We start from the raw sequence: 60,306 nt of genomic DNA on the forward strand, positions 1-60,306 counted from the left end.
ATTCTAGCACTATTATCTCTATTCTAACACTATCCTCTCTATTCTAGCACTATTATCTCTATTCTAACACTATTCTCTCTATTCTAGCACTATTATCTCTATTCTAACACTATTCTCTCTATTCTAGCACTATTATCTCTATTCTAACACTATCCTCTCTATTCTAGCACTATTATCTCTATTCTAACGCTATTCTCTTTATTCTAGCACTATTATCTCTATTCTAACACTATTCTCTCTATTCTAGCACTATTATCTCTATTCTAACACTATTCTCTCTGTTCTAGCGCTATTCTCTCTATTCTAGCACTATTCTGTCTGTTCTAACACTATTCTCTCTATTCTAGCACTATTATCTCTATTCTAACACTATTCTCTCTATTCTAGCACTATTATCTCTATTCTAACGCTATTCTCTCTATTCTAGCACTATTATCTCTATTCTAACGCTATTCTCTCTATTCTAGCACTATTATCTCTATTCTAACACTATTCTCTCTATTCTAGCACTATTATCTCTATTCTAACACTATTCTCTCTGTTCTAGCGCTATTCTCTCTATTCTAGCACTATTCTGTCTGTTCTAACACTATTCTCTCTATTCTCTTTTTTCTAGCACTATTCTCACTAAGTCTCGGAAAAAAAATGAAAATGAATGAATATAGATATACACATACACTGATTATACACAGGAGGCCAAACTGCAGGTAATGGAGGGTAGGTCAGTCCTGCCCAGATAAGTGAGTCCCAGGACTAGTGACCCCGCTGCCAGTCATGTGATTCATTATTTGCCCGAGTCTCTAGGGGGGGCTGTTACTGTAATTACATAAGGTGCAGAAAGAGCTGACAGGTACCTTAAGAGAAAATCTCCTCAATTAACCATTTGTGACTCTCTCTTCAACCCACAAGGAATTATTTGGATTCCCTTGGTTTCAACTTGAACCCACCACAACCCAAGCCCTCACCCCCTGTCTCCCAATCCCCCCCGGCTGGTTTATTTACAGGAGAGAAGGCAATTGCCTAATGTGCCTCTCACTACCCTGCTCAGAATACTAAAGGTTAACTCAAAGGCGAACAACCCCTTTTATGCCAGTCAGTGCTTAGAGCTGCCCAGCACATTGCCCTTCAGCTGTCGGTGAACTAACACTCCCCGTATCGCTTGAGAGTTTGCTGCGGCTGCTGCTGGGTATGATTAGACAATGCTGGAAGCCTGAGGGTCGGCTATAACTGATATATATATATTACTGGCACCATCTTACTTGCCTGTTCCCATCCTGCCCCACTGCCACCACCATATGTTCCTTATGCCACACTGAGCTGCAGCTCCATCTCACTTTACTGTCACCATTGAACCCTCCTATCAGCACATTTTTTCTACAGTTTTTCCCTATAACCCCCCTGGCACCCTCTAACCCTACTATACCTGCCCCCCCGGCACCCGCTAACCCTACTATACCTGCCCCCCCGGCACCTGCTAACCCTACTATACCTGCCCCCCTGGCACCCTCTAACCCTACTATACCTGCCCCCCTGGCACCCTCTAACCCTACTATACCTGCCCCCCTGGCACCCACTAACCCTACTATACCTGCCCCCCTCTAACCCTACTATACCTGCCCCCCCCCCCCCCCCCCCATTGTGGGACCCAATTTCATATACAGCCCCAAGCTCTCCCATAAGGGCAACTCCTGTACTGACTGTCAGCTCTTTGGGGGAATAACACGCAGATTCTACAGTACAACCGTGACCCACATTCAGGGCTTTCCAGGATCTTACGAATGGCTGTAAATACAGCGTGAAGTTCTGCAAATAAACCCAACCCAACCTGGGATTTTCATCAGCTCAGCATGGAAACTCTTAATCAGTTGCTGTTTATTTTAGTTACACGTTCCCCTTATCTTCATCCTTCCCAGTGTTTGCCTACAAGCCCTGGTACTTACCTGCCATTGTCTGCCCGGTGCCTTTGTCTTTAGTGGCAGTAGTAGTGCAATATTAGTGCAACCCCAGCAGTGTATATAATACAACGTAGATATTACAGCAGTGTCCCAAGGAAAGTGACTCCCCTGAAACAAACTTAAGTCCAATTCTTTTCTGGGCACTTTGCAATTTCCCTCAGATTTCAGGGTAATGGAAGGAATCTGCAGCTACAGCGCCACCTGCTGGTCATTTCATGTAACAGTCTGAGCAACATCTCAAGGTGCCGCTTGTTTCAAATCCATTTTATTTGGAAGTAAAACTTCTAATCTCTAGAGACTTGGAAATAAAAGGTGTTGCAACAATGATCAGAAGGGAGCTGATCCGACAGGAAAACCAAACCTGCCCGATCGAGGTCGAATCAATTTTAGGCCACATATCGGTTGGGTTGGCCCATCAAGGTGCCCAAACATGGGCAGATAAGCTGGCGAATTGGTGTGAAGGACCCAAATCAGTAGCTGAAATCTGTCCGTGTTTGGCCACCTTAAGTCACGGGTAGGGAGTATGCTTTTTTCTTTTCAAGGCAAACTACAGAACCACTGAGCCCACTAAACTTGCCACTGAGCCCACTAAACTTGCCACTGAGCCCACTAAACCTGCCACTGAGCCCACTAGATCCGCCACTGAGCCCACTAAACCTTCCACTGAGCCCACTAGATCCGCCACTGAGCCCAGTAAACCTGCCACTGAGCCCAGTAAACCTGCCACTGAGCCCACTAAACCTGCCACTGAGCCCACTAAACCTGCCACTGAGCCCACTAGATCCGCCACTGAGCCCAGTAAACCTGCCACTGAGCCCACTAAACCCGCCACTGAGCCCAGTAAACCTGCCACTGAGCCCAGTAAACCTGCCACTGAGCCCACTAAACCTGCCACTGAGCCCAGTAAACCTGCCACTGAGCCCACTAAACCCGCCACTGAGCCCAGTAAACCTGCCACTGAGCCCACTAAACCTGCCACTGAGCCCACTAAACCTGCCACTGAGCTCACTAAACCTGCCACTGAGCCCACTAAACCCGCCACTGAGCCCACTAAATCTTCCACTGAGCCCACTAAACCTGCCACTGAGCCCACTAAACCTGCCACTGAGCCCACTAAACCCACCACTGAGCCCACTAAACCTGCCACTGAGCCCACTAAACCTGGCAATATCATGATTCAGGCCTAAACGGACCTGAATCTGAGTCTGAGAATGGCATCACAATGTAGGGGCAACTGCAGAGGAAAGTGCAGGGTACAGGGAGTAGCACATACAGGTATAAACTCCCTGCAAATAGTGCCCCAGACAGAATTGAACCTGGGGCTCCAGCGCTGCAGGGCACCAATGCAATGTGTGGGGGGCGGGACAGACGGAACCCTGACTGACGCCTCAGCCCCTTTTCTCTTACAGTAACGTGGATAAGAATGCAATAATGAGCCTACTATGCAGGGAGTCTGTGTATTGGGGCCCTAGGGGGCCCGGTCTGACACTGATATAAGCTGCTGGGCAGGGCTGAATGACACAGTGGTCAGCCTATCAACAGTCAGACATCATAGCCTGCCCACTGATATCATACTCCGCCCCAACCATCATGACCCCTTGATGTGACCCACTCTGCCCCTGATGTCACCAGCCCTGCCCCTTGCCCTAAGGACTGGCACAGCCCCATGTTCTGCATCATATGGGCATCATAGTGCCATACCCTTGGCTTCTTTATGCACTGACCCCCAGGAACCCAGGTACCCCAACACCTACCCCTACACCTGGATGGAAAGAAACTTAGAATAACAGTCTCTTTTATTAAGTATAAAAACAGCTTTCAGGGCTATATTCCCCTTTAATAACACAGACAGAATAACCGTATGTTTCTTATAAAGTAAAGATTGGGCATACTTGCCCTTTAATAGGACACTGCAGTGGCAGGTAGTACAGGGCGGAGCCAGGTTCATACATAGCTCACACTAGCGCACGTTTAAACAAATATCCATGAGCCTTACGGATACAGCACAGTAAGCGTTTTTCCAGTTTGTCCAACCAACTTTCCACCCCTGGGTGCCCGGAGCAACAACTTTCATTCATTGGTTTTATGTAACTTGTTATGTCAGAGATTGTTCTATATACAGGAGATAGTGAGAGACCTACCTTCCATTGGTGCCACAGCGACCTGCTCTCCCCAGCGAGGATCCCTGTCCTCTACTACTTCATCCGGGGATACTCTGAGTAAGTTCTCTGGGCTACATTATAGCAGGTATAGTAGGGAGAGATGGTGCCTATAGTAGCAGTGGGGGTATAATAGCCTCTGGGAAGGGACTGGGGCTGTGGGATAGCAGGTATAGTAGGGAGAGATGGTGCCTATAGTAGCAGTGGGGGGATAATAGCCTCTGGGAAGGGACTGGGGCTGTGGGATAGCAGGTATAGTAGGGAGAGATGGTGCCTATAGTAGCAGTGGGGGATAATAGCCTCTGGGAAGGGACTGGGGCTGTGGGATAGCAGGTATAGTAGGGAGAGATGGTGCCTATAGTAGCAGTGGGGGGATAATAGCCTCTGGGAAGGGACTGGGGCTGTGGGATAGCAGGTATAGTAGGGAGAGATGGTGCCTATAGTAGCAGTGGGGGGATAATAGCCTCTGGGAAGGGACTGGGGCTGTGGGATAGCAGGTATAGTAGGGAGAGATGGTGCCTATAGTAGCAGTGGGGGGATAATAGCCTCTGGGAAGGGACTGGGGCTGTGGGATAGCAGGTATAGTAGGGAGAGATGGTGCCTATAGTAGCAGTGGGGGGATAATAGCCTCTGGGAAGGGACTGGGGCTGTGGGATAGCAGGTATAGTAGGGAGAGATGGTGCCTATAGTAGCAGTGGGGGGATAATAGCCTCTGGGAAGGGACTGGGGCTGTGGGATAGCAGGTATAGTAGGGAGAGATGGTGCCTATAGTAGCAGTGGGGGGATAATAGCCTCTGGGAAGGGACTGGGGCTGTGGGATAGCAGGTATAGTAGGGAGAGATGGTGCCTATAGTAGCAGTGGGGGGATAATAGTCTCTGGGAAGGGACTGGGGCTGTGGGATAGCAGGTATAGTAGGGAGAGATGGTGCCTATAGTAGCAGTGGGGGGATAATAGCCTCTGGGAAGGGACTGGGGCTGTGGGATAGCAGGTATAGTAGGGAGAGATGGTGCCTATAGTAACAGTGGGGGGATAATAGCCTCTGGGAAGGGACTGGGGCTGTGGGATAGCAGGTATAGTAGGGAGAGATGGTGCCTATAGTAGCAGTGGGATAATAGCCTCTGGGAAGGGACTGGGGCTGTGGGATAGCAGGTATAGTAGGGAGAGATGGTGCCTATAGTAGCAGTGGGGGGATAATAGCCTCTGGGAAGGGACTGGGGCTGTGGGATAGCAGGTATAGTAGGGAGAGATGGTGCCTATAGTAGCAGTGGGATAATATGAGCATTTACTATTGGAATGTACTGATTCCTATTGAGATGAGCATTGTTTTCCCACTGGATTGTTTGTGCAGGGCAGACAGACAGACAGACAGACAGACATGCAAGGGACATACATACATAATTATATAACAGAGTATGAGTGAAAGTAACAGGATAGGAACTTTCCAGATTGGATGGTGTGAGATAAAAGAGGCTGAAAGGAAAATGTCAGTAAGAATAATACAGTAATACTCGTCGGCAGGCTGGCACCTTCTGACCCAGTTATTGGCTTGTGTTTCTTATGCTTTGCTGGATTCAGTACAGAACCAGGATATCCTATTCCTTTAGAGCCGGGGCCCGGCCAGCACACCCTGAGCCGACAAGGAAGCACAACCGTATTTATCAGTGTTTGGCAATGGGGGTTTATTATAGTGTGACACTAGCCAATAGGAGAGTGGGATTCTGGAATTTAGTGCCCACAGTTGGGCCGTTATCACTTACATTTTTATTTTTATATTCTCAGATCTGAGTTGTGTCGGTGCAAAGTGTGCCGGAGCGGAGCGTCTGTGCCCTTATCCTATTGGGAAGAACCATGCGGTGTGCGGGTAATGAGCATTCTGGTTTCATAGATGGAACTAAGAACTAGCGGGTAGCACAGGTTGCAAAAAATAAATAAAATAAACTCCAAAGGGTCCCTGTACCAACGGGAATAAAGGTCCTGATACACGGGCCGACTGTAGCTGCCGATATGACAGATCCGGCAGCTAATCGGCCCGTGTATGGGCACTAGCGACGGGCCTACCCGACCGATATCTGGCCGGATCAGGGACCGCATCGGCTCGTTGATGTGGTCCCCAAACCAACTGCACCTATACCCGTCGTTATAAGTCGATTGTTTGGCCCCAGTGCCAAATGACCGAGTTAGCCTGGATTCCCCCAATATCGCCCACCCATAGGTGGGGATATCGGGAGAAGATCCGCTCGCTTGGCGACATCACCAAGCGAGCGGATCTGAAGGAGTATGGGCACCTTTAAGATGGTCATGTACAGGCCAAGGGAAGGGTCCGGCCAATGGGCCTGCCTGACAGATATGTGGCTAAACAGATATCAGTTGGGCACCGGTCCAGACTGGGATTCAATGTAGGCCCCGGTATTCCCAGTACACAGACTGACTATGGCACCTTACAGCCCCCCTGGCATTTGCCAGAACCCACAGATTGCCAGTCCGGGCAGGTTTAAAAATCCATTGAGATGAGAACTGCACTGGCACATTGATGCTATCCCAATCTGATCTCTAGGGTGGGCTTTGCTCTGTGATTCTATCATTGCCCCTGGGCCACTGATCGGATCAGCGCGGACGTCTAAATTGTGCTGAGATGTGTTTATTTGCTGCCCTCTCCTAACAAGCAGATCTCGGGGGGTATCTCCACCTTTACTGTCATTCTCAAGCAGCATTGTGAGGTTTGGGCACTTGGGCAGAACACAGCTGTGAGCCCATTGGAGGATATTCTGCTGCTAAGCAAGTAATCCATATGGCAGAATCATCCCTCCATCCAGGTTTGGATGATCAAACAATCACATGGACCAAATACATATGTTATAGACTATTTCCCTGCCCCTGCTTAGCATAAGCCCGCCCCCGAGCTTCCAAAATGGCCACACAGCATGCGTTCCTGCTGTTACACAGATACAGAAATCCCAGAATATATACCTGCAGCACTGACCTATAGCAACATTTTAGAGTTTTCATCCTGACACAGTTTCCCTTTAATATACAGCAGCCATTATAAGGATTCTAATGGTTCTACTTACCCTGTTCATCACGTGGTATTTTGCCAAGCAATTCTACCCCAGTAAAGTCGATATGAAGAGTCTGAGGGCATTATTCGGTAAGAAAAAAATCTTATATTATTGTAATTTGTGCAGTGGGGGAAGTGGTGTTATGTTATTACTCAGATACTGGGTACAGAACTTGGGTAAGACGTTCTCTCTATGTTCTCTCTTATGTACAGCATACAGTGCACAAGCTTCTCCTGGAGTGTCTCACTGTAGTACCTGTAGGGTCTCCTGGATTGTCTCACTGTAGTACCTGTAGGGTCTCCTGGATTGTCTCACTGTAGTACCTGTAGGGTCTCCTGGATTGCCTCACTGTAGTACCTGTAGGTTCTCCTGGATTGTCTCACTGTAGTACCTGTAGGGTCTCCTGGATTGCCTCACTGTAGTACCTGTTGGGTCTCCTGGATTGTCTCACTGTAGTACCTGTAGGTTCTCCTGGATTGCCTCACTGTAGTACCTGTAGGGTCTCCTGGATTGCCTCACTGTAGTACCTGTTGGGTCTCCTGGATTGTCTCACTGTAGTACCTGTAGGGTCTCCTGGATTGCCTCACTGTAGTACCTGTAGGTTCTCCTGGATTGCCTCACTGTAGTACCTGTAGGTTCTCCTGGATTGTCTCACTGTAGTACCTGTAGGGTCTCCTGGATTGCCTCACTGTAGTACCTGTTGGGTCTCCTGGATTGTCTCACTGTAGTACCTGTAGGTTCTCCTGGATTGCCTCACTGTAGTACCTGTAGGGTCTCCTGGATTGTCTCACTGTAGTACCTGTAGGGTCTCCTGGATTGTCTCACTGTAGTACCTGTAGGGTCTCCTGGATTGCCTCACTGTAGTACCTGTAGGGTCTCCTGGATTGTCTCACTGTAGTACCTGTAGGGTCTCCTGGATTGTCTCACTGTAGTACCTGTAGGGTCTCCTGGATTGTCTCACTGTAGTACCTGTAGGGTCTCCTGGATTGTCTCACTGTAGTACCTGTAGGGTCTCCTGGATTGTCTCACTGTAGTACCTGTAGGGTCTCCTGGATTGTCTCACTGTAGTACCTGTAGGGTCTCCTGGATTGTCTCACTGTAGTACCTGTAGGGTCTCCTGGATTGTCTCACTGTAGTACCTGTAGGGTCTCCTGGATTGCCTCACTGTAGTACCTGTAGGGTCTCCTGGATTGTCTCACTGTAGTACCTGTAGGGTCTCCTGGATTGTCTCACTATAGTACCTGTAGGGTCTCCAGGATTGTCTCACTGTAGTACCTGTAGGGTCTCCTGGATTGTCTCACTGTAGTACCTGTAGGGTCTCCTGGATTGCCTCACTGTAGTACCTGTAGGGTCTCCTGGATTGTCTCACTGTAGTACCTGTAGGGCCTCCTGGATTGCCTCACTGTAGTGCCTGTAGGGTCTCCTGGATTGTCTCACTGTAGTACCTGTAGGGTCTCCTGGATTGTCTCACTATAGTACCTGTAGGGTCTCCAGGATTGCCTCACTGTAGTACCTGTAGGGTCTCCTGGATTGTCTCACTGTAGTACCTGTAGGGTCTCCTGGATTGCCTCACTGTAGTACCTGTAGGGTCTCCTGGATTGCCTCACTGTAGTACCTGTAGGGTCTCCTGGATTGTCTCACTGTAGTACCTGTAGGGTCTCCTGGATTGTCTCACTGTAGTACCTGTAGGGTCTCCTGGATTGTCTCACTGTAGTACCTGTAGGGTCTCCTGGATTGTCTCACTGTAATACCTGTAGGGTCTCCTGGATTGTCTCACTGTAGTACCTGTAGGGTCTCCTGGATTGTCTCACTGTAGTACCTGTAGGGTCTCCTGGATTGTCTCACTGTAGTACCTGTAGGGTCTCCTGGATTGCCTCACTGTAGTACCTGTAGGGTCTCCTGGATTGTCTCACTGTAGTACCTGTAGGGTCTCCTGGATTGTCTCACTGTAGTACCTGTAGGGTCTCCTGGATTGTCTCACTGTAGTACCTGTAGGGTCTCCTGGATTGTCTCACTGTAGTACCTGTAGGGTCTCCTGGATTGCCTCACTGTAGTGCCTGTAGGGTCTCCTGGATTGCCTCACTGTAGTACCTGTAGGGTCTCCTGGATTGTCTCACTGTAGTACCTGTAGGGTCTCCTGGATTGTCTCACTGTAGTACCTGTAGGGTCTCCAGGATTGCCTCACTGTAGTACCTGTAGGGTCTCCTGGATTGTCTCACTGTAGTACCTGTAGGGTCTCCTGGATTGCCTCACTGTAGTACCTGTTGGGTCTCCTGAATTGTCTCACTGTAGTACCTGTAGGGTCTCCTGGATTGTCTCACTGTAGTACCTGTAGGGTCTCCTGGATTGTCTCACTGTAGTACCTGTAGGGTCTCCTGGATTGTCTCACTGTAATACCTGTAGGGTCTCCTGGATTGTCTCACTGTAGTACCTGTAGGGTCTCCTGGATTGTCTCATTGTAGTACCTGTAGGGTCTCCTGGATTGTCTCACTGTAGTACCTGTAGGGTCTCTTGGATTGTCTCACTGTAGTACCTGTAGGGTCTCCTGGATTGTCTCACTGTAGTACCTGTAGGGTCTCCTGGATTGTCTCACTGTAGTACCTGTAGGGTCTCCTGGATTGTCTCACTGTAGTACCTGTAGGGTCTCCTGGATTGTCTCACTGTAGTAACTGTAGGGTCTCCTGGATTGTCTCACTGTAGTACCTGTAGGGTCTCCTGGATTGTCTCACTGTAGTACCTGTAGGGACTCCTGGATTGTCTCACTGTAGTACCTGTAGGGTCTCCTGGATTGTCTCACTGTAGTACCTGTAGGGACTCCTGGATTGTCTCACTGTAGTACCTGTAGGGTCTCCTGGATTGTCTCACTGTAGTACCTGTAGGGTCTCCTGGATTGCCTCACTGTAGTACCTGTAGGGTCTCCTGGATTGTCTCACTGTAGTACCTGTAGGGACTCCTGGATTGTCTCACTGTAGTACCTGTAGGGTCTCCTGGATTGTCTCACTGTAGTACCTGTAGGGTCTCCTGGATTGTCTCACTGTAGTACCTGTAGGGTCTCCTGGATTGTCTCACTGTAGTACCTGTAGGGTCTCCTGGATTGTCTCACTGTAGTACCTGTAGGGTCTCCTGGATTGTCTCACTGTAGTACCTGTAGGGTCTCCTGGATTGTCTCACTGTAGTACCTGTAGGGACTCCTGGATTGTCTCACTGTAGTACCTGTAGGGACTCCTGGATTGTCTCACTGTAGTACCTGTAGGGTCTCCTGGATTGTCTCACTGTAGTACCTGTAGGGTTGGTGCCCCCTGCTGGCTAAACTAAATATTGTCTTGACTACTTTCAATTCAAATAAATGTCTATATACTGAATATTGTGACATTTATATTCTATATATATAAGTATATTTTAAATGGGTCCCCAAGTGCAGGTAAGTGACAGCAGCCCAGAGTATGTGTTGGGAATCGGCAGCAAAGGAGATGGGGGGCTACTGGGGGCATCTGTTGACATTTTGCCCAGCTCAGGCCAGAAGAAGGGCTCATTAGGGCAGGTGGGCACTATGCTCCAATGACTCCTGGTTGGTCGCACGTCGGCACTGGCGCTTCTGTAATGACTTATGTATCAGGGACACTACTGTCATTTATTGCCTCTCTGTCATTTCCAGCTGTCACCTCACTACCTCAGTCTCTGCAGTCTCTTTAATGTGTTTTCTTAATGTATACACTGTACATTTCTATAGAAACCTGCTGTGCAAACCTAAACAAAATGGGAAAGGCTGACCCCACCCCGCCCCTTTAATACAATCCTCGCATTTATTCATAGTAACAAAAATCTGACACGTTTGGGGTTATTTTTCATTACAGATAATGAAGTTGAAGAGGCGCCAGGTGAGTAAACTCTGAGTAAATTCAAAGTAAACACTGTAAGTGAATTCACTCTGTGTATCTGTTTGTTTCATTAAATCTGAACCTTGAGACCCAGACAGGTAAGGTTGCTAAATGCCACTGGTGCAGCTACCAATCAGATCTCTGCATTCATTTTCAAGCTTGTAGTAGGCTGATCAAAACTAAGCACTGAGTGGTTGCTATTGGTAGCTGCCCTGGTATCATTTAGCACCTATGTGAGCACATACGCGCTAAAAGCTCCACTATACTCTCACCTTTGTCCCTGGATATTTTTAAAAACCAAGGTTTGGTTCAGCTTGTAAGACACACCCATCAGTCAGGAGTTTGTTTTTAATGGGTCAGTTACTATAGCAACCAGGCAGCAGCTAAAGACCAGGCCACATTGGGCTAATCCAGATATCTGACCTCCATGGTAAAGATCAGCTCAAACAGTACCCCCATGTAGACCCGCCAAGGGTAGGTCCATATCTATGGCCAATGTAGCCCTCGTCCAATGGGATCCTCCAGTCAGCCTGGACGATTCGCTATGTATTTGTGTTGCTGCCGTTACTTTTAATCATTCGGATTATTAATTTATTTCTTAGAAAAGAAGAAAGTCAAGTACAGCTGCGGGAATGAGAAACCCTGCCCGGGCGGCCAGTTTGCGTTTAAAATCATTAGCGGCGCCGGCAATGTCGTCGGACCATCTATTTGCTTTGACGACTCTATGTGAGTGTTGCCCCTGATTCCCAACCTGTAACCCTGATGAGGGGAATAGTATCATTCAACCAATGAGTGATTTGCTAATACGCATGGTACCTAGCATAAATGGTAGCACACAGGCTAGAAATATGTAAATAGTAATTGCAGTGTTTGGCCACTAGAGGGCATGGGAACAATTCTAGAAATTTGAGTTGAGGATTATATCAAATGTGACAGCCCCAGGGGCAGGTGTGCATCATGGGAAAGGGATCTACTGGAGAAGCCAACTGATAGAAGAACTACAGGCAGCACCCAAGTGAGTAGGGAAGGGCGAGTGGCTTTGCGGAGTCAGGGCAATGTGCACGGGCAGCTCTAGCCCCACAGAGGGGTGAGTGGGAATAGCTGCCCAATGGATAACCCATCAGTTTGGGTTTGAGTGAGTCGGACAGGGCAGTGATTGGCCCAAAGGGTGTTGGAGACCCATCAGAGAGTGAGGGGAATGTTGAGTCAGGTCCCTGGTTGGACACTGAAGGCTGATGGCAATGGTGGGAGGAAGAACACTAAGTGCCAGTCTGTAACTGGAAGTTGCAGACATTTTTGCTGTCAGATTCCTGTTCCTATAAATGTCTGGATTACTGGCTATTGTGTAACCCTTAACTTTCCACTCAGGACTAGTTCCCACTTAACTGGTGTAGAGCACTGGTTCCATTAGACTCTCAGTCTCGGCTGGGCCCTTGCTGTATATATATGCGGAGAAAGGGAGAGGTGTAGCAGAACCGTACCTCTCAGCAGCACAAACAGGATCTCTGGGTGCCAGAAGTTTTCCGACCCCAGGAATACATCCTGCCCAGGTATTCAGGTTACAGGTACCAGGACTTCCTAAAATCAGATAGAGGGGGAAACTAATAGGGGGGTTCCCCAAAGCAGTAGGGGACTTAACCCTATGGGTCCCTGCTATTGTTACCTGAACCCTGGTCTCTGAAAGCAATAAATATAGTTTACTGACAACTCCCAGTACCCTTGTTCTAGTTCCTGTGTGTTAAGCGTAACTGGAAGGTATTACTGCCTACAGGCTTTAATGGTTTGTGATGAGTGAAAAGTAAATATCGTTACTGGCGCTGAGAGAGCGCGGCGGGGAGTCAATACTGGCCAGTAGGTAAATACAGAAACTCTGTGTGTGTCTGGGGGAGTATTTGCAGTGCAGGTATGGGAATGCTCGGGACCTGGGGTTTTCCAGATAAGGGATTGTTCCGTAATTTGGATCTCCATAACTTAAGTCTGCTAAAAATTATTCAAATATTGAATAAACCCAATAGGGCTGTTCTGCCCCCAATAAGGGGTAATTATATCTTAGTTGGGATCAAGTACAGGTACTGTTTTATTATTACAGAGAAAAGGGAATCATTTAACCATTAAATAAACCCAATAGGGCTGTTCTGCCCCCAATAAGGGGTAATTATATCTTAGTTGGGATCAAGTACAGGTACTGTTTTATTATTACAGAGAAAAGGGAATCATTTAACCATGAAATAAACCCAATAGGGCTGTTCTGCCCCCAATAAGGGGTAATTATATCTTAGTTGGGATCAAGTACAGGTACTGTTTTATTATTACAGAGAAAAGGGAATCATTTAACCATTAAATAAACCCAATAGGGCTGTTCTGCCCCCAATAAGGGGTAATTATATCTTAGTTGGGATCAAGTACAGGTACTGTTTTATTATTACAGAGAAAAGGGAATCATTTAACCATTAAATAAACCCAATAGGGCTGTTCTGCCCCAATAAGGGGTAATTATATCTTAGTTGGGATCAAGTACAGGTACTGTTTTATTATTACATAGAAAAGGGAATCATTTAACCATTAAATAAACTTAGTTAGATGCCTATTGTTTGTAACTTGCAGTTGAGCCGATCAAATTCTATTTATTTCATGGGTCTCTTGTTTATAAAGAATGTATTTTGTTTCTGATTTGCAGCATAATGAGCAGTATAAAAAATAACATTGGGAAAGGACTGAACATCGCGCTAATAAACGGTAAGTGATATTTTATTGGCACGGGGCAACTGTAGCCACTACTCCTGCCTGTCTGCTATTCACACAGGGAATTCTATGTCTGGAAGAAAGTAAAATCAAATATATTGTAAAACTTGTTCATTCCTATAATATGTTTGGGGGGCTTTGTGCCTATATAAGATCATAATCTCATGTTTCTCGCTTGTACAGGTTTCAATGGGGATCTGATCAAAATAGCGTCCTTTGATATGTATTCTGGAGGTAAGTGGCTTTATATTGTCAGATAAATCAGCTTGTTATGCTGGGGTTAGTAAGGATTTGGGCCAAGGTATTTGATACTAAGGTTTGCTGGGCCTAGTAATGTACATGGATAGGTAAATGGCTACAGGATTGTGTACAGAGGCTGGGGGTCAGTTGTACGGTAGGTTCTCTATTGGGTCCACTTAGGGTTCTGCATTGAGTCCACTTTAATCTTACCATTAATGACTTAGGGGAGTGGATTATGAGTAATGTATCAGTGTTTGCAGATGATACAAAACTCTGCAGCCCAATTAATTCTATCCTAGATATTGCATTACTGCAGCAGGATCTTGGCAAACTGGCAATCTGGGCAGCTAAGTGGCAGATGAGATTTAATGTGGATAAATGTAAGGTCATGCACCTGGGGGGTAACAATATGCCCCCACTTATACCCTTAATGGGACTGCACTAGGCAAATCCATAATGGAGAAGGACCTTGGAGTCCTTGTAGATAATAAACTTGGCTGTAGCAAGCAATGCCAGGCAGCAGCTGCAAGGGCAAACAAGGTTTTGAGCTGTATTATATGGGGTATAGATTCACGGGAGGGGGGGGTTATTCTTCCCCTTTACAGAGCGCTGGTAAGGCCCCATCTAGAATATGCTGTTCAGTTTTGGTCTCCAGTGCTCAAACGGGACATTATTGAGTTAGAGAGGGTCCAGAGAAGGGCAACTAAGCTGGTAAAGGGTATGGGAAGTCTCAGTTATGGGGAAAGGCTGGCCCAGTTGGGTCTGTTTACACTGGGGAAGAGGCGCTTAAGGGGGGATATGATAACTATGTATCAGTGTATTATTTACCAGTAGGTGAGGGCACCGATTCCGATTAGTATAAAGGAGGTTCAGTCTAAATATTCATAAATTTGGATTTGTTACTGTGAGAGCTGTGAGGTTGTGGGATCCCCCCCTGAATCAGTACTGGCTGATACATTAAATAGGTACAAGAAGGGGCTGGATGGATAAGAAGGGTCTGTCAGTTAGTTGCATTTGAATCAGACATGTGGGCTCACAAACTAACTGACAGTTACGTCCCATGTGGCCCCCCCTAAAGTCACTGACTAACTAAGAGGTTAGAGAGCTGAAAGCAGGAAGTAGTGTTCTGGCTATTATGTTAGACATCTGCCCACTCCAGCCTTTATAGATTACATTTTTGCACAACTAACTATATTGCAAATATTTTTTATTTTGCGCAGTCTGTCTGATTTTACACTGAACTGTTCCTTTAAAGTGGTGCAATTTTTCTAAAACCCTTAAGCTGAATTTTCTCTTTTGTCAAAGACGTGGAACCGCTTGTGGATTTTTTAAAGTCTGTGACGGACGGAACGCTGGTGTTTGTCGCATCTTATGATGATCCGAGTTCAAAGTAAGTATCAGAACCAAGACTGGAGAATATTATCTTGTACAAATACAGGCTAGTAATGCTTAGGGGTCGGCCATGTTGCCCTGTGACTGAGGCACCCTACTGTTTGGCCCTAAATAATCACCAAAGTATTGCTAGAAGCAGCTAGAGTGGGACATTTGTACCAAGCTGAAGTAGGAAATTGCATTGTGATTGGTTGGAGTCACTACTGTTTGGCCAAAACCCCTCCCCTGAGGAACAGGAGGAAGTATATATTGTCAGCAGTGGTTTGTACAGAAAACAAATAACAGAGTTCCACTGATTTCCTTCAGGCTGAATGATGAAGCCAGGGCTATATTTGCAAGCTTTGGGAGCAGTTATGCAGAAAAACTATACTTCCGGGACGCCTGGGTCTTCGTGGGAGTTAAAGGGACAAGTGCCAAGAGCAAATTTGAACAGGTAATTTGTGTGCCAATCTGTGCCCCGTACTGGAATAAAAAAGCGTGTTATATGAGTTTGTTCCATGGGTACAGCACCCCCAGCTGTGTATAACCAGTTGCTAGGCCGGCTATCAGTAAGCCTGCAGTGAAAGACATGGTGCTACAGTGCCACCTACTGGCTGTTTTAAAGAATGAAATTCCAGCTCATTTTCTGTGCAGTGGTTCCATTAATCAAAATAATATATCATTATTATTATTATTATTATTATTAACATTGATTTATAAAGCGCCAACATATTCCACAGCGCTGTACAATAATAATATGAGTTATAATGAAACTGTATTTGTTTGGGTGTTTTCTGTTTTGACTCCCCAGAGGAATTTTGTGTCCCCAACCTTGGTCAAGAGTTAGACTCCTGTTTATCAACAACTAAATCTTGCCCTTGTCTATACTGTACCTTTATACCCGGCCCACTAGCTGTACCACTAGCCATACCGCTGTACCACTAGCCATATAGTTGGCCCACTAGCCATACCCCTGTCTGACTAACCATACAGCTGTCCCACTAGCCATATCGCTGTCCCACTAGCCATATCGCTGTCCCACTAACCATATCGCTGTCCCACTAACCATATAGCTGTCCCACTAGCCATACCGATGTCCCACTAACCATACATCTGGCCCACTAACCATACAGTTGGCCCACTAGCCATACCGCTGGCCCACTAGCCATACCGCTGGCCCACCAGCCATACCGCTGTCCCACCAACCATACCGCTGTCCCACCAACCATACAGCTGGCCCACTAGCCATACCGCTGTCCCACTAACCATATAGTTGGCCCACTAGCCATACCCCTGTCCAACTAACCATACAGCTGTCCCACTAGCCATATCGCTGTCCAACTAACCATATAGCTGTCCCACTAGCCATACAGCTGGCCCACCAACCATACAGCTGTCCCACCAGCCATACTGCTGTCCAACTAATCATACAGCTGGCCTACTAGCCATACCGCTGGCCCACTAGCCATACCGCTGTCCAACTAACCATACAGCTGGCCCACTAGCCATATAGCTGTCCAACTAACCATATAGCTGTCCTACTAGCCATACCCCTGTCCAACTAACCATATAGTTAGCCTACTAGCCATACCCCTGTCCAACTAACCATACAGCTGTCCCACTAGCCATATCACTGTCCAACTAACAATATAGCTGTCCCACTAGCCATACAGCTGGCCCACCAACCATACAGCTGTCCCACCAGCCATACTGCTGTCCAACTAACCATACAGCTGTCCCACGAGCCATATCGCTGGCCCACCAACCATACAGCTAGCCAACCAGCCATACCGCTGTCCAACCATACAGCTGTCCCACTAGCCATATTGCTGTCCTACTAGCCATATAGCTGGCCCACTAGCCATATAGCTGGCCTATCCGTTTCTCTGTCCCACTAATTATACAGCTGGCCCACTAGCCATTTTGCTGTCCCACTAGCTATATCACTGTCCCACTAGCCATTTCGCTTTCCCTCTAGACATACAGCTGGCCCACTAGCCATAAAGCTAGCCCACTACACAAAAAAAAACAGACAGCAAACATTCAACCCCATCCAGATTATCATACATCAACTGTCACTATTGTAAGTTAAAAAGGTAAAATTACCCCCAGTGCAGAATGTAATGTACAACATCAGGGGATGGTACCATAGAGTAATACATTCCTGCCATAATGCATTGGCTGAGTGCTCAGAGCATTAACCCCCAAACAGAACAGACTGCTGGGATTGGTGCTCTTCTAGGCTCACATGGTCAATGATTAAGGTCCAAAACATCGGTACAATTCCCAATGTATTGCCAACAAAGCAGCATTCCTTCCCAGAACCCCAGTGTAATTACTCCCCTAAATATTCTGCATAGGATTCTAGCTTTAGCCTAAAGGTGACCAGCGGTCGCACGAAACATCGTCAGATCCGCCACACACCGTTCAGGGCTGAAATAGCAGATAAGGAGGTAGAAACAATAGGATTTCTACCTCCTTCTGCCGATTCAGCCCTGACGGCAGATTTTGGTCAGGCGCCTTCTATGGCGATATCGGTCGACTCGCCGACATGCCATACACGCACAGAATATCGTACGAAACGAGGTTTCATACGATATTATCGGTGCGTGTATGGCCAGCTTTACTTAGTAAATTGTGCATAAATGGGCTCTAGTTGTGCCTGTATATAGATTAGCTGAGGGATACAATAGCCATAATACTGTTATTTATTAACCCCTGTCCCTATTTGTCCCTCCCTGCAGCACATCAAGAACAACAAGGAGACAAACAAATACGACGGGTGGCCGGAGGTGCTGGAAATGGAAGGCTGTATCTCCAGGGAAACCAACTAAAGCCCCGGGATAATCTGCCCCACTTCCCTGGTTTCCAGCCTGCCCCGCCTGCCTTTATCATGAACTCTGCGGTGTGGCACAGGAGCTGACAATCTAAAGCGGCACAGGGACTCTAGGGTTCCTGCACCAGGGAATATGGTTTATAAACTGGGAATTGGACTTGTAAATGTTCTGCTGCTTATTTCCACTGATCGCCGGTCATTTCCCTGCAGTTCAGAGATGTCGCCATTGGCCCAGTAGAGTGTGAATGTGTAAGTGTATATATATTTATATATAATATACAGTTGGGTCATTTCCCTATGGGACCAAACTGTAAATGATATCCTTATAAACTGTGCTTAGTGATGTCATCGGTTATAATAAAAGCTAAGTGATGTAATTTCTGTCACATTACTCACTGAAATTTGTATATTATAAATAAAGTAACCCCTGTTGTAAATTGTAAAATATCGGGATATTATAAGTCACAGAGGAGTTCCTTATAATATATAGTGAATAAAGTGCCCCCTATTGTAACATATAGGGATATTATAAGTCCCCAAGGAGTTCCTTATAGTATATAGTGAATAAAGTGCCCCCTATTGTAACATATAGGGATATTATAAGTCCCCGAGGAGTTCCTTATAATATATAGTGAATAAAGTACCCCCTATTGTAACATATAGGGATATTATAAGTCACAAGGAGTTCCATGACCTTTATATGGTCATGGGGGTGAGTATTCTGGGTTCTGCCAAAAGCTACTTATCTAATTAAGTTTGAGAAACTTTGAGAATCTCTTTTGGTGTTCAGTGCAGGAGATCAAAGGGAAATAAGAGACTTTTCAGTAAGAATCTGGGACTGCGGCCTGAACTGTTAAAATTGGGTCCTGCAAAAATCGGAACAGTTGGGAGGGGTGCACTAGCCCCATGCTGCTCCATCACATTATTGCTCCACCCCTTTTGCGCCACAACCCTTCCCTTTCACACTGTTACCCCGCCCATTTTACATCATAATCCCACCCCTAGCTGGTTCGCCCCCCTTCCCCTATTCCCCGGCCCCAGTCTTGCTGTATAATATGTTTTTGCCAGTGTGTCGGTACCCGCTGTTCCCCGGTATAACGGGCACAGGAAGTCAGTATCCAATAATATTACTGTACCGAGGGGGGGGGGGCAGAACCCACTGATGACACTGGGTACAATAGTCCTAGGGGCAGCAGACTTTTAGGGGGTTTTAGTGCTTTAATGGCCAGAAATGTTCACAATTGAATGTGGCAGATTTTAACCCCTGATGCGCCAGTGTAATTACTACTGGTGGTCTGCATTTTAACACCAAATGAGCCAGTGTAATGACTAAATAAAATAGATCATGGCCATTTTAACCCAAGATGTGCCAGTATAAATCACTGACTAAAACAGATAATGAGAATTTTAACCCCAGATGTGCCAGTATAATTGCTACAGGGGAATAGATAATCAGCATTATGGGGACGGGGCTTAGAGAACCCATTGGCATCTCCACTGGTTTGGGTGGGTATAATACTCCCCTAAATGCCAAGAATGTATTGTAAAATACAGGGGGAAATGAGCTCCTGATAATACTGTATATAGAGGCCTGTGAGAGAGACTAAGGGGCAGATCAAAATATGACATTAGAGCTCACTAAAGAAAAATTCACCCACTTTCTATTTATTCCTATGGGATTTTTGAAAGTGCATTTACGAAATGTAGAACTCTAACCCTCACCCAATGATAAATGGGCTTTTAAAAATCCCACAGACATTAATAGAAAGGGGGTGAATTTTTCTGTAATAAATCTGCCCCTAATGCCCCAGCGTGTATGGGAATAGTAGGAAAAGCTCTGTTTGATGTACAAAAAGCAATTTAGGAAAAAGCCAAATCCCCAGTGTGTGTGTATCCATGAACTGATACAGTGTCAGTCAGAGAGGGGACGCGGCAGAGCAGTTAATTACAAGTAAATGACAATTAAGAGAAGCAAAAAATGTCATCATAATACGATCATCAAAAAATCCCCATTATTATATGGGAATCTGAAAATTCAGGAAGTATCATCATACAACTGGGTACATATAAACGTATCATGTATTTAGTTTAAAAATCCAGGCTGTTTCTAACTGGAGTCATTTTTTAGCCAAATCTTCCCCCCTTGGGTCCCCATGAAGCCTCATATGTCAAACACAAGGCCCCGGGCCCGGCCCTCCTGGCTATTTTCTGTGGCCCCATTCTCCTCACATAGTAACTAAGGGGCCGATTCAATAAAGGCCGAAAACACGAGTGTTATTTATAGCATGTGTTAGAAATATTATCACTTCTTATACTTGTAGAATTAACGACTGATTCACAAAAAGGCAACTTGTCTGAATTAAGAAGCGATTTTATTGTGGTTATTTATCTGGCAATGACATATTTTTAAAAAGTGTCTTCAGACCCTCCTTCACCGCAAGGCTAGGGAGGGTCCCTTTATCCCCAACTAGAGGGCACATCAGGGCCAACGGTCTTCAGACCCCCCTTTGCCAAAAGGCTAGGGAGGGTCCCTTTATCCCCAATGGCACATCAGCGGCAACGGTCTTCAGACGCTCCTTTGCCAAAAGGCTAGGGAGGGTCCCTTTATCCCCAATGGCACATCAGCGGCAACGGTCTTCAGACGCTCCTTTGCCAAAAGGCTAGGGAGGGTCCCTTTATCCCCAATGGCACATCAGCGGCAACGGTCTTCAGACGCTCCTTTGCCAAAAGGCTAGGGAGGGTCCCTTTATCCCCAATGGCACATCAGCGGCAACGGTCTTCAGACGCTCCTTTGCCAAAAGGCTAGGGAGGGTCCCTTTATCCCCAATGGCACATCAGCGGCAACGTTCTTCAGACGCTCCTTTGCCAAAAGGCTAGGGAGGGTCCCTTTATCCCCAATGGCACATCAGCGGCAACGTTCTTCAGACGCTCCTTTGCCAAAAGGCTAGGGAGGGTCCCTTTATCCCCAATGGCACATCAGCGGCAACGGTCTTCAGACGCTCCTTTGCCAAAAGGCTAGGGAGGGTCCCTTTATCCCCAATGGCACATCAGGGGCAACGGTCTTCCGACCCTCCTTTACCAAAAGGCTAGGGAGGGTCCCTTTATCCCCAATTTGTCTTCAGCTGAGCATCATACCTTGTGAACCAGAATATTTGGCTTCAAAGCTTTATATTGGTATTAAATCCTCCTCTTCCTCCTCCTTCATCCTCCTCAGTGCCCTGTGTTTGTGCCAGGTCTACTTGCTCATAGCAACCAAGCTGATCGTGACTTGCCTGTTGGTCGCTGCAGTGTCCGGCACAGAACAATCAGGGATTGGCGATTTTGGTCTTTCTGGTTCTATGGCTTCACACCAAAAGTGCGAGGGGCCAAAATCTGAAGGAAGAAATGAGAAATAGTGATGGATTTGTGAAAAGAAAAAGACACTTTCCCATGTGCTGTAATGTAATCTTATGCTACATCTCCTCCTCCTCTCTATGGTATAATCCCATGTAATGAGCCCTAATTAGTATTATGTACTTCCTGCAATATCACAGACCCAGGGCAGAATGTTAGAAATTATCTAGAACCTTATTTAAAATAGTCTAGCACAGATGCTAAAGCCACTAAACCCCTTGTCACTTACCCTCAGCTGCAGCTTCAGTAGAACCTCACTGTTCTTTGCTTTGGACTTCAGGGGGAACCATTCCTCAATGGTCATGTCCTTGGCAGCCATGATGTTCGACAGGGGCACAGAGAGACTTCCCAGAATTTTATTGTCCTCATTTAGTACCTGTGAAAACAGCGCTTGTAAGTGGCCCAGAAAGGAAGGAGAACCGGCACAAAGGCAGCCCCCAATCTAGATCTACAGGAGTGAAGGGTCCAATAAGGGAAGGACATTTATACTCACCTTTAGCTTCATTTTCTCACCAAGTGGGTCCTTTATTAAGAACTGCATCCTCTTCTTAAATTCTGGCTCTCCGTTATTCTTTTTGCCCTGGAACAGAACAGAGATTCTAAATGAGAACTGGATCTAAAGAGATGTACCTGCTCATTATTGGGGTGAAGACACACAGAGTTACTAGTAGCAGCTATTTGTCACGGCTACTAAAATAGACAATGCTGATTTTACTGATAATTGTCTCTATGTGTGTTTAGCAGAGGCAATTCTCAGTATTGTCTATGGTAAAGTATTTTTTGGAGCTTAGTAGCAGTGAAAAAGTAGCTGCTATTAGTAGCTCAGTGAGTCTTTACCCTTACTGGTGTTGTAATAAGAGATTTGTGTATTTTTGTATATCCCAGTCCAGTCAGTTTTGAGATTGGCACTGGGATATATGTTCCTGCGTTACTCGTTATATAATGCAGAAAGCGCTAAGTCCTAATTAATTCCCCCGCCCTCCCACATTATGACCTGAAGCAAAAACACCTGAGACATTGACATTTTGTTGTTGGACACAGTAATGTCTGTACTCACCCCTTTCTTCTTTACTGTATCTCCGACAGTGACCTGCAGTTTGGCCAACGGGTTCAAATTGCTTTTCTTCGGCTGTTGGAGAAGAACAGATGAGATTAATAAAGTGTAAAATACATGGAATGGAACTCAAGAATGGGAGATTAAAGCAAGAAGCTTTACAGCTATTATGTGCCCAAGAGAGAGGCATCACTTCTTACTTACCCTTATCACCGGCAGACCCCTGCCTTTTTGGATAATGGTGTAGAGTACGGCCGATGACAACTCCTCACTCTTGGGAGGCTGAATTTGCTCGTTCAGTTGTAACACCTGAAAAACAATTAAATTAGATTTACAGCAAAGGGCAAAAGGCCCCAACTTTTCCCCAAGCAGCCAGAATAACGGAACATAGACTTTACCTTATCCAGCTGGGCAGGGTCTGAAAGGAGTCTGAGAGTTTCCACCTTGATATGGAGCTCCCCAGACTGCACTTTCTCCAACCGGAACCACTGCAGGGGGAGAGAGAACCGTAAGTTACATGGGATCGGTGGGAAATCAGTGATTATTACAGTGCATCAGCATGGGAGGGGCCCGGGTACACTCACCTTATTGATGCATTTCCTCTCTAGGACCTGGGAAACAGCAATCTTACAGCTGCCCAGTGGCTCATCTCTCGCTTCATCTCTGTCAAAAACCTCAAATACTATCTCCTGCCCTGGTAATTCCGAGAATAATATCTGTGGATAAAACACACAATGAGGTTACATTATCTGAGGAGGGATCTACTGCACGAGGCATAGACACTTAAATGACTCCAGTTTGATACCTCGAATATCTGGTTCCACCGCGGGTTCAGGGTCTTAGAGATCACACTCGTTTTGAATGTTTTGCCTCCTCCACGTATAACGACAAAAGGATCCGATTTCTTCGTGATAAAGTCCTTGGCGACAAGATTCTTAGCTCCTAATACGTGGATACGAAGTGCGTTCTGCAAGCAAAACAAAATGTCAGAGTACGGAATATAAACCCAGTGGGAGGAGTCAGATCCCCATAGACTTTCTATGTACAGAGGAACAGAAGGGGAAACAGGCGCACAGACCTGAGAGAGAATTAGTGGCCCTTACCTTGCGCTCTTTAAAGTGCAGCTCAGTCACATCAAATTTCGATGTTATGCGCTTCGTTATGTGTTTCGGGGAAACCAAGAATGTTGCAATTTTATCCACCACCATTTTCTGCGTCAGTCTCCTATAGGAGGAGAGAAGGAGATTAATAAGGGACATCAATGTACAAAAGAAGGGAAATATCCAGCTGCCCTGAGGCGGCTTCTGTGATGCCGCCCCCCCCCTCGCCCCCAGTGCTTTCCTATCCCTATGCCAGAGGGGGTCCAGGGGGGCCGAATGACTAGTGCAGAGAATACAATTGCACTCTTTAGTAGAGCCAAACTGCCAATTTAAAACTGGAAATTAAGCTCTTAAACCTACCAGGAACGACTAAATAAGAGTTGGGAAGAGAATAAGAGAGGGATAGTGGGCCATGACATTGGTAATAAAGACATTTAGAGAAATAATGGGGAAGTCCAAGAGGGATAGCTGGGAAAGGACGGGCAGAGGGCCAGTATATAAGTACAGCCAAGGGGGCACCACTTACTGAACACCAGGAATACTGAGCAGGCGGGTGAATCCTGTCCATTCTAGTTGCAACTCCTGCCATAAAGGGAGATCTTAGTTAGTGGGTTAGAACAGACCAAAATGGTACATCCCAAAATATAACCTCTAAATACAGTAACTTATTTTATATAGATTTGCCCTCTTCGGCACTAACCAGCTCCATACATTGCTGACTTACCGGTCGTTGAGGGAAATAGAAGGTCATTGCCCCAACTAAGGGCGCGTTTCCCATCAGCGGGGCAAGAATGATCCGGAATGTTCCCTCAAGCTGTCAGAGGAGAAATGACAATGATTATATGTTCCAGAGAAACAGGGAACATAGGCACAGACAAGCAGGGTCACTTACCTTTATGGAATTCACTGTGGCTACATGCCTTTCAAAGAATCCAATATTCACCTTCACTGGGGCATCATAACTATAAATAAGGGGCAAATGGTCAGTGACTGGGAAGGAATATTAAAGAGAGGGTTATACACAGGCTGGGAAAGAGACAACATTTACCTGATTTTGAGATCCACAATAATCTGCTTCTTCTCTAGATCTGATTGGACTCTCATATGATTCACCTGTGGGGGCTGAACAGTTACATGGGGGGGTTAGAATGGGTTTGGTGGGAGATCTCTAAGCAAGATAAGTTGGAGAGAGAATCTAAATACAGGCAGGGGATACTTACCTTTGTGCCCAAATCAATATCCATAAAGGAACAGTGCCTCAGATATTTGGAGCGGGAACGCAGTTTGGGCTGAATCTTCTGCTTCAGAAATTTCACCAAGTACTGGCGAAGGTAAGGCCACATATTCTCCATAAACTGCCGGGGGAAGAAAATAAGGCGTTAGTGTAAGGCAGGAATTCAGCTCTCAAACTAATGGCACCCAAATGCCCCCCCACATACCCAGCCACACACAGTGCCCACGTGGGAGCACCCAGTGGAACAGTATGAAGTATAGCACTTACCACTGTCAGGCACGTCACTCTTTCAAATTGGTCGTCTTGGACCTGCAGATTCAGAGAGAGAAGAATATTAGTGTCCGCGTTCCATTATTGCACTTAGAAAGTCACATTTTCACTGTATAAAAACTTCCCCTTGTTGTGCCCCTGATATCTGAGACACAGACCAATTGACAGGTTGCTAGGAATGGGACATTCTATTACATAGTAAAAGTTGAGTTTGAGATAAACTGCCCCTTAACTAAAGAATTCATTACTAGTGGCCCCTGTTTTATTAATGAAACGCTATCAGTAATGGGGGGCCTTACCTTCTGTGGGGCCTTTGCCTGTTCCTTGGCTTTATCCTCAGTCTTTATTGCTGGGGCCTGGGCTTTGGGCTTTCGGTACCAGTACCACATCACTAATCCCACAGCTATATAAGCAAATCTCAGGCCTGAGTATCCTCCAGAAAATCCCAATAACACGAACAGGATACATTTTGTAAAAGAAAAACCTAAAGACTGCGTTTCATCAGACATGATCAGTGAAAAAAGAGAAAAAAAGAGTAAAAGTACAAATACAATAATAATTAAAAGTAGCATTGTAAGGATTCGGGAGCGAGCTCCTTCCTCCTCAACTGCTAAAACTTGAAATGACTACAGACTGACAGCTGCTAAAGCTGTGTTTATCTTTATGACATCACAATGGTGTTGCCATGGGTTACATGTGATTGTGGCTAAGATGAGCAAGTACAAGTGATGACATCACAATGCCTCTTCCTCTGTTTATCAGGGTCCTTATAAGAAAAAAGCTAAAAGATTTGGGGGTGTTTGGGGATGATGCAGAATGGCGCCCCCTATAAAATAAATATGAAAAATAAAGGTCTGGGTGCAAGTAAGTCTGGTAGCCCTGGTTAAACCTGCCACATTTATTATATCGATTTCAGTACGCACATAGGGAAAGATCCCCCCTGGGCAATGATACCCCAAACATTGCCGCCCAATAGACACTGACACTACAACTCATGTTGGGAAATTGCTCATTAACACAGACAGATGCACGTTTCCTTTTCCTGTTCTTCTGTTACAGTAATGTATCGTTACCTTCTGTTCAATTGCTCTCAATAAAAAAAAAACTCATTGTTGAAAAAAACATCTTGAGCCTATTACAGTCTTGCCGAAGGGGTCACAGTAATTGCGAAGACACATGGGGCGATTAGTTGCCGCGACATTCAGAAATGTAGTTGTAGTAACCAATTGCAGTGATTTAGCCGCCGTAGGTTGAGATACGCGGTGTCGCAACCAATTCCACTGTTTACATGTGTGACGATTAGTCAACGCCACTTTTTCAGAAAGACACTGTGACTGGTGGGTTTTCGGTGTTAAGGGGGGCCCAGCTGTACTGTAATACGGGGATTAGCGGCCCCCCTGCTGTCAGAGAGCTGCAGACTTGGGTAGGGAGGGGCTCAGGGGCTGCAGGTTCTTTCCCCTACTCAGCTGTCTGTACTGCTTATTGGTTGCAGGCATTTAAGTCCCAGTAAAGCCGCATGGGGATTGGATGGGCTGGAGGGGAAGTTAAAACTTCACCCATCCAATCCCTGTGCAGCTCTACCGGTACTTAAACTTCAGTGACCAATGAGCAGTAGGGAAAGTTGTGTAGGGGAAAGAACATGCAGCCAGAGCTCCTCCCCTCCCTACCCAAGTCTGCAGCTCTCTGACAGCAGGGGGGCAGCTAATCTAATTAAGTACAGGCCCCCCCCAGCTGTGAGAGAGCAGTAAGGGCCCCTCCTTAAGTGATGAGCAAGTGGCCCGACACCTACTTTTCTGTGGTAAAAAACCCTGACAATTGAGTAAATAAGTGTAGCAGTGCAGTACTATAGGCTCATTAGGAATGACAGGGGGTGGGATTTCCTGGGGGGCAGGGGGGGTACCGGATATTACCCATGACACAGTCTGTAGGTTATTTCCCCTGAAATACAAAATACAGGAATAAAGCCTCGCTGTTCCCGCTCTGTATGTATGTATATCTTTATTTATAAAGCGCTACTTATGTACGCAGCGCTGTACAGTAGGATACATTAATCACAGGGCGGGGCTGCAGCAAATAACAATCTGCTTTGGGCCCAGAAATAAATCTTTTATTTTCATTTCTTCCCACCCCCCCCCGCGAGGATCCCTTTCCTCTCCCACTTCATCAGGGGATACTCTTGGGCTACTAAGTAAGTTCTCTGGGCTACATTCTACTATTAGTAACATGAACTGATACAGCATTGGCTCCCACCTTGAAGGAATCAAACCCCTGAGATAGCAGGTATAGTAGGGAGAGATGGTGCCTATAGTAGCAGTGGGATAATAGCCTCTGGGAAGGGACTGGGGCTGTGGGATAGCAGGTATAGTAGGGAGAGATGGTGCCTATAGTAGCAGTGGGATAATAGCCTCTGGGAAGGGACTGGGGCTGTGGGATAGCAGGTATAGTAGGGAGAGATGGTGCCTATAGTAGCAGTGGGGGGATAATAGCCTCTGGGAAGGGACTGGGGCTGTGGGATAGCAGGTATAGTAGGGAGAGATGGTGCCTATAGTAGCAGTGGGGGGATAATAGCCTCTGGGAAGGGACTGGGGCTGTGGGATAGCAGGTATAGTAGGGAGAGATGGTGCCTATAGTAGCAGTGGGGGGATAATAGCCTCTGGGAAGGGACTGGGGCTGTGGGATAGCAGGTATAGTAGGGAGAGATGGTGCCTATAGTAGCAGTGGGATAATAGCCCCTGGGAAGGGACTGGGGCTGTGGGATAGCAGGTATAGTAGGGAGAGATGGTAACTATAGTAGCAGTGGGGGGATAATAGCCTCTGGGAAGGGACTGGGGCTGTGGGATAGCAGGTATAGTAGGGAGAGATGGTGCCTATAGTAGCAGTGGGGGGATAATAGCCTCTGGGAAGGGACTGGGGCTGTGGGATAGCAGGTATAGTAGGGAGAGATGGTGCCTATAGTAGCAGTGGGGGGATAATAGTCTCTGGGAAGGGACTGGGGCTGTGGGATAGCAGGTATAGTAGGGAGAGATGGTGCCTATAGTAGCAGTGGGGGGATAATAGCCTCTGGGAAGGGACTGGGGCTGTGGGATAGCAGGTATAGTAGGGAGAGATGGTGCCTATAGTAGCAGTAGGGGGATAATAGCCTCTGGGAAGGGACTGGGGCTGTGGGATAGCAGGTATAGTAGGGAGAGATGGTGCCTATAGTAGCAGTGGGGGGATAATAGCCTCTGGGAAGGGACTGGGGCTGTGGGATAGCAGGTATAGTAGGGAGAGATGGTGCCTATAGTAGCAGTAGGGGGATAATAGCCTCTGGGAAGGGACTGGGGCTGTGGGATAGCAGGTATAGCTAAAAATTTATCAACAAGAACTTTTTATTTTTTGGAGTAAGACACATTCATGAATATGCTGTTTAATTAACAAATACGGAGAAGAAAATCAACATTTTTCACATTTTTAAAATGGAGTAAAGTTCAGTGTAACTCCTACCCCAGTACTCGGCTGCATTGCTTCATCCAATCTCCATTTACCTTACATTTAGGTGCAGTATCGGGGGCTCATTAGTTTATTTATGAGCATTAGCAGCCTATGGGCAGGGAACAAGCACAGTTTCTGTATACCTGAATACAATAAACACAGGTATTTTAAAATACAATATAACAAGTGTATTTTGTGTCTTTCTATATATATAAGTAGTCAAAAGCTGCCAACATATATGTTTATCCCTGCACTATTTTGCTAGTTTTTGCTTAAAGATGAGAAATTATCTGACATTTTAGGTGCTAAAGCGATTTGTTCTCCCATATGGGACTTCATAGGGGCAAGGAATTTACAGCTGAGAGTCACCTGACTCTCTCTCTGGTCTAGGAGGAGGAGCTAAAGACAGATTTGAAAAAATGTCAGTAAAATGTCATCTAAAAGAATAATTCGCTGAAGGTTAGGGAGAGAGAGAGGTTTGTGAATATGGTGCAAAATCCAACAAATCTAACTCCCCCCCATTGTGTTCATACATTAAGCGCTCGGCTGCGCACCCCACTCTCTGTAGGGAAAATGGACTTTTATGCGTTTCACAAAGTTTCACCATCTCTCAAATTTTCACAAAAATGTTTTTAGAGCAAAATTGGACAAATTTGCTCTTTGCTAATTCCAACAGCCCTGGTTAGGCAGATATAGGGGCGCACTGTTCATTCCATTGATGGAAAAAGCATTTATTGAGGTACAGGTATGGGACCTGTTATCCAGAATTCTCTGGACCTGGGGTTCTGGATAAGGGGTCTCTCCATAATTTGGATCTCCATACTAAAAAATCATTTAAACATTAATTAAACATAATAGGATTGTTTTGCCTCCAATAAGGGGTAATTATATCTTAGTTGGGATCAAGTACAGGTACTGTTTTATTATTACAGAGAAAAGGGAATCATTTAACCATTAAATAAACCCAATAGGGCTGTTCTGCCCCCAATAAGGGGTAATTATATCTTAGTTGGGATCAAGTACAGGTACTGTTTTATTATTACAGAGAAAAGGGAATCATTTAACCATTAAATAAACCCAATAGGACTGTTCTGCCCCCAATAAGGGGTAATTATATCTTAGTTGGGATCAAGTACAGGTACTGTTTTATTATTACAGAGAAAAGGGAATCATTTAACCATTAAATAAACCCAATAGGGCTGTTCTGCCCCCAATAAGGGGTAATTATATCTTAGTTGGGATCAAGTACAGGTACTGTTTTATTATTACAGAGAAAAGGGAATCATTTAACCATTAAATAAACCCAATAGGGCTGTTCTGCCCCCAATAAGGGGTAATTATATCTTAGTTGGGATCAAGTACAGGTACTGTTTTATTATTACAGAGAAAAGGGAATCATTTAACCATTAAATAAACCCAATAGGGCTGTTCTGCCCCCAATAAGGGGTAATTATATCTTAGTTGGGATCAAGTACAGGTACTGTTTTATTATTACAGAGAAAAGGGAATCATTTAACCATTAAATAAACCCAATAGGACTGTTCTGCCCCCAATAAGGGGTAATTATTAGGGATGCACTGAATCCACTTTTTTTGTATTCTGCCGAATCCCGAACCAAATCCTATTGAGTAGATAGTAAAACCTTTACTAAAGCTACAGAAAACATTGGAAGCATATGTAGAGCAGGGCTAGGGTATTACAGAAAGCAAGCCTTTGCCTACAGCTTGTTTAATTATTATAATATATGGTAAACACTTTTTAGTTGCCAAAAAAATAAAAATGTATGTGACTAACTGTAACTGAAATTGATTGTAATTTTTTATTGTGGGGAACCCCCTACCCAACATCCCCCAACCCCTCACCGTGAGGAACCCCCTACCCAACATCCCCCAGCAGGGCATTCCCCAACCCCCTCACCATGAGGAACCCCCAACCCAACATCCCCCGGCAGGGCATTCCCCAACCCCCTCACCATGAGGAACCCCCTACCCAACATCCCCCGGCAGGGCATTCCCCAACCCCCTCACCATGAGGAACCCCCTACCCAACATCCCCCAACCCCCTCACCATGAGGAACCCCCTACCCAACATCCCCCGGCAGGGCATTCCCCAACCCCCTCACCATGAGGAACCCCCTACCCAACATCCCCCGGCAGGGCATTCCCCAACCCCCTCACCATGAGGAACCCACTATCCTACATATCTCATCAGTACAGGACACACAGACATAAAAAGTATTACCACAGTGCCCCCTAACGCTATGCTGGCCACGGCCCCCCATACAATTGCCCCATAGACAGTACCCCCATATACAGTGCCCCCAATTGCCCCATACACAGTGCCCCCCAAAGACCTTGCCCCCATAGAAAGTGCCCCAATCGCCTCCATACAGTGCCAATTGCCCCATACACAGTGCCCCCATAGACAGTACCCCCCCAAAGACCTTGCCCCCCCCATAGAAAGTGCCCCCATACACAGTGCTGACTGTGATATCTATAAAGAAGATTGTAGAGAAAAGGAGTAGAAGGATAATATTAGCTGAACCAAACAGCAACTTCCAACCCAGCGTGGGAAGTCGCATTCATATCTGCATGTCTCCACACAACCACCAAATGTCTGACCTGGTATACTTGTGGTTATCAAACCATTGTGGTAAGTAGTCAGTATTTGTTTTATCTATGGTGATTGTTTGGGAGGGAAATGAAAGGGGTAGTTCTTGTAAGTTAAGGCCCGTTCCTGTTTTTACAAAGCATGTGTAATTCCCGGCATGTACTACAGCTGAAGGTGGTATATCAAATAGGGGACTAGAGGGATATAATAATGAAATGGTGGTACAGATTTTGGGGTCCCTTTGGGTATACAACCTCAAGATACATTGAAATCCCAGTGGGTCCGTGTGAGGGTTTAATGGAAAAGGCACTGTACCTAAGCTTGGCCTGGCTGCCGCGCAGGTAACGCAATCATGCTTGTTTTGTTCCCTTGCAGTGTAAAGAATCCATTTGTGCCCACTCGTTTCCCTCAGGAAACCCTGTTTCTATGGCATAGGATTCTTCAAATGTAACATTTTTAACATGTATGGTCTGGACTGGTGACGTTGGACTTTGGCTAAGTTCAGTTGGGTTGTCCATTTGAGTTTGATCCTCTGAGGATGTCACCTTCAGATATATTAATCTCATGGGGTCCTGACCTTTTACAGTTATGCCTATCCCATAATATCCTTCATCACTGGGCTTAGCTTGTTTAATGGTCAAAATTAGTGGATTGCATGCATCATTAGAGCACGACAAGGGGGTTGGACCCTTAATCAATGTTGTTCTACGCTGCATATCTTCCCTATTTTGGCCTGAGGCTCTTTGTGTTTCCCAACTGTCTGGGTCAGTCATCCACCAACTTTCAATCCAATGACAGGGTGGGAATTGATTACACATGTACTTGTGGCACAGTGCATATTCTCTGGCCTTAGATAGGGACTTACAAGAAACTACTGCACATGCATCAAATTTAATTGTAGTATCTTAGTCTTCTACAACTGTTAGCACAGGGGTGCCTTGTTTTGGATAAGTAGAAGAAGCTAATGAATGGTTTATACTTTGCATTGGAGTGGTTACCAGCCACCGTTTTGGTTTGATTTGAGGGTGAAGATGAGAATCTCCACCTACCTAAGGGGGGTTGAAGTGACATAGTTATGACGGTGAGGAAAAGCAAGATTGTTATTCCTATGGCGGTAAGATAGATGAACAATATAGTATGCATCACTGAAACTTCTCCTTTCCCTGGTTGCTACAGTGTCCCCGAATAAACCCATGGGCCTTCACTGACATTGAGACGAGCCATTCCCCAATGGGTTGTGACCCCCCTTTGTAGTCAGACTCCTCCATGGGGTTACTCGGGGTCCCTAAATTCTATCCCTGCCTGAAATAGTTTTACTAGTTTACAGTGACTTGCGTGTATCCAGGAAGTTCTTTCGGCTATCTTAACCGCTGTAGGGGTTGACAGTAGTACTTGGTATGGACCTTCCCAGCTGGGACCAGTTCTTTCTCTTGATTACTTTGACCCAAACGTACTCTCCAGGTTTCACGATTTCCTCAGGAACAGATTCGGTGGATTCTGGAAGAGAATTGGGGGATAAAAGGTCCCGTCTGTTAAGCATTTTACACATGTAATTTGGCCAGTGATTGGTCTGCCTCATCTTCCAATTTATCAAAAGCTTGTAACTGAGGGATTCTATATGGTTGGCCGTGCAAAGTTTCAAAAGGGGTAACACCCTTTTTACTTGGTGTAATTTTCATGTGTAACAGGGCTAACGGGAGAAATTATACCCAATTGGTATGTGTTTCGTCCATTAACTTTCTAAGCTTGCTTTTTAGTATTCCATTAAGTCTTTCGACCAACCCTGCAGATGCTGGAGGGAATGAACAATGACGTTTCAAAGCAATGTGAAAGTGTTTAGAAAGGTTAGTTATTATTTTGTTAACAAAATGTGTACCATTATCACTGTATATGTGCTCAGGGATTCCAAAGCGAGGTATGATTTCTTTTGTTAGTTTCTTTAGTAAGTGCGTCTGGGTTACTTACTGGAAAGGCTTCCACCCATCCGGTGAAGGCATTGATAATGACAAGACAGTATTTCTTGTTTTCACATTTGGTTAGTTCAATAAAATCCATGCATATTGTCTGGAAGGGGTATTGTGCCACTGGAAATCGGCTTTGTTTGGGGCGTAAGGCTCCTTGGGCATTGAACTTATTGCATGTGTGACATGCTAAACAAAATTTTTTAGAGTAATCTTTTGTACAGCTAATGAAGCTGCAATAACGGCTTGGACACATGGTGGCAAGCTGAGCGCCACGGGATCAAGTTTAGACGAATAGAATGCTATAGGCCTATGTTTGTCACCATACATTTGGGTTAAAACAAATGTCATATAACCATTTTTGCAGTCTACTGTTTGTGAGAAGGACTTAGAATAATCTGGAAATCCCAGCACTCCAGTACCAACTAATAACTGTTTTACCTTGGCAAAGGCTCTTTCGGCAAGCTCTGACCATAGCAATGGGTCTGTAGCTGCCATAGGGACGGTGTATATGAGTGTAGTTAAGGGTGATACCTCTTGTGCATAATTAGGGATCCACGCTCTTCAGAAGTTAATAAGTGCTAAAAAGGACATAATTTGTCCTTCTTTGTGCGTGTTTTTGGTGCCTGAAGTATAGCTATTTTTCTACTTTCATCTAGATGTCTGCCTTCCTATGTAATGTTATACCCAAGACATGTGTGGTCCACAATTGGAGTTTGGATTTATTTACCTTATGCCCATTTTCAGCGAGGAACTGAAGCAGCGCTAAGGTGTCTGCCTTACAGATCTCTTGGCTGGGTGAAGCCAGGAGGATATCGCCCACAAACAAAATCTGACTGTTACCCGGAGGGGTGAATTTGGCTAGATTTGCGGCCATTATCATTGAAAATATAGTGGGAGACTCACGGTAGCCTTGTACTAATCGCTGAAATGTATATTTCTTGTTTTTAAAGGTAAAAGCAAACCAGAACTGGCTATCCTTGTGGATCGGAATAGAAAAGAAAGCATTGCCGATATCTACTACAGAATAAATCCTATTTTCTGGGTTTAGATCATTCAGCAGCGTAAGTGGATCTGGTACACAGGGAGCGCGGGGTATGATTGCTTGGTTAACCGCTTGCAGGTCCTGGACCATACGCCAGAGACCCTCAGGTGTGGCTTTCTTTACTGGAAAGAGAGGTGAATTACAAGGGGAGTCTGGACATAGCCTCAAGACTCCGTTTTTGAGTAATCCTTCAATTATAGGAGTTATACCTTCCTCTGCCTCTTTGCGCAGAGGATACGTCTTTGATGGGGCCGATATGTGGATTTAGGGGTTATTTGGACAGGTTCTGCTCCCTTTATTAACCCAACGTCTGATTTACTGGTTGCCCAAAGGGTAGGTGGTAATTGGTCTAGTTCAGGTGGGTGCTCAAGGCCTTGGAGATGCGTAGCAGGGGTCCCTACCGTTACACAATTTACCTTTTGCCTGTAGACCCCTATGCGGGCAAGGTCATCTGCAGTTTTCAGACGCCATCTAGGGATCATTTCCCCTAAATCTTTCCACTCATGCATTTTGTTCTTGGAAAGGGACATGTGTTGTGGAGAATTAAATGACCAAGGAAGTGGTCGGAATTCATTGGGCAGTCCACATTTGGCAACACAATCCCCAGACTTGGTCCAGTAAATATACCGGATGGTGAGTGTGCCGTATTTATGTTTGTGGAACTTAGCCTCATAGTTCTCATCAGGACCAGAGGTGTGTTTATAAAACATAATACAATGCAAATTGTTTTGATAGTCTACATTGGGGATACCTCTGGTTTTTTCCTTTGCCAATTCCATTAACTCCTTGACTATTGACTTGGGCCCCTTATCTATAAGGTCAAGGCTATACAGATATGGCAGTGGTCCTTGAGACTCAACAACATTGAGTTCACCTACCCGTTCCACCCTGAATCCAGAGTGTCCAGGTACCAATGCAATACCCAACTTAATCAAAGTATCTCTTCCCAGTAGGTTTACTGGGCATCTATAAGAGAAAATAAATTGATTAGTTGTGGTATGGCCAGTCATTTTATCAAGGACAAGCACTGGCTCGGATAGGTATTCCTTGCGTAAATGCCCCCCTACCTCTCTTAGAAAGACATAGTCTTCTGACCTGGAGACATCAGGAAGGTCCCCAGGATAGATAAGTGACCTACAAGCCCCAGTGTCACAGAGAAATTTGAGTTGCTTCCCTGCCACTGGCTTATTACATGCTAAACTAGTCACCAGTTCACAGGATGGGGGTTGTGTCACTTGATTCGTCAAAATTAAGGTCATTGTCTCTTTGTCGGTTGGGGCAGTATTTTGCGATGTGCCCCGGTTTCCTGCAGTCGAAACATAGGCGTTCATTCCGGTTTCCACTAGTGCCCTCCCTCCTTTTCCTGTAATCTCCCTAGTCCTTCCCTTGCTCTCTTTCCCTATGTCTTCCCTGTTGACTTGTCTGACTACGTATATATCTTCTTCTATAACAAGGATCTGTTTCTTTCTTTTTACTCTGGAAATGTCTTTCAGCATGCCTAGCATACTCTAGAACTAGTCGCCCAGTCCTGTGATCAACCATGTGTTTAGTAATAAAACTACTGATTTGGGATAATGCTCCTTTGAGGAAGGCATTTTTTAATTGTTGTTCATATGGGGTATCATGCACCATCCTCCCAGCAGGCACATTTATACCACTATGATTATCAAATAAATCTTTCAGTCGGCCATAGTAATGGTCAACCGATTCTGCCTCTTCCTAGATACATTTATTAATTTCGACCCAATCATTTGCTGCATCTAGCACAGTCCAGTCACCACATACCAGACACCAATCTGGACCCAGGATTTGCCTATATACAACTGTTCTGTTTCCGCGCCGTTTAACTTATAACTTTTTACAAGACCTTCCACCCCTTGTATGAATTTAGATATATTAACTCGAGGGCAAGGTATTCCATCGGTCGCCTTACGGACGTCATCTAACGTCCATGTTCTATAAACTAACATAGTGTGTCCCTCATTATTTTGACCATAAAGGGGATTGGGGACCTCAATCATAGGATATTGATCTACTTGTATTCCGACGCCTGGAGCGAGGTCCCACTTGGGGTTTGTGAGACGCTGAATGTTCCATTTTACCCTGAAATTACCTTGGGTACCGGGGTTATTGTTACTACGAGATCTGGTCACAACAGGGGACCTGGTGCTTGTTGTAAGGTGGGTGGACATTTGGGGGTTAATTACCACGTTTCGGGTCTTTGAATCATCGGGACGGGTAAGCGATTTAGGGTACGCTACCTGTAACTCAGGGGGATTATCTGGGGATTTTTGGACGAGAGTAGTCAGTCCAACGGGCAATTGGGTTGTAAGTGACAAGTGGTCATATTTTGGAGGTGACTCTAGCACTTGTTGAGGGTTATTTTGGACTGTGGGGGCTGAGGGCTGTACCCGGGGAGCCTGTGGTTGTACGCAGGTAAGGAGATCATTATCCTCAGCCCTGACATACATAGCCCCATTGGCTTGCTTATTCTAATTTTCCCTCTTTACAGGCTCCTCTAACCATCTACGGGCAATATGTAAGCCCTTCATCTTTTGTTTCTTTACTTTAGTGCCAGCATCATGTTTGATAGCTCTGACCAACGCCCTACATTTTTCTCTAACTAGAACAGGATCAAAGGAAAAAAGTTTTTGCCACTGTACCAAAAACTTAATATTCCCTGGATCCTTATTACGCATGAACTGAGCATCCCCAGTCAGCATGTTGGTATTTTTACAACAGCTATTTCCCATGGTTAATAGCAAGTTTACAAATGGAACTACCACTCCTATGAGGTCCCAAGCACTCTTATTCACACAACAACACTTACAAATGGAATTATCACTCCTATAAATTCCCAATCACTCTCTTTCACGCCACAACAGTATAAAGGATCAATATAGCTTTTAAAAGGTACGTCTGAAAAGTAAAATTTACACTAGGACTGGTGTCAGGATCAGCCAGGTTTCGAACACCACTTGTGGTGGTCCTGGTGGCATGCATTTGCCTCTGTAGCCACTGGAGGCATTTCGGTCTGTCTGTTTCTTCTCTTGGCTCCTACTTTCTGTCTGCTCTCTTTCCTCCGCCCACCTCATTAACCACATGTGTTTCCCATCTCCTAATCTTCACCCTTTATAAGCCTTTCCCTGACTATTGCCCCTTGCTTGGTCATTAATTGTCTCTCGTGACCCTGCCTTCGTGTTCCCTGTTCCTGTGTCTGTTCTTGTTCCCGCTGGTTCCAAGCTCCAGTTCCGTGTCCTGATCCTGCCTTCTGCCTTGTTCCTGAGTCCTTTCTAGTCCTGCCTTGATTTCCCGGTTTTGACCTTGGCCTGTCCTTGACTTCGCTTGACTGCCGCTTGCCCTGACCTTTTGCCTGTTTTTGGATTCTGCCTCTGCCTGCCGTTCTACATTCAGTTTGTATATTCGTTGTGTGTTCGGTTACATCACTAAGTTTATTAAAGTTCTTCACTTTCAACATGGCCTCCGACACCAGTTCTGTGACTTATAGTTACACTCCGGGTTACCCAGTCTTCAGGCTCCCACCTTCCTGGTACTCCACAGCGTCTCCTCAGGGAGATCGTGACAACTGGTACCTGAATGTTCATTTTAATGTGCACACAAACTTTTTTATTTGTTAACCCTAGTCTTGTTATACTGACTAGGGGGTACAGGAGCTATAGAGTCTCTACCAGCTGTCAATACAGACTGCTGGTATCACCAGTGTCGGACTGGGATCTCAGGGGCCCACCAGAAGACCTTAGAACATAGGCCCACTCTCCATACTAATTTTCTTCCTTTTCCTGACCCAACCTCTTTATTCTACTTACACACTAGCATCTATTCTTCCATCTATTTCTCCTCTTTGTTCCCATTCAGAAATAGAAAATGACCATGAAGTAGGCCAAATGGTCAGGAGCAGGAGGGCCCACTGACACCTCCTATAATTTAACCAATATCCAATTACAATAGTACTTATTCACTCTCTTACTTTTGTGACAACAATTTTTAGGTACTAAAGACGATGACTTGGTCTGTTGCCGGTACTTTATATGGGGGGTACTCTCTATGGGGGCACTTCCGGATTTGGTTCAGCTCAGAGCAAGGATTCGGCCAAAACCGAATACCTTGAAAAAAGGCAGGATTCGGCCCGAATCCCGAACCGAATCCGGTGCATTGCTAGTAATTATATCTTAGTTGGGATCAAGTACAGGTACTGTTTTATTATTACAGAGAAAAGGGAATCATTTAACCATGAAATAAACCCAATAGGGCTGTTCTGCCCCAATAAGGGGTAATTATATCTTAGTTGGGATCAAGTACAGGTACTGTTTTATTATTACAGAGAAAAGGGAATCATTTAACCATGAAATAAACCCAATAGGGCTGTTCTGCCCCAATAAGGGGTAATTATATCTTAGTTGGGATCAAGTACAGGTACTGTTTTATTATTACAGAGAAAAGGGAATCATTTAACCATTAAATAAACCCAATAGGGCTGTTCTGCCCCCAATAAGGGGTAATTATATCTTAGTTGGGATCAAGTACAGGTACTGTTTTATTATTACAGAGAAAAGGGAATCATTTAACCATTAAATAAACCCAATAGGGCTGTTCTGCCCCCAATAAGGGGTAATTATATCTTAGTTGGGATCAAGTACAGGTACTGTTTTATTATTACAGAGAAAAGGGAATCATTTAACCATTAAATAAACCCAATAGGGCTGTTCTGCCCCCAATAAGGGGTAATTATATCTTAGTTGGGATCAAGTACAAGGTTTTGTTTTATTATTACAGAGATAAAGAAAATCGTTTGTTTATAATTAGAAATAATTGATTAAAATGGAGTCCCCTGCCTGTACACAGTTGTGGGTGCAGTTGCACTACCACACATGCAACACAATTTTTGGGGAAAACATTCCCCCCAGAACATCCCCCCAGAAAACGGGTTTAAATGGGAAATCAGGGCATTTTCAAATCTTGGAGAGGGGAGACATTAGGGGGCTGTTTGTGCATAGAGCTTCTGTATACGCAGCACATACAGCAGCCCAGTTCCTTGTTGCTAGCAATTCCCTATGGCAGGTTGATTCTAGTTGCAGGGAAAGTATAGGGAAGCTATTCCCAAAGTGTATTTTCTGCAACACCACTGAACTACTCAGACCAACTAAATGGCACCCCCACTCTATGGTGCTAAAAAGAGACATACATATGGGGCTAATCCCCCTGCCAACCATGGGGAGATGATCTGTGCAATCTCATCTGGACCCCAGGGGCCCCCAGGTGCCCCATCTCCATTGTGCCACTACTGTTTGGTGCAGTGAAGAATAATCCCACAATTTATATGACAGGGCTTAATACCGGTAATTAAGCAAATGCACAGTGCAACTGTCACACACAAACTGCCATATTTTACCCACAATGCACATTTTCATTATAAGTGTAGTAGCGGGAGTGTGAGTTGCCACCTTTACAGGGATGTCTGGGTGTTTTTTTAGCGGCACGTCAGTTGCATGTGTCCTGTGCTTTTCACCTAATTGGGCATTTACTTAGGAGGCTGATCCTGCTGAATTGTGCTTAGTACAGGGGAATCCCTATGTGCCATAGTTTTATGGTATCTCTCTGTAAAGGCTATGAGCAAACTTAGGGGGCTGTTCCTGCTGAATTGTGCTTAGTACAGGGGGATCCCTATGCTGCCATAGTTTTATGGTATCTCTCTGTACAGGCTATAAGCAAACTTAGGGGGCTGTTCCTGCTGAATTGTGCTTAGTACAGGGGGATCCCTATGCTGCCATAGTTTTATGGTATCTCTCTGTACAGGCTATGAGCAAACTTAGGGGCTGTTCCTGCTAAATTGTGCTTAGTACAGGGGAATCCCTATGTGCCATAGTTTTATGGTATCTCTCTGTAAAGGCTATGAGCAAACTTAGGGGGCTGTTCCTGCTGAATTGTGCTTAGTACAGGGGAATCCCTATGTGCCATAGTTTTATGGTATCTCTCTGTAAAGGCTATGGGCAAACTTAGGGGGCTGTTCCTGCTGAATTGTGCTTAGTACAGGGGAATCCCTATGTGCCATAGTTTTATGGTATCTCTCTGTACAGGCTATGAGCAAACTTAGGGGGCTGTTCCTGCTGAATTGTGCTTAGTACAGGGGAATCCCTATGTGCCATAGTTTTATGGTATCTCTCTGTAAAGGCTATGAGCAAACTTAGGGGGCTGTTCCTGCTGATTGTGCTTAATACAGAATTTGGTGCAAAGTGTGCCGTGTCAGGCGTGAAAGCGGAGCGTTTGTGCCCAATGGGAAGAACCATGCGGTGCGCGGGAAAAGAGCATTCTGGTTTTATAACTGGAACTAAGAACTAGCAGGTAGCACAGGTTGCAAAAAGACTCCATCAAGCCCAACCCTTGTACAAAGGATTCCTTCTTAGCTTCTAACTAAAGACGGCACTAAATTAAATTCCAATGGGTCCCTGTACTAACGGAAGTTAAAATGGCAATGCACAGGCCAAGCAAAGGGTCCGGCCAATTGGCCTGCCCAACTGATATCTGGCAGGTTTGAAAATCCAGTCCGACTGGTCTATCCTGTATGATTCTATTATTGTTCCCTGGGCCACTGATTGGATCAGCCCAATTGGCCCAATTTACAAAATGAGTGTCCAAATTGTGCTGAGATCTGCTCATTTGCTGCCCTCTCCGTATGAGCAGATCTCGCAGTATATTATAGGGGTTGTTCATTTTTAAATTCCCTTTAAGTATGATATAGATAGATATTCTGAGACAATATGCAATTGGTTTTTATTTTTTATTGTCTCTGGTTTTTTAGTTATTTACCTTTTTGTCCAGTAGCTCTGCAGTTCGGATTTTAAGCACCAATCTGGTTGTTAGGGTCTTGATTTCTTGATTATCTTAGCAACCAGGCAGTGGCTTGAATGAGAGACTGGAATATAAATACAAGAGATAATGAATAGAAAGATAAGGAATAAAAAGTAACAACAACTATAAAACTGGAGCCTCACAGAGCAATAGGTTTTTGGCTGCCGGGGTCAGTGACCCCCATTTGAAAGCTGCAAAGATGTAGAAAAGGAAGGCAAATAAAGAAAAACTATAAAAATAAATGAAGATCAATTGCAAAGTTGCCAGGAATAGAATATTCTATAACATAATAAAAGTTAACTGTAAGGTAAACCACCCCTTTAAGAAGCATTGTGAGGTTTGGGCACTTGGGCAGAACACAGCTCTGAGCCCATTGGAGGATATTCTGCTGCTAAGCAAGTAATTCATATGGCAGAATCATCCCTCCATCCAGGTTTGGACACACTAAAAACATATATTACATATTCCCTGCCCCTGCTTAGCATAAGCCCGCCCCCGAGCTTCCAAATGGCCACACAGCATGCGTTCCTGCAGTCACACAGATACAGAAATCCCAGAATATATACCTGCAGCACTGACCTATAGCAACATTTTATAGTTTTCCCTTTAATATCGCGCTGCTATTCTACGTGTCATAGTGTTTCTACTTACCCTGATGGTATTTTGCAGAAAAATTGTATTCCAGTAAGGACAATATGAAGAGACTGAGGAGTATTTGGTAAGAAAAAAAAAATTCCTTGTGTGGGGGGGAACACTATGATGTAGGGATGCCCAAATCAATGATTTGGCAAAGATTTGGTGCATTCCTATGTTATTATTCAGAGGCGTCATCCATTTGTCAAAAACGGCATAAAATGGATAAAGAAGTGACCCCGCCCCGCCCCTTTAATGCATTTCTAGCATTTATTTATAGTAACATAAACTGAGGAGTTTGGGTTTGTTTCGTTACAGATAATAAAGCTGACGAGGCGCCAAGTGAGTAAACGCTGTAACTGAATGTACTCTGTGTGTAACTGTTTGTTCCTCTGCTTTATATCTAATCCTTACTCACAGTTCTCCCTACAGACTAAAGTTGGCCATACACTGTAAGATTCGCTGGTTTGCCGAGATTGAGTGGATCTTCTCCCCATATGCCCACCTAAGGGTGAGAGATATTCGACTGTTTGGCCCTAGGGCCAACCAACTGGCTTAAAGCGCCGGGCACGGGCGCTGTCAGTTCAGAGAGCATCAACAAGCCAATGTGGTCCCTGATCTGACAGAAAATTAAACCCATAACAAATAAATATCACGGGAGCACTTACCGGTCAGCTCTGTCCTGCTCAACGTACTTGCTGACACCCAGACAGCATGAATCCATCAGAAAAAATAAAGTATACGGAGCAGTTTCAACATCGCTGAATAAAAACAGTATTTATTGTAGTCATTTAAAAGCATATGCCAAAACAATCAGGGTAATACGCTTGACGCGTTTCATGGCGTCACGCCACTTTCTTAAAACCCGGCTGATCGAGATCTGCCCACTTTCAAGCCAGATGTCGGGGAGGCCCTTTGGGGGTGCTCATACATTGGCAGATAAGCTGCCGAATCCGTCTAAAGGACCAATATCCATACCTCCCAACATTTGAAAAATGAAAAGAGGGACAAAAAAATTTGGCGCGCCACGCCCCAATTACCACACCCCATTTAAAAAAAAAAAAAAAATACTCCTTTTATATAGTTGAAATGGTGGGATCAGACGCAAAATGTGCTATACCCTCATACTGTACTACCTAAGGAAAACAATATAGCAACTCCTACATATAAAATACAAATATAGAGAGAAGGTAGTCAGTTATAAGTGAGTTATAACTATGTACCAGTTTTGCCCCCATACACAGTGCCCCCATACACAGTGCCCCCATAGAAAGTAACCCCATACACAGTGCCCCCCTAGAAAGTGCCCCCCATTGCCCCCATAAACAGTACCCCCCATACACACGGCGACAGGCCCTTTTATAAGGTTGCGCCCCCCGTGTGTACATGTGACGTCAATAAGCACGGGGCACAACCTTATAAAAGGGCCTGTTGCCGCCGTATAAGGAGTGGAACCGCTGAAGAAGGAGCGCCCGGCTCCAGCCAGCGCATCCCGCTGTCTCGAATAGTTCAATGAATCTCCCTTAATCTATTACGGAAATGCAGTACATTCATTGAACTACCCAGGACAGCGGGATGCGCTATTAACACCGGGACAGTCCCGCGGAAAGTGGGACAGTTGGGGGGTACGAATATCGGCAGCTGAAATCGGCCCAGGTATGGGCACCGAAATGTGTGGCTAGTTACTGGGGGGGCTTCTACTTTTACCAGAGAGACTCAATGATCATATAATGATGGGTCAGCCATGTCCATACCTCCCAAATGTCCCCATTTTCGCAGCTCAGGCCACAGTGCTGGATTCTTATTGAAAAGTCTCTCATTTCCCTTTGATCTCCTGCACTGAATGCTAAAAACGATACAATGTTTCTCAAACTTAATTAGATAACTAGCTTTTGGCAGAGCCCAGAAAAACCTTCCGTTATAATAAAAGGAATTTGTGCCCAGGGGGATAATGTAATCAAAGACACTGTGTTAGCCCAGTTGCATAAACACATAGCAACCAATCAGCTGGTAGAATATACTGGTCACCTGTTCAAAAGCAAACACCTTATTGGTTGCTGAGCAAACGTATTGCCTTTTATTAGATATGGTGGCTCGTGCTTATTAGGGATGCACGGAATCCAGGATTCAGTTCCGGATTCGGCCAAGATTCAGGCTTTTAATAGTAAACTCGGCCAAATCCACGCTCCTGGCCGAACCAAATTTTTGTCACATAAACATGGAAATTGAACATTTTTCACCAAGTGTGAAGTGCACGGATCTCTTAAACCCTTCCTTGTCCCAATTTACAAATGGAAATTAAGTTTCGGATTCGGTACGGCATTGGATCAAATCTTTCCGGGTTCTGCCGGATCCTAAAATAGCAGATTTGGTGCATCCCTAGCGCTTACATAGAACATACAGCCATTCTGAGTGTGTGAGTTACGTTTGCCTTTAAGGGCACAGATAGGCTAATGGGAGCCAAAGTTCTAATTTCACTTCTGTTGGACTCTTTCCCAGGACGAGGTCCTTTCTAATTACGCAACTTGCAAGAGGATTCACTATGTATTCGTTATGCTGCTGTCATTTATTATGTAATCATTCTGGTTACTAATTTTTTCTTAGAAAAGAAGAAAGCCCAGTTCAGCTGCGGGAATGAGATGCGGGAATGTCGGACCATCTATGTGCTTTGAGAACTCTATGTGAGTCTTGCCTGATTCCCAACCTGTAACCTAGTGCAGGCAATAGTAACAACCAAGCAAAAATATTCAACCAATAAATGACTTACTAACGAGCATTTAGCCACCCCTTATTCCAGCCCCTTCTAGCATGGGAGGGGTTAATAAATCTGGACTCGGTACATGGGGCTTCCAGATAAGGGATCTTTCCGTAACTTGAATCTCCATACCTTAAGTCTACTAAAAAATCATTTAAACCCAATAGGATTGTTTTGCCTCCAATAAGGATTCATTATATCTTAGTTGGGATCAAGTACAGGTACTGTTTTATTATTACAGAGAAAAGGGAATCATTTAACCATGAAATAAACCCAATAGGGCTGTTCTGCCCCAATAAGGGGTAATTATATCTTAGTTGGGATCAAGTACAGGTACTGTTTTATTATTACAGAGAAAAGGGAATCATTTAACCATGAAATAAACCCAATAGGGCTGTTCTGCCCAAATAATGGGTAATTATATCTTAGTTGGGATCAAGTACAGGTACTGTTTTATTATTACAGAGAAAAAGGATATTATTTTTAAATAATTAGAATTATTTGCTTATAATGGGTATATGGAAGATGGCCTCTCCGTATGTAGCACACCCTTGGGTGAGACTAATATGTATGGGTAACTCCAGCACGCTCAGTGACACCCCAATGACTGACCACATTAATGGTAAACAAGAAGATCCCTTTTCTTTATTAAATGTAACAAACAATCAGCAGGGATCTGACTATAACTGACAATAGTAAAGCTATGGGTTAATAGTACACAGTTCCCCAATAGTGTGTGGGTTGCAGGTTACTCACAGTCTGTGCCTAAATCACTGTATCACATTTAGTAACAGATCTCAGATGGGACGGAGGCAGCTCTGTAATCACCTGGGCCTGTGTGCAGCCTGTCAGCCTGGGACTTTCCTACCAACAGCGGCAGCTTCCCCGGCTCCCTTTCTGGCTGGCACTGATAGCTCTGTTACAGGTGTAAGTCCAGGGCTGGGAGAGCAGGGTCAGCTTCTCCCTGTAGCAGCTTCCCCTGGGTCAGGATCCCTGCAGGTGTCTCTCCCCTCTGGCAGCTCTCCCACACAGACCAGGTACACCAGTCAGTAATTTCTCTCTGACACACACTTCTCTCCCCTTTTTATAGTCCAGGAGGGTGGCCCTCACAAATATTTTGCGCCTTTTCTTATCATTGGTGGATTCAAAGCCCCAGCCAGGTCCTCAGCTCTGAGGCATGCTGGGATATGTAGTCCTGTAAACTGTCTATACAAACTATATATATATATATATATATATATAAGGAGATGCAAGTTTGCTATGGTGAGCACTTGTTCATGTTCCTCGCTTTAGTTAGGGGTGTTACACGTAATTCTGAAATTTCTGGATAACGGGTTTCCATATAAGGGATGCTATACCTATATCCTGTAAGTATCAGCTGCAATCTCTCTGGTAACAGTTTAAGGGCAAAACACCAAGTGATAGGAGCACCAGGTAGTGCTGTGAGTTTTAAAGGAAAACTATACCCCCAGAATGAATACTTAACCAACAGATATCATATATATATATATATATATATATATATATATAGATAGATAGATATACACAGTTTATATTATATTAAGTGACCTATTAAAGAATCATAGCAAACTGGAATATATATATATATATATATATATATATATATATATATATATATATATATATATATATATATATATCAGTAAATATTTTGTGATAGGCTGTGTGCTCCCTCAGAGATCAGCTGACATGAAATAATGCCGCCATTTTGTGTTGGGCTGTGTGCTCCCTCAGAGATCAGCTGACAGGAAATAATGCCGCCATTTTGTGTTGGGCTGTGTGCTCCCTCAGAGATCAGCTGACAGGAAGTGATGCAGCTCAGTATGACTGGAAGAGGAGGCAGTGTGAGACAGAAAAAAAAGAACTTTGCCCATTAAATTGCGGATGTTTCAGTGCCCTCGGTTTGTTTGTGTGGGCTGTGGATCCTATGATTACAGGGCCCTTAGTATTTAAAATGAAGTACCCAGTGGCACATTCTACTAAAGTATATCTCTATGAAAATAGTTTATTTAGATGAAGCATATATTTACATATGAGACCTACATTGTTCGGGGGAATAGTTTTCTCTATAAAAATCCATTTATCCGGTTGAAAATATGGTGATACAGTGCCGTGGTTTTGTATAAGTGACGAGAGAGGAGTTTAATCCTTTGCCAAATATTGAAAGCCGATGGCCGTGATATTTGCAGTACAGGTATGGGATCCCTTATCCGGAAACCCATTATCCAGAAACTTCCGAATTATGGAAAGGCCATAAACTCCATTATAAGCAAATAATTCTAATTTTTAAAAAGGACTCCATTTTAATCAATTATTTCTAATTATAAAAAAACAATTTTCTTTATCTCTGTAATAATAAAACAGAACCTTGTACTTGATCCCAACTAAGATATAATTATCCCTTATTGGGGGCAGAACAGCCCTATTGGGTTTATTTCATGGTTAAATGATTCCCTTTTCTCTGTAATAATAAAACAGTACCTGTACTTGATCCCAACTAAGATATAATTACCCCTTATTGGGGCAGAACAGCCCTATTGGGTTTATTTAATGGTTAAATGATTCCCTTTTCTCTGTAATAATAAAACAGTACCTGTACTTGATCCCAACTAAGATATAATTACCCCTTATTGGGGGCAGAACAGCCCTATTGGGTTTATTTAATGGTTAAATGATTCCCTTTTCTCTGTAATAATAAAACAGTACCTGTACTTGATCCCAACTAAGATATAATTACCCCTTATTGGGGGCAGAACAGCCCTATTGGGTTTATTTAATGGTTAAATGATTCCCTTTTCTCTGTAATAATAAAACAGTACCTGTACTTGATCCCAACTAAGATATAATTACCCCTTATTGGGGGCAGAACAGCCCTATTGGGTTTATTTAATGGTTAAATGATTCCCTTTTCTCTGCAATAATAAAACAGTACCTGTACTTGATCCCAACTAAGATATAATTAATCCTTATTGGAGGCAAAACAAGCCTATTGGGTTAAATGATTTTTAGTCAACTTAAGTTATGGTGATCCAAATTACGGAAGATCCCTTATTAAGAAAACTCCAGGTCCAGAGCATTCTGGATTACAGATCCCAAACCTATACAGGGATATATCAGGGACAGCTGGAAGGCAGAAGAATATCTGGCCTTGGCTTTCTCCTTTGGAAATGGCTGATTTGTTGGTGGTCTCCCAATGTCAGTAGGTGCTTTGCAGAGCAGAAGAGTGGTACGTTCTACTTAAAGGGGTAGTTCATCTTTAAATTAACTGTTAGATGTAGACAGTGATATTCTGAGATCATTTGTAATTGGTCTTTATTTTTTTATTTTTGTGGTTTTCATTTACTTAGCTTTCTGTTCCCAGCTCTTCAGTTTAGTATTTAAGCGGCTATTTGGTTGCTAGGGTCTTATTTAACCTAGCAACCGGGCAGCAGTTGCAATGAGAGACTGGAATATTAATAGGAAAGGGACCGAAGTGAAGGATAAGTAATACCAAGCAACAATAATAATACAATTGTATCCTCACAAAGCAATCGATTTTTGGCTGCCTGGGTCACTGACCCCCATGTGGAATTTGAAAAGAGGAAGACAAATAATTCAAATACTATAAGGAATAAATAATGAAGACCAATTGCGAAGTTGCTAGGAATTGGACGGGCTTCATGTTGGCCTCCCAAGGGTCTCACCTCTCAACCTCTCTCACCCAGTCTCTGGGCATTTGTTGGATCAAACAGAAGAACCTCAGCCTGCTGCCTTTTATTTCCATCTTTTTAGAAGAAAGCACCTACAAAACCACCATGCTTTTGGTCTGATTAGTGCATTGTTTGCTAGACTTGTTTGTAACTTGCAGCCAAGCCAATCAAATTCTATTTATTTCATGGGTCTCTTGTTTATAAAGAATATTTTTGCTTTATGATTTCCAGCATAATGAGCAGTATAAAAAATAATATTGGCCGAGGACTGAACATCGCGCTAATAAACGGTAAGTGAAAGCTATTTTGTGATGGCATATTTGGAGAGCTTCTAATATATATATATATATATACATACAATTAAAGGTGATACAGTATCTTAGAGAGGCCCTTAAAGGGGCGGTTCATCTTTAAGTTAACCTTTTGAATATTATAGAATGACCTTTTCAACTGGTTTTCATTAATTTATCATTTTTTAATTATTTTCTTTCCTCTTATCATTCTTTCCAGCTTTAAAAAGGGGTCACTGACCCCGGCAGCCCAAAAAAAAGATTGCTCTTTGAGGCTACAATTTTGTTATTGTTATATTTTTACTTATCTTTCTATTTAGACCCACTCCTATTCATATTCCACTGGAACCACTGCCCGGTTCCTAGGATGATATGGACGCTAGCAACCATATATCTGCTTTGTCTGGAAGAAAATGAAAAGAAATATATTTACACGTTGGTTTCACATGTAATATGTTTGGGTGGGGGTGTTATGTCTATAAAAGCAAATATCCCACCATTAGCTCATGTTTACATTTACCTTTACGATGGAGGGGTGGAAATTATATTATTATCTTTTCTTTTTATTACTGATATTTCTATTCAGGCCTCTCCTATTCATTTTTCAGTCGCTTATTCATACCATTGCCTGGTTGCTGGGGTAAATTGGACCCTAGCAACTGGAGAGCTGCTGAAATTAGAAACTGGAGAGCTGCTAAACAATAAAGCTACATAAATATTGCTGCTGGCCCAATGATGATGATGGAATTCTGGGAAAACTCCTCATTGTAGTGGTGGGGGGGGGGGTAAATGCATGGTGGAATGTACCAATTTTTGAACTTTGCATTTAGGACCATAAGTAAACAGGGTCCATAATCATATACAGTATTGTGGGGCTTGTAGTAGCGTAGCAGCCTATTGCTGATCAGATCTATCACAGCCGGCTAAAAGTAGCTGCCACGGTGTTATATGGAAGAAACCAATGATAGCCCTGTAGGCGGAACCAACTGTTTGGCAAAAATGTGATACAGATCTGTTCAGAGTAGCAACGAATTAAAACTGTGCTTTCATCATTCATTCTGCACAGGGCAGATCAGAACTAACATGTGATTGGTTGTTATGAATTACTGCACTAAAACAAAATCCATACCTGTATACAATGTGTTTTCTTAAAGAGGAGTGGAGTTATGGGGGATCTGGGGTAGAGATACGGGGGAATGGTTTGGGTATATCAGAGGTTTAGCAAAATATGTATTATTTAGTCAATATATTTATACTTGAAGCTGAGTTGCAATAGAAAACAGGGATCAGAAGTGAATTTTTTCTGAAATCTTTAAGCTGAATTTTCTCTTTTGTCAAAGATGTGAAACCGCTGCTGGAGTTTATAAAACCTGTGGCGGAAGGAACGCTGGTGCTTGTCGCATCTTATGACGATCCGGGTACAAAGTAAGTATCAGAACCAAGACTGGAGAATATTGTACAAATACAGGCTAGTAATGCTTAGGGGTCGGCCTTGTTGCCCTGTGACTGAGGCACCCTACTGTTTGGCCCTAAATAATCACCAAAGTATTGCTAGGAGCAGCTAGAGTGGGACATTTGTACCAAGCTGAAGTAGGAAATTGCATTGTGATTGGTTGGAGTCACTACTGTTTGGCCAAAACCCCTCCCCTGAGGAACAGGAGGAAGTATATATTGTCAGCAGTGGTTTGTGCAGAACATTTGTACCCAGCTGACTGCAACGGCTACCCCTCTAAACAGGCAGCTCAAGGCAAAGGCACACAAACTAATCCGATAAATACAAGTTGTAAAAAGGAGTTCCACTGTTTTCCTTCAGGCTGAATGATGAAGCCAGGGCTGTATTCGCAAGCTTTGGGAGCAGTTATTCAAAGAAAATAAGCTTCCAAGACAGCTGGCTCTTCGTGGGAGGAAAAGGGATAAGTACCAAAAGCCCATTTGAACAGGTAAGTTGTGGATTTTACCAATGAACATAAACTCTCTCTGAAACCCGACAACTGTCTGCTAATCTGTGCCCCGTACTGGATTAACCACAGTGAGTTGGCACTCATATTAACAATAAAAAAACTTGTAGATTGTAAGCTCTTTTGGTCAGGGCCCTCTTCACCTCTTGTATCGGTTACTGATTGCTTTATATGTTACTCCTTGTAGAGTGTAAGCTCTTTTGGGCAGGGCTCCCTTCCCCTCCTGTATCGGTTACTGATTGCTTTATATGTTACTCTGTATGTCCCATGTATGTAACCCACTTATTGTACAGCGCTGCGGGATATGTTGGCTCTTTAAAAATAAATGTTAATGTAATGTAATGTAAATACAAAAACCTGTGCTTTTTATAAAAAACATAAAACCTTTATTTCCCTTCACACACAAGGATAAAAATATTGTTTTAAAAAAATATACTGCAAACATAGGATAGATAATTTACCACTATTCAATTATAATCATAAGATTGGTCAGGACATGATTCAGCTATCTCACTTAGTGATACTAGATAGTACTTTATACTCCAGGCTATAGTCTGGAAAAATTCATATTAGCAGAAACATCCTTGCCATTTAAACCCTTACCACATGATTATTATTTACAAATTCATTCCCTCCCACTATAGTTGGTTTATATAAATGAATTTTTAGTACTGTTTCTTAATTGACATGAATAGGTTCCTCAGGGAATTTTTTTTAACTATAGTGGGAGGGAATGAATTTGTAAATAATAATCATGTGGTCAGGGTTTAAATGGCAAGGATGTTTCTGCTAATATGAATTTTCCCAGACTATAGCCTGGAGTATAAAGTACTATCTAGTATCACTAAGTGAGATAGCTGAATCATGTCCTGACCAATCTTATGATTATAATTGAATAGTGGTAAATTATCTATCCTATGTTTGCAGTATATTTTTTTAAAACAATATTTTTATCCTTGTGTGTGAAGGGAAATAAAGCTTTTATGTTTTTTTTATAAAAAGCACAGGTTTTTGTATTTATTGTTAATATGAGCGCCAACTCACTGTGGTTAATGGTTTGATATTATAAGGATTAGGTGGAGGAAGGCAGCTCTAAGATACTAATTGATTAATGAGAACGTAATCTACACATTGGTTTCTAGTATGTTTTGTTTTTTTTTCTTTTATATCTCATAATTACTTATTATATGATCACTGTATTTAATATTTTGAACAGTTCACAGAGATTATTTTGGAGCGCGGACATAGTTAACATATACCTCGTACTGGATTAAAAATCCAATCATGAGTGTGTGTAGCACCAATACTTACTGCCAGTTCTGCATATAGTAAGTGTATAGAGGTGCAACCATGAGGACAAATATATAGTGAATAAAATACCCCCTATTGTAAAATATGGGGATATTATAAGTCCCCGAGGAGTTCCTTATAATATATAGTGAATAAAGTGCCCCCTATTGTAAAATATAGGGATATTATAAGTCCCAGAGGAGTTCCTTATAATATATAGTGAATAAAGTGCCCCCTATTGTAACATATAGGGATATTATAAGCCCCCGAGGAGTTCCTTATAATATATAGTGAATAAAGTGCCCCCTATTGTAACATATAGGGATATTATAAGTCACAGAGGAGTTCCTTATAATATATAGTGAGACGCAGTCTATATGTACAAACCCAGCACATTATATACAGCGAGATGCCGTCTGTATTTACAAACCCAGCACATTATATACAGCGAGACGCCGTCTGTATTTACAAACCCAGCACATTATATACAGCGAGACACAGTCTGTAAGTAAAAACCCAGCACATTATATACAGCGAGGCGCCGTCTGTACATACAAACCCAGCACATGATATGCAGTGAGACCCTGTCTGTACGTACAAACCCAGCACATTATATACAGTGAGACGCCGTCTGTATTTACAAACCCAGCACATTATATACAGTGAGACGCAGTCTGTATGTACAAACCCAGCACATTATATACAGTGAGACGCAGTCTGTACGTACAAACCCAGCACATTATAGTATTAATTCAGGAAATATCATCATACAACTGGGTACATATAAACGTATCATGTATATAGTTTAAAAATTCAGGCTGTTTCTAACTGGAGTCGTTTGTTAGCCAAATCTTCCCCCCTTGGGTCCCCATGTAGCCTTATATGTCAAACACAAGGCCCCGGGCCGAATCCGGCCCTCCTAGCTGTTTTCTGTGGCCCCATTCTCCTCACATAGTAACTAAGACTAAGGGGCCGATTCAATAAAGGCCGAAAACACGAGTGTTATTTATAGCATGTGTTAGAAATATTATCACTTCTTATACTTGTAGAATTAACGACTGATTCACAAAAAGGCAACTTGTCTGAATTAAGAAGTGATTTTATTGTGGTTATTTATCTGGCAATGACATATTTTTAAAAAGTGTCTTCAGACCCTCCTTCACCGCAAGGCTAGGGAGGGTCCCTTTATCCCCAATGGCACATCAGCGGCAACGGTCTTCAGACGCTCTTTTGCCAAAAGGCTAGGGAGGGTCCCTTTATCCCCAATGGCACATCAGCGGCAACGGTCTTCAGACGCTCCTTTGCCAAAAGGCTAGGGAGGGTCCCTTTATCCCCAATGGCACATCAGCGGCAACGGTCTTCAGACGCTCCTTTGCCAAAAGGCTAGGGAGGGTCCCTTTATCCCCAATGGCACATCAGCGGCAACGGTCTTCAGACCCTCCTTTGCCAAAAGGCTAGGGAGGGTCCCTTTATCCCCAATGGCACATCAGCGGCAACGTTCTTCAGACGCTCCTTTGCCAAAAGGCTAGGGAGGGTCCCTTTATCCCCAATGGCACATCAGCGGCAACGGTCTTCAGACGCTCCTTTGCCAAAAGGCTAGGGAGGGTCCCTTTATCCCCAATGGCACATCAGGGGCAACGGTCTTCAGACCCTCCTTTGCTAAAAGGCTACGGAGGGTCCCTTTATCCCCAATTTGTCTTCAGCTGAGCATCATACCTTGTGAACCAGAATATTTGGCTTCAAAGCTTTATATTGGTATTAAATCCTCCTCTTCCTCCTCCTTCATCCTCCTCAGTGCCCTGTGTTTGTGCCAGGTCTACTAGCTCATAGCAACCAAGCTGATCGTGACTTGCCTGCTGGTCACTGCAGTGCCCGGCACAGAACAATCAGGGCTTGACGATTTCGGTCTTTCTGGTTCTATGGCTTCACACCAAAAGTGTGAGGGGCCAAAATCTGAGGGAAGAAATGACAAATGGTGATGGATTAAGATTTGTGAAAAGAAAAAGACACTTTCCCATGTGCTGTAATGTAACCTTATGCTACATCTCCTCCTCCTCTCTATGGTATAATCCCATGTAATGAGCCCTAATTAGTATTATGTACTTCCTGCAATATCACAGACCCAGGGCAGAATGTTAGAAAGACAGTTTAATATTATTACAATTTCCCTTCATATCTAGAACCTTATTTGAAATAGTCTAGCAAAGATGCTAAAGCCACTAAACCCCTTGTCACTTACCCTCAGCTGCAGCTTCAGCAGAACCTCACTGTTCTTTGCTTTGGACTTCAGGGGGAACCATTCCTCAATGGTCATGTCCTTGGCAGCCATGATGTTCGACAGGGGCACAGAGAGACTTCCCAGAATTTTATTGTTCTCATTTAGTACCTGTGAAAATAGCGCTTGTAAGTGTCCCAAAAAGGAAGGAGACAGAGAAACACAGAACCAGCACAAAGGCACAAAGGCAGCCCCCAATCTAGATCTACAGGAGTGAAGGGTTCAATAAGGGAAGGACATTTATACTCACCTTTAGCTTCATTTTCTCACCAAGTGGGTCCTTTATTAAGAACTGCATCCTCTTCTTAAATTCTGGCTCTCCGTTATTCTTTTTGCCCTGGAACAGAATAGAGATTCTAAATGAGAACTGGATCTAAAGAGATGTACCTGCTCATTATTACTGGTGCTGTAATAAGAGATTTGTGTATTCTTGTATATCCCAGTCCAGTCAGTTTTGAGATTGGCACTGGGATATATGTTCCTGCGTTACTCGTTATATAATGCAGAAAGCGCTAAGCCCTAATTAATTCCCCCCGCCCTCCCACTTTATGACCTGAAGCAAAAACACCTGAGACATTGACATTTTGTCGTTAGACACAGTAATGTCTGTACTTACCCCTTTCTTCTTTACTGTATCTCCGACAGTGACCTGCAGTTTGGCCAACGGGTTCAAATTGCTTTTCTTCGGCTGTTGGAGAAGAACAGATGTGATTAATAAAGTGTATAATAAAGGGAATGGAACTCAAGAATGGAAGATTAAAGCAAGAAGCTTTACAGCTATTATGTGCCCAAGAGAGAGGCATCACTTCTTACTTACCCGTATCACCGGCAGACCCCTGCCTTTTTGGATAATGGTGTAGAGTACGGCCGATGACAACTCCTCACTCTTGGGAGGCTGAATTTGCTCGTTCAGTTGTAACACCTGAAAAACAATTAAATTAGATTTACACCCAAGGTCAAAAGGCCCCAACTTTTCCCCAAGCAGCCAGAATAACGGAACATAGACTTTACCTTATCCAGCTTGACAGGGTCTGAAAGGAGTCTGAGAGTTTCCACCTTGATATGGAGCTCCCCAGACTGCACTTTCTCCAACCGGAACCACTGCAGGGGGAGAGAGAACCGTAAGTTACATGGGATTGGTGGGAAATCAGTGATTATTACAGTGTATCAGCATGGGAGGGGGCCGGGTACACTCACCTTATTGATGCATTTCCTCTCTAGGACCTGGGAAACAGCAATCTTACAGCTGCCCAGTGGCTCATCTCTCGCCTCATCTCTGTCAAAAACCTCGAATACTATCTCCTGCCCTGGTAATTCCGAGAATAATATCTGTGGATAAAACACACAATGAGGTTACATTATCTGAGGAGGGATCTACTGCACGTGGCATAGACATTTAAATGACTCCAGTTTGATACCTCGAATATCTGGTTCCACCGCGGGTTCAGGGTCTTAGAGATCACACTCGTTTTGAATGTTTTGCCTCCTCCACGTATAACGACAAAAGGATCCGATTTCTTCGTGATAAAGTCCTTGGCGACAAGATTCTTAGCTCCTAATACGTGGATACGAAGTGCGTTCTGCAAGCAAAACAAAATGTCAGAGTACGGAATATAAACCCAGTGGGAGGAGTCACTTCCCCATAGACTTTCTATGTACAGAGGAACAGAAGGGGACACAGGCGCACAGACCTGAGAGAGAATTAGTGGCCCTTACCTTGCGCTCTTTAAAGTGCAGCTCAGTCACATCAAATTTCGATGTTATGCGCTTCGTTATGTGTTTTGGGGAAACCAAGAATGTTGCAATTTTATCCACCACCATTTTCTGCGTCAGTCTCCTATAGGAGGAGAGAAGGAGATTAATAAGGGACATCAGTGTACAAAAGAAGGGAAATATCCAGCTGTCCTGAGGCGGCTCCTGTGATACTGCCCCACCCCTCGCCCCCAGTGCTTTCCTATCCCGTGCCAGAGGGGGTCCAGGGGGGCCGCATCTCTATAGCAGAGAACACAATTGCACTCTCGGCATTAGTCGAGCCAAACTTCCAATTTAAAACTAGAAATTAAGCTCTTAAACCTACCAGGAGCGACTATATAAGAGTTGGGAGGAGAATAAGAGAGGGATAGTGGGCCATGACATTGGTAATAAAGACATTTAGAGAAATAATGGGGAAGTCCAAGAGGGATAGCTGGGAAAGGACGGGCAGAGGGTAAGTATATTAGTACAGCCAAGGGGCACCACTTACTGAACACCAGGAATACTGAGCAGGCGGGTGAATCCTGTCCATTCTAGTTGCAACTCCTGCCATAAAGGGAGATCTTAGTTAGTGGGTTAGAACAGACCAAAATGGTACATCCCAAAATATAACCTCTAAATACAGTAACTCATTTTATATAGATTTGCCCTCTTCGGCACTAACCAGCTCCATACATTGCTGACTTACCGGTCGTTGAGGGAAATAGAAGGTCATTGCCCCAACTAAGGGCGCGTTTCCCATCAGCGGGGCAAGAATGATCCGGAATGTTCCCTCAAGCTGTCAGAGGAGAAATGACAATGATTATATGTTCCAGAGAAACAGGGAACATAGGCACAGACAAGCAGGGTCACTTACCTTTATGGAATTCACTGTGGCTACATGCCTTTCAAAGAATCCAATATTCACCTTCACTGGGGCATCATAACTATAAATAAGGGGCAAATGGTCAGTGACTGGGAAGGAATATGAAAGAGAGGGTTATACACAGGGTGGGAAAGAGACAACATTTACCTGATTTTGAGATCCACAATAATCTGCTTCTTCTCTAGATCTGATTGGACTCTCATATGATTCACCTGTGGGGGCTGAACAGTTACATGGGGGGGTTAGAATGGGTTTGGTGGGAGATCTCTAAGCAAGATGAGTTGGAGAGAGAATCTAAATACAGGCAGGGGATACTTACCTTTGTGCCCAAATCAATATCCATAAAGGAACAGTGCCTCAAATATTTGGAGCGGGAACGCAGTTTGGGCTGAATCTTCTGCTTCAGAAATTTCACCAAGTACTGGCGAAGGTAAGGCCACATATTCTCCATAAACTGCCGGGGGAAGAAAAGAAGGCGTTAGTGTAAGGCAGGAATTCAGCTCTCAAACTAATGGCACCCAAATGCCCCCCCACATACCCAGCCACACACAGTGCCCACGTGGGAGCACCCAGTGGAACAGTATGAAGTATAGCACTTACCACTGTCAGGCACGTCACTCTTTCAAATTGGTCGTCTTGGACCTGCAGATTCAGAGAGAGAAGAATATTAGTGTCCGCGTTCCATTATTGCACTTAGAAAGTCACATTTTCACTGTATAAAAACTTCCCCTTGTTGTGCCCCTGATATAACTTTAGCCCACCAATAAAAAAAAATGAAGACCAATTGACAGGTTGCTAGGAATGGGACATTCTATTACATAGTAAAAGTTGAGTTTGAGATAAATTGCCCCTTAACTAAAGAATTCATTACTAGTGGCCCCTGTTTTATTAATGAAACGCTATCAGTAATGGGGGGCCTTACCTTGTGTGGGGCCTTTGCCAGTTCCTTGGCTTTATCCTCAGTCTTTATTGCTGGGGCCTGGGCTTTGGGCTTTCGGTACTTGTACCAGTACCACATCACTAATCCCACAGCTATATAAGCAAATCTCAGGCCTGAGTATCCTCCAGAAAATCCCAATAACACGAACAGGATACATTTTGTAAAAGAAAAACCTAAAGACTGCGTTTGATCAGACATGATCAGTGAAAAAAGAGAAAAAAAGAGAAAAAGTACAAATAAAATAATCATTAAAAGTAGCATTGTAAGGATTCGGGAGCGAGCTCCTTCCTCCTCAACTGCTAAATTGGAAATGACTACAGACTGACAGCTGCTAAAGCTGTGTTTAACTTTATGACATCACAATGCTGTTGCCATGGGATACAATGGATCATGTGATTGTGGCTAAGATAAGCAAGTACAAGTGATGACATCACAATGTCTCTTCCCCTGTTTATCAGGGTCCTTATAAGAAAAAAGCTAAAGGATTTGGGGGTGATTGTGGATGATGCAGTATGGCGCCCCCTATAAAATAAATATGATAAATAAAGCTCCCCAGGTCTGGGTGTAAGTAAAGCTTGAGCCTAAGTCTGGTAGCCCTGGTTACACCTGTCACATTTATTATATCAATTTCAGTATGCACATAGGGAAAGATCCCCCCTGGGCAATGATACCCCAAACATTGCCGCCCAATAGACACTGACACTACAACTCATGTTGGGAAATTGCTCATTAACACACACAGATGCACGTTTCCTTTTTCCTGTAACAGTAATGTATCATTACCTTCTGTTCAATTGCTCTCAATAAAAAAACTCATTGTTAAAAAAAAATCTTGCCGAAGGGGTCACAGTAATTGCAAAGACACTGGGGCGATTTACATTCAAAAATGTAGTTGTGGTAACAAACTGTGGTGATATATGTGGCGTCGCAGCCAATTCCGTTTGCACATGTGACGATTTGTCGATGCCACTTTTTCAAAAAGAAACTGTGACTGTGGGTGTAATGGGGGGCCCAGCTGTACTGTAATACTGGGATTAGCCGCCCCCCTGCTGTCAGAGAGCTGCAGACTTGGGTAGGGAGGGGCTCAGGGGCTGCAGGTTCTTTCCCCTACTCAGCTGTCTGTACTGCTTATTGGTTGCAGGCATTTAAGTCCCAGTAAAGCCGCATGGGGATTGGATGGGTTGGAGGAGAAGTTCAAACTTCACCTATCCAATCCCTGTGCAGCTCTACCGGGACTTAAACTTCAGTGACCAATGAGCAGTAGGGAAAGTTGTGTAGGGGAAAGAACATGCAGCCAGAGCTCCTCCCCTCCCTACCCAAGTCTGCAGCTCTCTGACAGCAGGGGGGCGGCTAATCTAATTAAGTACAGGCCCCCCAGCTGTGAGAGAGCAGTAAGGGCCCCTCCTTAAGTGATGAGCAAGTGGCCTGACACCTACTTTCTAGTTATAAAACCCTGACAATTGAGTAAATAAGTGTAGCAGTGCAGTACTATAGGCTCATTAGGAATGACAGGGGGTGGGATTTCCTGGGGGGCAGGGGGGGTACCGGATATTACCCATGACACAGTCTGTAGGTTATTTCCCCTGAAATACAAAATACAGGAATAAAGCCTCGCTGTTCCCGCTCTGTATCCCACATCTGCACAGGGCGGGGCTGCAGCAAATAACAATCTGCTTTGGGCCCAGAAATAAATCTTTTATTTTCATTTCTTTCATGTGATGCAAAGCACACCCCACTTTGCAGTTATTTATTTGTAAAAAATGTTTGGAATCATGTATGATTTTCCTTCCACTTCTCACGTGTACCCCACTTTGTATTGGTCTTTCACGTGGAATTCCAATAAAACTGATTCATGTTTGTGGCTGTAATGTGACAAAATGTGGAAAAGTTCAAGGGGGCCACTGTACCAGGATCTCATTCAAACCACTGCTTGGTTGCTAGCATATATAAGACCCTAGTAACCAAATAGCTGCTCAAGTACCAAACTGGGGAGCTGCTGATCAAAAAGCTAAATAACTGAAAGACCACAAATAAAAAATAAAGACCAATTGCAAATTGTCTCAGAACAGCACTGTCTACAACACCATAATAAAATTTAATTCAAAGGGGAACAACCCATTTAACATTGCTGTGATGACATGAGGGCGTTCGGACCTGTTTATATTGTATACATGGTACAGGGAGTAGCACATATGAACTCCCTGCAAATAGTGCCCTGGCTGGAATCGAACCCGGGACTCCAGTGCTGCAAGGCACCAATGCAATGTGTAATGTTTGCCTCACAAAGGATGATCCTTTACTCTACCTGTGTAGGATGTGCCCCAGTTTCCCTATTAGATAAGGGGTTTGTCTGTAATACAGGGCAAAGGGACCCCTAAATTCCCTCCACTGCCATTTCTGCCCCCGTGAGTTTGAGCGCCCAGACAATTGCTCTCTCTTTGCTTTCCCCAAATGCCGGCGCTGCTCAGTCCTTCCCTTGTATTTGCACCGGCTTTTCTTTTGTTTTTCTCATTTTATTATCTGCCCCCATGTCTCCCTCTTATCTTGTTTTGTGTGTTACCCCATTCCCAGTCCTTTCTGTTTGTTATCTGCCCC

At 44.2% G+C, this 60,306-nt stretch overlaps 3 protein-coding genes and 1 long non-coding RNA gene across 4 annotated transcripts; 1 reads left to right on the forward strand and 3 right to left on the reverse strand.

Annotated features, from left to right (window-relative positions):
* The first annotated feature begins 3,788 nt into the window (after positions 1-3,788).
* LOC100496780 (protein FAM3D) lies at positions 3,789-18,562 on the forward strand. The gene is made up of 10 exons (XM_004914158.3): positions 3,789-4,174; positions 5,895-5,976; positions 7,150-7,260; positions 11,026-11,049; positions 11,652-11,775; positions 13,727-13,785; positions 13,975-14,025; positions 15,337-15,421; positions 15,730-15,856; positions 18,147-18,562. The coding sequence occupies exons 2-10, from the start codon at positions 5,964-5,966 to the stop codon at positions 18,234-18,236; spliced, it is 684 nt and encodes a 227-aa protein (XP_004914215.1). The 5' UTR covers positions 3,789-4,174; positions 5,895-5,963; the 3' UTR covers positions 18,237-18,562.
* Positions 18,563-20,591: 2,029 nt separating this feature from the next.
* Positions 20,592-26,691, reverse strand: LOC101732649 (extended synaptotagmin-1). The gene is made up of 16 exons (XM_004914160.4): positions 25,589-26,691; positions 25,287-25,328; positions 25,006-25,140; positions 24,834-24,907; positions 24,678-24,747; positions 24,510-24,599; positions 24,312-24,367; positions 23,789-23,909; positions 23,491-23,652; positions 23,270-23,401; positions 23,084-23,173; positions 22,890-22,994; positions 22,689-22,760; positions 22,125-22,211; positions 21,861-22,007; positions 20,592-21,610 (listed from the first exon to the last, which is right to left on the reverse strand). The coding sequence occupies exons 1-16, from the start codon at positions 25,859-25,861 to the stop codon at positions 21,575-21,577; spliced, it is 1,692 nt and encodes a 563-aa protein (XP_004914217.2). The 5' UTR covers positions 25,862-26,691; the 3' UTR covers positions 20,592-21,574.
* Positions 26,692-32,655: 5,964 nt separating this feature from the next.
* On the reverse strand, positions 32,656-45,690 carry LOC116410478. Its single transcript, XR_004222444.1, has 3 exons — positions 45,460-45,690; positions 41,202-41,307; positions 32,656-32,867 (listed from the first exon to the last, which is right to left on the reverse strand). It is a non-coding gene; the product is annotated as an uncharacterized LOC116410478 (long non-coding RNA).
* A 7,270-nt stretch (positions 45,691-52,960) lies between these two features.
* LOC101732711 (extended synaptotagmin-1) lies at positions 52,961-58,002 on the reverse strand. Its single transcript, XM_012961775.3, has 16 exons — positions 57,694-58,002; positions 57,372-57,413; positions 57,091-57,225; positions 56,919-56,992; positions 56,763-56,832; positions 56,595-56,684; positions 56,397-56,452; positions 55,871-55,991; positions 55,573-55,734; positions 55,352-55,483; positions 55,166-55,255; positions 54,972-55,076; positions 54,771-54,842; positions 54,405-54,491; positions 54,119-54,265; positions 52,961-53,832 (listed from the first exon to the last, which is right to left on the reverse strand). The coding sequence occupies exons 1-16, from the start codon at positions 57,970-57,972 to the stop codon at positions 53,797-53,799; spliced, it is 1,698 nt and encodes a 565-aa protein (XP_012817229.2). The 5' UTR covers positions 57,973-58,002; the 3' UTR covers positions 52,961-53,796.
* Between the last annotated feature and the right edge of the window lie 2,304 nt (positions 58,003-60,306).

This window comes from Xenopus tropicalis, chromosome 4, assembly GCF_000004195.4.
Source record: "Xenopus tropicalis strain Nigerian chromosome 4, UCB_Xtro_10.0, whole genome shotgun sequence".
NCBI classification, from domain to species: domain Eukaryota; kingdom Metazoa; phylum Chordata; class Amphibia; order Anura; family Pipidae; genus Xenopus; species Xenopus tropicalis.

Coding starts and splice junctions, on each gene's coding strand:
- LOC101732649 (XM_004914160.4), bottom strand. CDS start 25,861: ATGCTACTTTTAATTATTATTGTATTTGTACTTTTACTCTTTTTTTCT. Junction 22,995..23,083: donor ACCCTGCCCAGCTGGATAAG/GTAAAGTCTATG, acceptor ATTGTTTTTCAG/GTGTTACAACTGAACGAGCA. Junction 22,212..22,688: donor ATACAGTAAAGAAGAAAGGG/GTGAGTACAGAC, acceptor GTTCTGTTCCAG/GGCAAAAAGAATAACGGAGA.
- LOC101732711 (XM_012961775.3), bottom strand. CDS start 57,972: ATGCTACTTTTAATGATTATTTTATTTGTACTTTTTCTCTTTTTTTCT. Junction 56,993..57,090: donor ATATTGATTTGGGCACAAAG/GTAAGTATCCCC, acceptor GTAACTGTTCAG/CCCCCACAGGTGAATCATAT. Junction 56,453..56,594: donor TCTATTTCCCTCAACGACCG/GTAAGTCAGCAA, acceptor CCTTTATGGCAG/GAGTTGCAACTAGAATGGAC.
- LOC100496780 (XM_004914158.3), top strand. Junction 13,786..13,974: donor GAACATCGCGCTAATAAACG/GTAAGTGATATT, acceptor TCGCTTGTACAG/GTTTCAATGGGGATCTGATC. Junction 15,857..18,146: donor CCAAGAGCAAATTTGAACAG/GTAATTTGTGTG, acceptor CCCTCCCTGCAG/CACATCAAGAACAACAAGGA.